The 72089-nt window shown below is 40.1% G+C and overlaps 2 long non-coding RNA genes across 2 annotated transcripts; one reads left to right on the top strand and one right to left on the bottom strand.

Annotated features, from left to right (window-relative positions):
- Positions 1–18944: 18944 nt before the first annotated feature.
- Positions 18945–51754, top strand: LOC135096835 (uncharacterized). Its single transcript, XR_010265091.1, has 3 exons — positions 18945–19433; positions 32975–33056; positions 51102–51754. It is a non-coding gene; the product is annotated as an uncharacterized LOC135096835 (long non-coding RNA).
- A 3816-nt stretch (positions 51755–55570) lies between these two features.
- On the bottom strand, positions 55571–57148 carry LOC135096882 (uncharacterized). Its single transcript, XR_010265130.1, has 3 exons — positions 57012–57148; positions 56144–56262; positions 55571–55725 (listed from the first exon to the last, which is right to left on the bottom strand). It is a non-coding gene; the product is annotated as an uncharacterized LOC135096882 (long non-coding RNA).
- Between the last annotated feature and the right edge of the window lie 14941 nt (positions 57149–72089).

The following is a 72089-nucleotide window of genomic DNA, read 5'->3' as shown; positions in this document are numbered from 1 at the left end:
CTTATGTTCTTAAGTCATAAAAAGAGCTGCCTGTGAGTCGCACATGACGACACCGCTGAGGCTTCTCTGACAGAGGAGACTCACAGCATCCAAGACATCGCGCAGCTTGCACAATGTGGAGCTGGAGTGAGGCGGCAGCCGATGGCCAATCCAGCACGCTTCTGGTGGTTCCGTGTCAGGAGAAAAGATTGCACATCCTGCCATCCCGTCTGCCTGCACAGACCCATCCGTGTACTGTACATGTGGTGCAGTGAATCGATGGTAGTGGAGACAGTCGCTATGGCTTCCAGTGCTAGGTGTTTCTGCAGGACGGGAGGGTGAGCCTTGCATGTGGGAGTGTAGCGGACTGCCGAGTTAAGGGGAGTGGACGCCTCTTACTCTTAGAGCTGACGTTCATATTTGTCTGATCTTCATGATTTTGGTGTGTGTGTGTGTGTGTGTGTGTGTGTGTGTGTGTGTGTGTGTGTGTGTGTACCTTAGTACCTACAAAAGCAAATTCCCAATTTTCGCTGAAATTCGCCGATTAGTTTTTGTAGTTTTTTTTTTTTTTTAATCCCCCCCAAAAAAAGTGACCGATAAAATTTCTTCTCACTTGTTTTTCAACCAATTCCTATAAAATTTAGTGTCGATAATATACATACATGTATCTTCACTTCCCCAAAGATAGATTTTTATTAGACATTTCGTTCTGAAATAAAAACTAAGATTTTTTTCTTCAAACTTTTTCTTTTTTTTTTTTTTGACAAAAAAAAAAAAAAAAAAACCTAGCACAGTATGACGAGCCTTCTTTGAAAATCTCTTTGGGGAAAAATATCCCGTTGTTTCCTCTTTCCAGCAATACCTTTACATTTCCATTATCTTGTAGGACAACGAGGGAGAAACACTTCATGTATGAAAAACTTAAGTTTTGAGATACGAGCCGTTTTCTTCTGAGAAGTGTGTGTAATTCCATATGTTGGGTTTTTCTGGTAAAAATTTACATGCATTAGGATAATAATTATATAACGGGAGCCGCCGTGGTACAGTGGTCCCGCGTGCGCTTTGGGGGCCAAGTGGTCATCAGGCGCACGGGTTCGAATCCTGGCTACGGTCCGAGGGTAGGAAGGGCATCCACTCGGGGTAACGGTTCCCAAATGCCAAATCCAAAAGTCCTTCATCAGGAGGCACCGTCTCAGCCCTAACAGACTAGGGAAAACTAGACGTAAAAAAAGAAAAAAAAAAAAAAAGGATAATAATTATATAACCAAAAGGAAACTTGGATTCAAGTACCCGAAGTTGTGATGTAATACGGTCACAGCGGCAACAGATTTGACACTTTTGGTCCCAACATACTTAGTTTTGCTGCATTTAGCCCATAGATGAGAATGTTATGGTGGTGGTGGTGGTGAAACAAAGGCAGCGTGTGGTGGCGACCTGCTGCCACAACGCAACTCCTCTTGATTATTATTCTTTTCCGTCATCTTGTTTGGCGCATCTATCCGTGCACGCTTTGCTTTATTATAACGAGGCATGCTTCCAAATAGAAATGAAAATGAAGTAGCCTTGGATAGCAGAGCATAAACACATTCTGACCTCTGGCAGGACTGACCGCAGTTGCCAGCCTTCCTTTGAGTCCCTCGTGGCTCATCAGTGGTGTTGCTAACAGAACCTCCACATATATTAAAAAAAAAAAAAAAAAAAAAAAAATTAAATTTACGAATTTGTAAGCCAGGTGACCGAGCACGTGGCAAGCACGTGGCGCGCGGGACATTTAAAGACCTTTAATAATGGTAAATAAAGGTGATTTTTTTAAATATAAGGAGTAATGGTATCAACTTGTGGTTTTCACAGAAAATGCCAGACATGTTAAGGGTGACTATGATGTTAATAACTCAATTTTTAACCTCCGGGTCGAAAAACGTAATTTTTTAAGGCGTCTCCTCCCCTTAAGACCTCAGGGAACACACTGCATTAGATTAGTAGCTTCCTTTTGGGTTGACTCTTGCAAGTTTCCATCAGTTTGGTTGGCGGGCAGACTGGGGCATGGAGTGTACCTTCTGATTTAGTGTGGGAATCAGTTTTTTGCTGAATGTCATACACTTTGGTTTGAGGAACAGAAGGTTTCAATGCTTTTCTTTTTCAATTTTTTTTCAATTATCTCCAAGTCCGATTTAATTTGATTTAATTGTAGTCATTTGCAGCCATTAGGAATCTAGAAGCCTTATGTTTGTACCACAGTAATTTTTGGAATGAATAAGGTATGTTTTCTTTTTTTTTTTACACACTGCGATTCCACTTGTCACACGTCGATCATAATCGTTACAGATTCACAGGCGGACTGATGTTGGGTTCAGCTGTGCCTGTGCTTCCCCACTACATCGCCTGGCCTTGCTCTGTTCTCACTAATCGTGCATAGAAGGATCAATTTATCTTCAACAGTTGCTTCCTGGGGGTTGAGATTTGCCATTAATAAATATGCCCATCTTTGTTGTGTCAGACAACACCTTGCTGCGGAGCTCTTCACTCCCTTAATGGTGTCCCCATTAGTCTCTGCTTTCATGAAGATCTTGACAGCAGACAAATTTCACTACGTCACAAGTGCAGTTGCAAACATTACAGGTATTGCTACAGACTTACTGAATCCTATTGTCTGAGAGAGAGAGAGAGAGAGAGAGAGAGAGAGAGAGAGAGAGAGAGAGAGAGAGAGAGAGAGAGAGAGAGAGAGAGAGAGAGAGAGAGAGCCCAGGTAGCATGCTTGAGTGATGTGCATCCAGAGTGGGAGGTGTGTAATAAAAAGAATGAAAGAGCTGAGCAGTGTTAGGGAAGAAAGCATAAATATGATCAGGATGACACTAGATGAAACTGAAAGAGAGCTGTAATGCTATACTGAAAACAAATACTGGAGAAGAGAAGGCAGGCTGGCAGACGGAAGACACAGAGAGGCAAGGTTGTGAGGGTGGGAGGTGGATGAGGTGCTGAGTGAATTGAGGGTGTGAGGCAAGCCAGAGACAACCTGCAGTACCTCCATGAGAGGAGAGTCACTGTATCTGACTTTTGTGATCCTGGAGTCTCACGCTGTCATAAATTCTTACCTTCCTGACTTTCACGCATTATTTCTTTGAGTTGCGTATGGGTCACGCATTCCTACCATTGGCATCACAAGTAGTAAAAACAAATACATACGTGTTATGTATAGTATACAGTGGGTGTCTGAGTTACAAGCATTCAGAGATACAAGCAGCTTACTTGCAGAATGAAATTGTGCTCAGTGTTGTTCCCTTTGCCAACCGTAAGTTTAAGATTGGCACTATGGACCAAATTAGTTGTTTTATGGCAGCCAAGGTGGCCAGAACACAACAACATCGTCCCCGAGGAAGGAATAATCTATCCAAAAATAAATGTTCTGAGTGTTTCAAGTGATGCAGAACATCATCATCAAAACAACTTTTGAGTACATACAAATGCTCCTTATACTGTTAAAAAAGAAAAGAGGGACCGTGTATGCGTCCAGTAAAGCTTGTGGGAGCAGGTGTGGAGAGAGAGGGCTGAGGGAGTGCAAAGTTCCAGCCTTCACCACAGGTCATGTAGGAAGAGTAGTCTTGTCAGTTTTGTAAAAGATTCAGTGATTTTTTTCTCTTATTTTTCATTATTCAATATAAACTTTGAGATATTTTTCTGATGCACTTCATTGTGTTGTGCACCTGCTGTGCCTCAGTGCTAATGAGATATGGGGGGGATAGTATTACTAATTAGTATAGTCTTACATTCTGGGAAAGAAAAAAAATCCTATTTTGCAGGTTTTCATTGCATTTTATTTCTCACCATTGTAAAACAACTCAGATGATTGTTTACAATGAGGCGCTTTAATGGAATTGCACTTAACATTTCAATGAATGAATCACTGTTTTATCCACTGTACCTTTTCTCCAAACACACATAAGCACAGGAATTATTTGTAAAACATCGTATTTGATGGCTCATAAGACGCATGGGCTCATAAGACGCACCCAGTTTTGCCAGACATTGAAATAAAAAAAAAGTAAATAAATAAATAAATAAATATTAATAAATAAATAAATAAAAATAAATAAATAAATGAGCGGACTTAAGCTCTGAATATGAAGTGCAGTATTTCACCTGACATTTGAAGACTCTCACATGCATTTAGATCATTATTAGATCCCAATATTTTGCATCTAAAAACTTCAATATTTGCTAGTAGCCTACTTACTAATCCTCTTGTGAGGTGTAAACATGTACCTGGCATATGGCGTCGGCAGCGACTGTGAGAGACTACGGGGTTAATAAAGTTTGTTCATAAGAATGTCAAAAGATAGGTGTAATTTTAATTGTATGAAAGTGCGTCTTACCTCAAGGAGTAACGGCATCACAGTATTAAGAACGCAGTGAAGCTTGCCCGTGTCACCGGGTTAGGCGCGTAACCGACCACGTGTTTGTTTTGGTACATGCAATGCGTGTGCATGGTCACTTGGGCAAATCCTTCCTGACTGGCGTCATTCTGTGTGAATTACCGGTAAGTATGATCTAATATATATTGTTACCTTGAAAGGAAGACTTGTTTTGTGGTGTAGTATAAATCATCACTTTGTTTACATATGCGAAGATTTCTGGGGTTTGATTTCAGAGCCTCTGTTGCCATAGTCTTACAACCAACCACTGCCTCAATGCTGAACCTTGGCCTCATAGGACGCAGGCTCATTTCATGACACTTTTTTTTTTTAGGGGGGGAGAAAAGGTGCGTCTTATGAGCCATCAAATACGGTATAAAATGTTGCAAATAACACCTTATATTTTGTCATGTAGTATTTTAAAATAAGTAAGCGCTACATCTGGCAAGACACTTATGACAGACTTCTGATAAATGTATTATGAAAAGTGTTCAAAGTTGTGATACACATCTGTCTTAACTGTGACACATTGCATATCTCAGTGAAGAATATGGGCCCACTCCCTTCTACCTCCGCCAGCAGTACGACAAGATCTGGTGTGGCGTTACATTGTGGAATATGCAATTTTTTTAATGTTACCAAAAAATTATGATGAGTTTTGAGCAAAACGAGTTGCAAGGAACCTTCCAGAACGCACATCCCTTGCAACTCCAACATTTGCTGTACTCATCTCCATGTCCAGTTCTTATACCTCAACATACAAATCTTCATGTGGATAAACTACTTGTTAATCACAACACTAGTAATGCCTCAGGAACCAAGGCAATGGAAAAGAGCTAATGTAGTGCCAATACACAAAGGGAGAAATAAAATGGAAACATTAAATTATGGATCAGTGTTACTAACAAGTATTGTAAGCAAGCTTTGTGAAATAGTAATTAAAAACAGATTGGTGCAGTATTGAGAAGATGAAAAGATTATTACAGAAAAACAATTTGGATTCAGGAAAGGAAGATCCAGTGTCACAAATCTACTGAGCTTCTACATGAAAGTAATAGATGGAGTGCAAGAGAGGGACGGATGGGTTGATGTGGTATACCTGAATCTCAAAAAAGCATCCGATAAAGCTCCCCACAAAAGTCGTATGTGGAAGCCAGAGAATGGAGGAGGGCTAAAGGGAGCAACATTGAAATGGATGGAGGACTATTTACAAGGGAGGGAAGTGAGAGATGGGTCGATCGGGTACACCAGGATCTCTAAAAAGCATCTGATAAAGTTCCCCTTAAGAGTCTTATGTGGAAGCTAGAGAATGGAGAAGGACTAAAGGGAGCAACATTGAGATGGATGGAGGATTATTTACAAGGGAGGGAAGTGACAACAGTAATTAGAGATGCTAATTCAAGTTAGCAGAAAGTGACAAGTGGGGTACCACAAGGGTCTTTGTTGGCCCTATTATGTTTCAGATATATGTAGATGATATGACAGGGCATCTATATAGTTATATAAATCTTTTTGCTGATGATGCAAAAATAATGAAAATAAAGAATGAAACTGACAGCAAGGAATTACAAAAGGATATTGGCAAGATACATGCATGGAGCCAAAGATGGAAACTAGAATTTAATGCCAGAAAATGTCACATGATGGAAATAGAAAAAGTAAAAAGAGACCATGGAATTACAAAATGGGAGGAGAAATAATAACAAAAAGTAATGAGGAAAAAGATTTTTGAGTAATGATTCAGGACACACTATCACCTGAAAGGCACATAATCAGAATATTTAGCTCTATATACAGCTTGTTGATAGACATTACGGTGGTGTTTAACTATTTAGATAAAGAAATTATGAAGCAAGTTATAATAAGCATGATACATCCTAAATTGAACATGCAGCAGTAGTTTGAGCTCCACGTAGAAAAAAAGACATACGGAGACTGGAAAGAATACAGAGGATAGCGACAAAGATGGTACCAGAATTAAAAGACTTAAGCTATGAAGAAAGACTTGAAGAGATGGGATTACCAACACTACAAGGGAGAAGAGAAAGAGGAGACCTGATAACAATGTACAAATTAGTAATAGTAAACAATACAGAAAGAACAGACAGAAATGACTTGGTACCACAGATGGAGCAGGGAGAGAGACAGACAAGGAGGCATGGGAAGAAAATAAAGGAGTGTATGTTCAAGCAACGTCAAGAAATACAGCTTCCCATATAGAACTATTGAAATCTGGAATGATTTGAAGGAAAAAGTAGTTGTGGTTAACAGTGTTTAAAGACAAACCAAATAAATATGGTTATGGAGACAGGACAAAATGAGCTTTGGCTCGTGCCCTGTACAATACGGCTAGGTTAATACACACACACTGATGTACACTGTGAACTACATGCAAGAATTAAATGTAAGATACAAAGTACACTTCCTGTTGTAAACAGGGTACAATCGTGCCACTCTATAAAAACAAGGGAGACATCCAGGACGTTAGTAATTACAGGGGCATCACCTTACTTAGCTGCATGGGGAAGCTCTTCACCTCCATACTTAATGAAAGACTTATGATTATTCAAACACCTTATCTATCATTAATGAAACACGAGCAGGCTTTAGACATGGATATTCCACTCTGGATCATATATTTTTGTTGAAATGTGTAATTGATTATTTAACTGGAAAAAGAGAAAGCTATTTTGTTTATTTGTTGATCACAAGAAATCCTTTGATATGGTATGGCGTGAAGGTTTATGGTGTAAGCTTGTGAAGGAAAAGGTGCAAGGGAAAATTCTAAATGTAATAAAAAATATGTATGATAATATCAGATCATGTGTCATGCTTAACCAGGAGATTTCAGACACCTTTGTTTGCAATGTAGGGTTAAGACAGGGGGAAAATTTATCACCAGTGCTTTTTGCTTTTTATTTGAATGATATTGAAAGTAAATTAATTGAATATAATTGCAGTTATGTAAATTTTGGTGATGATTTCTTAAACATGTACCTTAAACTATTTGTTATTATGTATGCAGATGATACAGTTATTTTGTGTGACAGTGAGGATGGAATGAAGCAGGCACTGGTTGCTCTGAATTTATATTGTAATGAATGGAAATTGAAGCTAAATTGTAACAAAACAAAAGTATGGAAGAGAAAATTTGTCTATGAATTTGAATTTGGTGGTAAAAACAATGAAGTAGTGACAGAGTATAAGTATATTGGAGTGTTATTAAATTATAATTGGAGGTTTAACAAAGGTGAGCTGGAGCTAAAAGAGACAACCACAGGAGCAATGTACTCATTAATAAATAAGTAAGTGTAGGAAGTTTGACTTGCCAGTGGATATACAACTCAAATTATTTACCGCCACGGTGTTACCTATATTGACTTATGCATCTGAAATTTGGGGTTACCATATTGCTAGGGAGTTAGAGTATATGTACATGAAATTTCTAAAACAGGTTTTGGGTGTTCATAAGAATACTTGTAATGACATGGTGTATGGTGAACTGGGTGTATTTCCACTTGATATTTATATAAAGAAAAAAATGATAGGTTATTGGTCTAGGCTAATTTCAGGTAAAAATACTAAATTGTGTTATGTAATGTACCAATGTCTATTGCAGCTGGATAGGTTAGGGCTTTATACTTCTCCATGGTTAGCTTGTATAAAGAATATTTGTAATGACTGTGGAATGTTTGGTATGTGGTTGTTGCAAGATGTTCCTAATTCAAGATGGGTGAAGAAAGCTGTGGAACAGAGATTGAAAGATCAGTGGCTTGTAACTTGGCATCATAATTTTGAAACAAAATCATTAAGTAGTAATTATAGGGTGTTTAAGACAGATTTTGGCAGAGAACAATATTTAGAAAAGTTAACAAAGGTGACAGATTATTAGTGACTAAATTTAAAACTTGTAATAATGGACTTCCTGTAAATGTTGGTAGGTATCAAGGTATCAGTAGAGAAGATAGGGTATATAACAAGTGTAATGCTGAGGTAGTAGGAGAAGAATTTCATGTTCTTTTAGAATGTACGGATGTGGAAATTGTTAGGTTACATAATATGTATATAGCAAATTATTACATAAATAGATCAACACAATTCAAATATGTTTTGTTCATGCAAAGTACAAGTTCAGGTGTGATGAAGAAATTATCTTTGTTTTTGAGGATGGTGCTACACATGTTTAGGTAAATAGTGTGCAAAACAGCCCAATAGTTTTTCTAATTTCTTAAGGAGCAATCTGCACTTGTAACATGGTGTACAGTATGTTAATAGCATCATTGCAATCGTAGTATAAGTATTGATGTATCCTTTAAGTGCTATAATGTTAGGTATTGGGATTTAGGTATTGGGGTTTTCAATAACTTTTTTAATGAGAATAGTTATTATTATTATTATTATTATTATTATTATTATTATTACTTCATAAGTTAACATAACATACTCAGATAAATTCATTTGGAAGATCTTGTTCTTTCATATGAAGTTTTTTTTACTTCCTAAAGATTTTACATACCCATTTTTCTATATTCCCATCACATGTCTTTCAGTAATTTAAGGTTTTGACAAAGGAACATTTGTTAAGGAGAGTTATAAGGTCAAATATAAAGATGATCATGTCTTCACTTGAGTTTTATTGCATTTCATTCCCTCAAAGGGTTTTAAATTTGTCAATCATCAATGTCAATCCTTTACAGGGATGTCTGGTGTTGCATTGTTAGAATCTGGAAGTGTGGATCCTCACTCCTTGATCAAGTAGCAATAGTGGCAGCAGTCATTGCTGCCCAGAGGAGGAAGCATCAGGATGCATCTAAGAGTGCTCATTGGCTGCCGGAGGCGATATGTCACTGATTCAACGTAACACACAAGGCAGCCAATCACAGGAAGGTTTTGTGTTATCACCAAGAATGCCATAAGACATTGTTTACAAACTGTTATGTGCCCACAGCCACCAATCATAGTATTCCAGTCATGGCCAGCAAACCTCCTAAGAAAATAAGACCTTGGTTCACTGACACCGAGACCTTAGCCTTGGTGGAGGAGGTGTAAAATCAGGCTGCAGTGATTCTGGAAAGGCTGGACAATAGAATCACCACAGAAAAGAACAAGACTTGGGAGGAGGTGGCTGCACGTGTGAACGCAGTCAGCCGAGTGGGTAGCTCTGAGGAAGTTTAAGGACCTACGGAGCCACGTGAAGAGCAAGGCTGCTGCAGAACATCATCATGCTACAGGCACTAGTGAGTTCATCAGCTTTGCCTATCACACTATTGTTAGCATAGTTGCGAACCTAGCATGGTGTGGTTGACACATCAGGGGCCTAGAGAGCTATAGGGATGGAATTGCTGTGATATAACCAAACAGGTGTGAGTGCTCCTGCCAGTGAGTGAAGTTATGGCTTATGGTTCCAGGCCACACAGTAGGGAATTCTTTCACTCTTTCACCAGTCTCAACATGGCTTTTCTTACTTTTCTCATCAGATAGAGATTGTCATTGAGTAATTTAAACCCATATTTACCCACTGCAAATTATTTATAATGCTGATGGCAATTTTTAAACATCTATTTTTGGGAGGCAAGTTAGTTTAGGTTTGTTTGGTTAGGTTATGTTATTTCGTTCTGTTAGATTACATAGGTTAGTTTGGTTAACTTGGTTGGATTAGGTGATGGCGTATGACAGCTGGCTGGTGGCCACAGTGAGTGGCTGCTTATTTGTGAGGGCCAATCTACCTTTTTCTTGTACATATCAGTCTGTTTTGTATTAACTGCTTTTGTTTACTGCAAATAATTAGTTTCTGAGGGGATGGTGGGTCAGGGAGTAAAAAGTAATGGCTCATGATTTCCATAAAAACAAGAACCATATTGATTCAAAACAGAAAAAATACGAGAAATAAATAGTTTCATCCACATTAGAAAACTGGAGAGAGTAAAAATTTGCCCACTAGCAGCATATTTGCTTATTATTTTATCTTGACCAAACTGTAAACTGCATATGGAATTTAGTTAACTAATGTTTTGGACACTGCTTTAAGTAATATGACCAAATTCCCTAAATGACTTTGTTGCATAATGGGAGATAAAAATTGTTTCTTTCTGCTCACCCTTTGGGACCCAAACTTTTAGAAAAAAATATTATTTTAAATATGTTCTACACTGTTGAGGTTAAATAAATGTTCTACATTGTTGAGGAAGAATTAGGTTAGGGTAGGTTGTTAGGTTGGTCAGGTAGGTTGGACTGATGGTAGCAATGCTTAAAACCCCTCCAAAGTTTGCTGTTGTGTACATGTTGTAATTTAAGGTTGATGCTGTGTAAAATTTACCCAGATAGTTGATAACCATAACCAAGAACCTGCTAAGCACTGGATTATAGATAGCAGTGTGTACAGTAAGTACCTGTGGCAGTCAGGTCTGAGATGGTGACCACTGCAGTGATTAAAATCTTCAAGATGAGTACTTACGCATTCAAGTATTGCAACAGGTGGACTTAGCTCCATGCAGGTGAAGGACCTCCAGAGGACACCACCTACACTGTTGTCCTAACTGCACTGCTGTCACTAACAGCATTTGCAGAACTGCCAGTCCCTGACAGGGAGGGAGACACATTATGTAAGAAAAGAACAAAAAAAAAATTACATTTTGGAAATTATTACCATTTTTAACTTAAAGTACAGTAGTGTAAATATCACAACAACCAAATATGGTAAAGCATCAGCTTTCATGGGGCCAGCAGGGCAACAGAACAACCACTCAGATTCCTGAGTTTAGATATCTGCACACACAAATATTAACCCAGCATAACTATGTAACAGACATAAACATGAAGAAATTGACTGCTTATATATATATATATATATATATATATATATATATATATATATATATATATATATATATATATATATATATATATATATATATATATATATATATATATATATATATATATATATATATATATATATATATATATATATATTATATTATTTTTATTTATTTATTTATTTTTTTTTTCTTCATTAACTTCTGTAACATTTGTGGTCCTAGATCTAATTTTCAATCAGTAGAATACCACCTCTCCTCTACTAAACCTCATCATCTTTTCCTCACTGAGGCAACTGACAGTAACCCAATTTCTGTTCCTACTTTCCATCTCCATATTCAGTCCAAAGCTGAATGTTGTGTCTATGTGCGCAACGACTTATCCTGCTCTCATGCCCATGCTCTTGAATCTTCTGAGTTTTCCACCATCTGGCTACAGAGTCACTCTCTAAATTTATCTGTACTGTATACCTCTCACCTAATTCCTCTGACTATAAGAAATTTTTTGACTACTTAGCTTCCAAAGTGGAGCACATTCTGTCTCTCTTCCCTTTTCCAGAGATCTCCATTCTTGGAGACTTCAATGTTCACCACCAGCTTTGACTTTCCTCTCCCTTCACTGACCATCCTGGTGAACTAGCCTTCAACTTTGCTATCCTCCACAACCTAGAGCAATTCGTACAACACCCTACTTGTGTTCCTTACCATCTTGGAGATATGCCTAACATTCTTGACCTTTTCCTAACCTCTAATCTTTCTGCTTATGCTGTCACCCTCTCTTCTCCGTTGGAGTCCTCCAATCACAATCTCATATCTGTATCTTGTTCTATTGCTCCAGTCTCTCCTCAGGATACCCATAAGTGTAGGTGCCTCTGGCATTTTGTCTCAGCTAGTTGGGGGGACCTAAGGAGGTATTTTGTTGATTTTCCTTGGAATGACCACTGCTTCCTTGTCAGAGACCTGTGTCTGTGTGCTGATTGCATAACAGAGGTGATAGTGTCTGGTATGGAGGCGTACGTTCCTCACTGTTTTTCTTGACCTAAACCTTCCAAACCTTGGTTTAACACAGCTTGTTCTTGTGCAATACATGATAGAGAGGTGGCCCACAAAATACATGATAGAGAGGTGGCCCACAAAAATTACTCGAGCCTTCCATCACCAAAATTTTGTGTGCTTTATATTTCTGCTAAAAACCATGCCAAGTGTATTCTCTGACTAGCCAAAAACTTCTTCATTGATAGAAAGTGTCAGTCTTTCAAGATCTAACTCCCCTCGTGACTTCTCGCATCTAGTCAAAGATATCTCTAATAACTTTTCTTCTTTTTTACCTCCTTTATTTCAGCCAGATGGCACTACTATCACATCCATCTCTAAAGCTGAACTCTTCACCTTTGTTAAAAGCACTACTGTAGGCCTTGTTCCTTCCTCTCTTCCACCCTCTGACTACTTCATGCCTTCACTGGCATAACCCTCAGAAGGCTTATGGACCTTATACGAGTCCCTCCTATTGTTCTCTGAAACTGCACCTCTGTGCTTGCTCTTGTTTAGTCAAACTCTTTCAACTCTGTCTGTCAACATCTACCTTCCTTCTTGTTGGAAGTTTGCCTACATTCCTAAAAAGTTCCTAAAAAGGGTGACCATTCTAATCCCTCAAACTACCGTCCTATTGCTTTAATTTCCTGCCTATCTAAAGTTTTTGAATCTATCCTCAACAGGAAGATTCTTAAACATTTATCACTTCACAACCTTCTATCTGATCACCAGTATGGGTTCTGTCAAGGCTGCTATACTGGTGATACTTTGGCTTTCCTTACTGAGTCTTGGTCATCCTCTTTTAGAGATTTTGGTGAAACTTTTGTTGTTGCCTTGGACATATCGAAAGCTTTTGATAGAGTTTGGCACAAAGCTTTGATTTCCAAACTACCCTCCTATGGCTTCTATTCTTCTCTCTGTAACTTCATCTCAAGTTTCCTTTCTGACCATTCTATTGCTGCTGTGGTAGATGGTCACTGTTCTTCTAAATCTATTAGTAATGGTGTTCCTCATGGTTCTGTCCTGTCACCCACTCTCTTCCTATTATTCATCTATAATCTTCTAAACCAAACTTCTTGTCCTATCCACTCCTAAGCTGATGATACCACCCTGCACTTTTCCATGTCTCTAGACATACAACCCTTCAGTTCACACAGGGAAGCCACAGAGCGCCTGACTTCTAATATCTCCAAAATTTCTGATTGGGGCAGAACAAACTTGGTATTGTTCAGTACCTCAAAAACTTAATTCCTCCATCTATCAATTTAAAACAACCTTCCAGACAACTATCCCCTCTTCTTCAGTGACACTCAACTGTCCCTCTCTTCTACACTGAACATCCTGTCTTTTAGTTACAATCTAAATTCTAAACTGAAAACTTCACATCTCATCTCTAGCTAAAACAGCTATGAAGTTAGGTGTTCTGAGACATCACTAGTTTTCTCACCCTTCCAGCTGCTAACTCTGTACTGGGGCCTTATCCATCCATGTATGGAGTATGCTTCACATGACTAGGGTGGTTCCACTCATACTGCTCTTCTAGACAGGGTGGAATCAAAAGCTTTTCATCTCATCAACTCCTCTCCTCTAACTGACTGTCTTCAGCCTCTTTTCTCATTGCCACAGTGTTACATCTCTAGCTGTCTTCTACCACTATTTTCATGCTAACTGCTTTTCTGATCTTGCCAACTGCATGCCTTCCCCTCCTCCCACGGCCTCACTGCACAAAACTTTCTTCTTTCTCTCTCTCCTATTCTGTCCATCTCTCTAATGCAGGAGTTAACCAGTATTCTCAATCATTCATCACTTTCTTTGGTAAAATCTGGAACTCCCTGCCTGCTTCTGTATTTCCACCTTCCTGTGACTTGAATTCCTTCAAGAGGGAGGTTTTAACATGCTTGTGCTTCAATTTTTTTACTACTACTTCGGACCTTGTTCAGGGATTGGCATCTCAGTTTGTTTGTTTTTGTTTTTTTGGCATCTCAGTTTGTTTTTTTTTTTTTTTTTTTATCATTATTTTTTTTCCGTGGTGTCCCTCCTACATAAAAAAAAAAAAAGCCCTCCCTGTATTTCTTTTTTTCCCTCTTTCCAGGAGAGTCTGGCCCTCTGTGAGGACCATAGCCATCCACCCACCAGCAGTGGTGTTACAGTCATCCAGCCCTCATCTGCTGGTGTTGCTGGGGCCTCTGGATTCATTGGTGCTGTGGGTGCATCATGTGAAGTTTTAGCAGTGGGCATTAGTTTCTGAACTCATGCATCTTACAGATGACATCACCCATTGGTGAATAACTGTTGCCACTCATTCATGTTAACATGTATTCAGTTTTGTTCTCCTGTACATACCTATGAACATTGTATGTACATTTAGCATATGTGCCATACTTTTCAATGGTCTGTATTACAGTTGATTAATATGGTAATTAAATGCCTTATTTGTGCAGTACATTATTAGTGGACAATTTGTTTAACCCTCATTTGTATGCTGTTACTTCAGCTGCCCAGCAAAACTGCAGCAGAAGGCTACTTTGGCTTATTTTTTGAGGAATACATCTCTCAGGTATTTAAAATACTGATTCCAAAAGTGTGTCTTGACACCACCTTGGGTATAGTGGAAAGGTCCAAGGAGCAAATGAGGAAAAAGGACACAGCAGGATAGCAAGACATGTAACTTGACACACCGTCAATCATCACCGTCTGCTATGTGTAGTGCTACTTCATTTCAAATACTAAAAGATGAAGCAAAACCTGCCATTTAGTGCTGCTAATTAACAGCTTCTATAAATATTTCCTGTGTTTTTATGTATTGGAGGAAGAGACACTGAATAGTGGGTAAAATAGTAATTCAGTCTTTGAAACGTGTGAAATGTGGTAAACATGATCCCGTAGGAGTGCCTCAATGTAATTCAGTCTTTGAGACGTGTGAAATGTGGCAAACATGATCCCGTAGCAGTGCCTCAATGTAAACACAGTTTTCAAGTGGTTTGGTGGCAAGGCTGGCTCTCTCAACAATCCCCAAGGCCATCACTGCTGCACAACTGTATCTTCCCAGCAGAAAGATATCTAAGTGTTATGGTCACCTTCATTTCAGAGGTAAGTGGGTTGCTCCTTTCTGTGTCACTCTACAAGGCTTCTCTTACTAGATCGGTGACAGAGAGAATACCTGCATGATCTACATGGTATCTTTTGATGAGTTCTGTGTCATAAATTCATACAATATATCCTATCTGGGTAAATAATTCCTAAGCTGGGGTGGTTGTGGGTGGCCATCTTGGTAGCAGGAGCATCTGTCATAAGCTGCTAAGACAGGGTGGACTCAGTCTTACCATCCCATGTGGATTTAAGACAAGAATGCTCCATTCTGTCCTAGCTATGACATATTTCATAACTAAGACTTGCTAGGACTGCTTCATAACTCCTAGAATAGAATACAAGAAGAGGTGTAAGGCAAGGACTGTACACATGACTTTTTTTTTTAAGGCTCACTGGCCAAGGGAAACAAGAGGAAAAAAGATCCCACTGAGGGGTCAGTCCTGAAAGAGATGTCAAGAGAATCATTGAAATTTGAAGGATAGGTGTCTTAAAACCTCCTGCTTGAAAGAGTTGAAGTCACAGAAAGGAGGAAATACAGAAGCAAGCAGGAAGTTCTAGAGTTTACCAGAAAAGCGAATGAATGATTGAGAATACTGGTTAACTCTTGCATTAGAGAGATGGACAGAATAGGGATGAAAGAAAGAAGAAAGTCTTGTGCTGCAAGGTTGCAGGAGGAGGGGCAAGAGGAGGGGAGCCATGCAGTTCGCAAGATTAGAAGAGCAGTTAGCATGAAAACAGCAGTAAAAGATAGCAAGAGATGCAACATTGTGGTGATGAAAAAGAGGCTGAAGACAGTCAGTAAGAGAAAAATTGATAACACAAAAAACTTTTGATTCCACCCTGTCTAAAATAGTGGTATGAGTGGAACCCCCCCCCCCAAGTAATGTGAAGCATACTGCATACATAGACGGATAAAGGCCCAGTACAGAGTTAGCAGCTGGGGGGTGAGAAAAACTGGCAGAGATGTCTCAGAATGGCTAGATTCATAGAAGCTGTCCTAGCTAGAGATGAGATGTGAAGTTTCCAGTTTAGATTATAAGTAAAGGACAGACCGAGGATGTTCAGTGTAGAAGGGGGGGACAGTTGAGTGTCACTGAAGAAGAGGAGATAGTTGTCTGGAAGGCTGTGTTGAGTTGACAGTTGGAGGAATTAAGTTTCTGAGGCATTGAACAATACCAAGTTTGCTCTGCCCCAATCAGAAAAATTTTTGAAAAATCAGAAGTCAGATAGTCTCTAGCTTCCCAGTGTGAAGTGTTTACTTCCTGAAGGGTTGGATGTCTATGAAAAGATGTCCAAAAGTGCAGGGTGGTATCATCAGCTTAGGAGTGGAGAGGACAAGAAGTTTGATTTAGATCATTGATGGATAATAGGAAAAGAGTGGGTGACAGGACAGAACCCTGAGGAACACCTCTGTTAATAGATTTAGAACAACAGTGACCCTTTACCACAGGAGCAATAGAACAGTCAGAAAAGAAACTTGGGATGAAGTTACAGAGGATAGAAGCTGTAGGAAGGTAGTTTGGAAATCAAAGCTTTGTGCCAGACTTGATCAAAAGCTTTTGATATGTCTGAGGCAACAGCAAAAGTTTCACCAAAATTCTTTAAAGAGTATGACCAAGATTCAGTAAGGAAAGGGAGAAGATCACCAGCAGAGCAGCCTTGATGGAACCCATACTGGTGATCAGATAGAAGGTTGTGAAGTGATAGATGTTTAAGAATCTTCCTGTTGAGGATAGATTAAAAAACTTTAGATAGGCAGGAAATTAGAGCAATAGAATGGTAGTTTGCAGGATTAGAATGGTCACTCTTTTTAGGGAACAGGCTGAATGTAGGTAAACTTCCAGCAAGAAGAAAAGGTAGATGTTGACAGACAGAGCTGAAAGACTTTGACTAGGCAAGGTGCAAACATGGAGGTACAGTTTTGAAGAACAAAAGTAAGGACCCCATCAGGTCCATAAGCCTACCGAGGGTTTAGGCCAGTGAGGGCATGGAAAATATCACTGCGAAGGATTTTAATAAGTAGCATGAAGTAATCAGAAGGTTGAAGAGAGGGAGGAACAAGGCCTGAATCATCCAAGGTAGAGTTTTTAGCAAAGATTTGAGCAAATGGTCAGCTTTAGAAATAGATGAGATGGCAGTGATGCCATCAGGTTGAAATGAAGGAGGGAAAGATGAAGAAACAAAGTTATTAGAGAAGTTTTTTGGCTAGATGCAAGAAGTCATGATGGGAGTTAGATCTTTAAAGATTTTTATTTTTGAAGAACAGAGTTGGTATGGTTCAGGGCAGAAATATAAAGTGCATGAGATTCTGGTGATGGAAGGCTCAAGTACCTTTTGTGAGCCACCTCTCTATCATGTATAGCACAAGAACAAGCTGTGTTAAACCAAGGTTTGGAAGGTTTAGGTCAAGAAAAAGAGTGAGGAATGTTCGCCTCCATGCCAGACACTATCACCTCTGTTATGTGCTCAGCACACAGGGATGGTAATAGCTCCTCAGCTCCCTCTAATTAGCAGAGGCAAAATGCCAGAGCCACTTTCACTTAGGGAGATCCTGAGGAGGGAGTGGAGTGACAGGACAAGATACAGATATGAGATTGTGATCAGAGGAGCCCAATGGAGAAAATAAGGTGACAGCATAAGGATTAGAGGTCAAGAATGTTGGGTGTATCTCCAAGATGGTCAGGAATACAAGTAGGGTGTTGCACCGACTGCTCTTGGTCATGGAGGATATCAAAGTTAATTAAAGGCCAGTTTGCCAGGATGGTCAGTGAAGGGAGAGGAAAGCCAAAGCTGGTGGTGAACACTGAAGACTCCGAGAATGCAGGTCTCTGCAAAAGGGAAGAGAGTCAGAAAGTGCTCTACTTTGGAAGTTAACCAACCAACAACACAATGGGACAAAACTCCAGCCTCAGCAGCATCTTGCACCACCACAACACAACACTCACTGAGAATCACTTATTACTTGTATGAGGCAAGTGTGGACACAACAACAGCAACTTGTGTAAGCAAGCTTGACAAGAACACCATAGTGCACCTCCCTGCATGAAGATGAGGGGTGTATGCACGGCTGGAAGCCTCAACCTTCATCACCCAGTAGCTGCCACCTCCCTGTGAAGCACCAACAGCCTGAAGCAGAACTCAGGACACCAGTTCACACACTCAGCCACAGATCAAAGCAATAAGCCAACTGTGGCTCTGTATTCTCAAACACTTTGGTGTTGTATCTTAATAACACTTAAATGGATGAAGTAGAAGTTATTGGATTTTCATGATTCTAATGATACTTTAAAAAACGATTTTCCACTAGTAAGAAAAATATCCAGGGGGAACCTGACTAATCGTTTCTGTAAACCTTGGAGATTGTTGCAGTGAAAGCCCACAGTGTTTAAGAGTAGTGTTACCAAGCAGGGAAGCCTCAAGTCCAAGCAACAATCAGGTCCTGAAGAATACAGCTTCAGTGTTGTGGTCAGCAGTGGCAGAGGAGTGAGGGTGGAGAGGGGAGGCTTCTACCACTACTGGAAGTGTCAAAGAGCTGTCTTGCTGGCATCCTGAACCATCTTCTCCAGCTCCAGGTCAGCCATCAGCTGCTCCAGAGGCTCCACTCCTGCTGTATGGGGGAAGCAATAATGTAGGTTACCTGGCAGGGGACTATCATGTGACACTGCTTCACTAAGTCTGTAATAATAGTTTTGCCAGCTGAGGAAACAAGAACATGGTAACATGGCCACTGACCGACGCTGTCACTGGTCTGTGCATTGCCTGTCTTGTTTTGAAAAGTGTAGCTAAACTTACATATTTCTGCTGAAGCCCTTACTTGACTATAATGTTTCTGAATATACAACTTACAATAATCATGTATTCTACATTATCTAATAGTTTTTGGTAGAAGTAAAGCAACTTTTGCTGGGGATTCTAACCTGAACAGCACTGAATGCTTAAATCTAATGCACCTCCTGCCAAGTCAATGGAGTGTAAAATATTTATGTATTTTAATCCTTTTTTTGCATATGGTGGTGGGAGAGCTCCACTGCTCCTGTGGGGGAATGCATGCCATCACACTGCAGCAGCATTTCAGCCAGCCTGTCCTGGCCACACAATGACTACACAGGTCAGTAAACAGGCCAGACGGTGGTGGCTTCAATAAGTGTTTGGGAATAATACAGTTGTCATTTTGTCAAGTTTTAACCTTGCCACAGTCAGTGTGCTTGGGTGGTGCAGAGCAACAGTTTCTTAGTGGCTGCAGCATAAGTGACACGTTCCATAGCGATATTGTATGGGAGTGTCATATTGCACATTTAGTAAACATAGGAGATAAGCTGTAATCACCAAGTGTTTCCACATCCCTGCCACTACTTAGTGAACTACCCACAGCAAACCCATGACCACAGAGAGAGGGGTGACACAGTAGCAGCACTGAGTGGTGACAAGACCCATACTTGCCAGTCTGATATCACACACTGTGCCAAGGGCAGTACATAACAGGCTGAGTGACACACTACGTGGCACTGCCTGTACTGCCAGGTGACAGCTGGTCTGGGTGACGGTGCAACACAGGGACCAGCGCCAGTCCATTTCCCACTGCATTATGAGTATTATTGTTATTTTTCATGTTTTAGAATTCATATATGATCTTTATGCAAATGGAGAGAAGAAGAGAGAAAAAACTACTTAACACAGGCAAAAATCACAAGGGTAGGAGTTGCAATCAAAACAATACAGGAATACAAATGGCAAGTGCCAAAATAATGTTTGGTGCTTCATGACAGAATTGTAAAAGTTTGCTCAGTGGCAGCCTGGTGACTGTTGAGAGCAGTGTCATGCATCCAGCAACTCACTCAAAGTTGAGGCCATCCACCAGAACCACTGACCAACACTCATCTCTCAATTAAAGATAAAGCATTTTGAAAAGCATCATCTCATTTCTTTCCAATAATTTAAACAGATGTGCACTGGTATGGATTACATTATCTATGCAATGGATGGCAGAAAAGAATTAACTGAAGGGCACACTGGAGTACTGTGACTTTACACAAGACAGACTGCAGTGGAGGGAACAGCAAGGATTACAGGTGTTAGGAGATGTGTGCAGAAGTGGCTGACAAAGTGTTGGGGAGGGGACACTGACACAAGAAGAGGCCAGAGTGAGGGCACAAGGCATCAAGATGCATACTAAATGTTATGAAACATTGAGAGGATGCCCATCCTCAAATAACAGCAGGAGGACTGTGAGAACAAAACACCCACACACACGTGTCTACCAGAGTGGCCCACCGCTGCCTACACAACATCCCTCCCTCACTTTCACAGATGCCATTCTCCCAAAAAAATCCCTCACTACCTGTACACATCAAAAGCTTTGGTACACCTGCCAAGAAATAACTACAATGGGTATGACAAGCTGGCAACAAGTGTCTTGGACCACTGTGTCTGTGTCCTGTAGTCATGGCAAACATGTGTGCCATGGACAAGGAATGATTCCTTTAGTTAATTATGGTGTAGGAAATTCAGTGTTTTCAACTAGAAATGAAAAAAAAAAATCAAAACAATCATTTAGAGTTTTTGCATGACTTGTTCCTTGGGCCATTTGAAATGTGCATTGTCACACACACCAAAAAATCACAACTGCCTGCTGGACTCATAAGAGCACTGGCCACCCCATTCCCCTGATCTTTAACCGATCACTGAGAGGCACAGGCAGAGGAGGGCAGCCTGGACACCACAAAACTGCAGACAGGTATCAGGGAGGAATGAAATAATTCAAAGCCACAGACACTCATGGAACTTGCTGATCTGTCTCCTTCATGTCTTGGGAAAGGTGTAAGAAGGAAGAAGCCAGTCCATTCCTAGTTTCTCTATAAGTAATATAATGGTTTTGTTCTCTTCATCTGAATTGTTTTCATTCACCTGTGGTCTTGCAGTTAACAATATCTTGCAATTACTGTCCACCAATCAGGGAGTGAGAGCATCAGTCACCACTAGTGTTACCATGCTTGTGGCTATCATGCTGTGAATTTGAAGCATGCATGAACATACAGTAAGAAGAGAAGACCAGGACCTGATTGAAAGAGCTTGAAAAAAGACAGTCAAGGGAAGAAGATGGAGGGAAAGACAGTGAAATGGAGGTATGGAAACGTGGCAGAGCTACAAAGGATGGGAGGCACTGAGGAAGATGCAAGGGACAGAAACTTGTACATGGTGCCAACCCCTAACTGTAAGGAAATGGCCAAAAAAGAAGGTCTTGCAGCTGACAATATTTTGTACATACTGTAGACCAACCAGTGTGTGAGAGCATCTATCAATTTCTTAATACTATTTGTGAATTTGAACCACACATGAACATACAGTATATCCCACCTGTACATGCATCCCAATATCCATCCATCCATCCACACTGTACAGGCTGTCCCATACACTAACCTTGCTTGATGGAGGGGTGGTCGCACTCCTCCTCAGAAAACTCCAGTGTATGGTGTCGCCTGGCTGCTCTCTCCATATTCAGCACTGGGGAAGGCATCACACGGCTCACTACAAACACCTCGCCTTCACACCAGCATCAGTAGGGCACATCACATAATTTCTGCTAAGCTTAATTAATTCGGTGATGTTTCATGTAGAGATTGGAAAGAATACAAAGAACAGCCACTAAGATAGTGCCAGAACTGGATGACTTGACACATGATGATAAAGATGAAAAGAAACTTGGACAGAAGAGAGCTTCCTAAATAACACACATCTTTCCACAAAGGAGTAGAGACATATGGAATGGAGAAATGTGTGAAAACCCCTGCAGCTTTAGGGTTAGTCAACCAACCTGAGGAACCAGACAGAAATGCCCTTTTGTTATGGACAAGAGATGAACCTCAATATTAGAGAGAGAGAGAGAGAGAGAGAGAGAGAGAGAGAGAATGTCCAAATAATGCAAACATATCTTTCCATGTAAATATATAAAGATATAGAATGGATTACAGGAGGAAGCAGTGAAAGGCAAAAGTGTACATCAATGAATAAAAAGGCTGGAAAAATACAAACACAGAAGCAGATTACAAACTTGGTGGCCACGTAACTTTTACTAATGAACAATTTGGCGAGTCTGTCTGTCAGTGACCTCACTATCACTAACTCATACACCTGTTGCTGTCAGTGGAGGACAGTGGAGGGGTGGGGGAAGGTACTGCTTCTTCACAGGGTGAGCATAGCTATAATCCGGGTCGCCGTGGGAGGGACGGTGACCCTGCCTGGCCTGCAGTTCCTGTCCCCGTGACCTGCGGTGGGATGACGCACTTCTGGCCTCGTCCAAACTTTCCTCGTGACTAGTAGTTGACTCTGTAATGGAGTGACTGCCACCCACCATGTCAGCCACAGTCTGGTAGTCCCCGTCTGGTGGGCAGGGTGGTGGTTAGTCAGCTTGGGGTGCAAACATATGGGTAAATAAGGGAACATATGTATGGATGGATGGATTTCTTTTAACCCTTTCACTGTGATAACCTTACCTAACCTAACCTATAATTGAATAATGCTAATTCATATGGTTTATCTTTGTTTATTAACCCCAACCTTAAATGTAAAAGCTGAAACAACAAAAATGCAGAAAAAAAAGAGGAAACAAATTTCCTTAATATTTATGTAAGCACAGCGACGGGTCGTGCCGAGGTGAAAAGATCACGTAAATTCAATGAACCCTTTCCCTGCTGTCTGTCAAATCTTTCCTCAGTCACTCAGCACTCTGGCATGTCTGTTGCTGATCTACCCCAAACACTACACTACACGACACCAAAAATTGCAAAATCTATTCTTTTTCATAAAGATTTTTATAAAGATTTCATACATACTTCTTAGTGCTGCAAATTGTTGCTTAATGCAGTGAAAGGGCTTAATTTATTATATTTTAAGTCACATTAAACTAATTAATGTAAAACAACTTATGCAAACCAAGAGCCACCAGTGCCAATGCCAGTTTATTGGTCCTGATGACTAACCTTGTCTTTTTCTTCCATCATTACTCATTAAGACTTTATTCCCTTATAAGAACATAAGAGCACAAAAACAACAAAAGCTGCAAGAAGCCATCAGCCCTACATAGGGCAGTCAGTCCCTGAACATGCCTACCTATTTTGATCAATCACCCTGGTTCATAAATTTGTGTAATCTTTTGAAACTCACTATTTACTTGGCATTAACAACCTCATTATCATTCAATTACCACTCAATTTGAAAACAATCTTAATCCTCACGGTTTTTAAATCTAGCCATATTCCTGCTGCTTTGTCTCTCCTGTCCATCCATATACATGCCAGCCTAACACCTGCCTCAAACAATGGTACACTCAGACCAGGCTAAGAAGTGAACTGTCTCTTCCCCTTGTACTTTTCTCAATCTCCAAGTGTTAACTCCACACTAACTGGCACAAAACAGTAAGTGCTTTAGTCTATCTACTTTTCAATCTTAGGCACCTAATATAACAGTGTTTTATCTCCTTAGTTTAGGAGGAGTTCACAAGTGCACTATTGGTTTTGTAAGCTTGTCAGGAGCAAATATTTTCACTTTATTTTCCAAGTATATGACCTGATGTGCTATGCCTAAGTTCCTGGGGTGTAGCAGAGTGGTCTACGAGATGACTGCTAACCACCAGGAGGTGACAGAACTAAGAGTATGAATGATGCATGTATGAGAGTATAGTGCTTTGCCTGGGCCACCCTATGAGGGATTGCCTGTCTGGTATATAGAGGGAGACAGGTACATTTTGCAGGTCTCCATTTGTGTTGGAGATAATCCCTGCACTGTTCTGAAATATTTGAGCTTCCCCTGACCATGACTGACCTGGCTTGAAGAGGGTAGGGACTTGCAGGGCTCGGTTGTTGCCCAGGGTAGCACAGAAAGACACCAGGTCAGGCTCAGCAGGTGTGTCAGATTCAGTGGTGACCTCACTACTTGTCACCACACCTGCAGGGAGAAAGGAGCAGATGTGTGGTGGTGATGGCTGTCTGTCCTCTATATAGTGAAAGGTGGCACAGTAAAAAAAGATGGGTTGCAATTTATGAACGAGTGAATTGACTAATTGCTTTCAAGGCACCACAGCAAGGGTCATACGTCATCAAACATTAAAATATTAAGAAAATATTTGAAGATAATTGTTGAATGTTCAGAAATATTTATTCATCAAAACTTCTGCACTGCAATGAACTGTAATCTGTAATTTTTTTCCTTTTCGATGCATTTCTCAAGATTCATGATTTTCCTTTTTTATAATTCTTAGGTGTAAATTTTGCAGTCATAAATCACAAGAAATCACAGGAAATGACAAATAATTTTACATTATCTCTCTCTCTCTCTCTCTCTCTCTCTCTCTCTCTCTCTCTCTCTCTCTCTCTCTCTCTCTCTTACTGTTCCCTAAGGGGTCCTCCTCCCACATTCCCAGCATCACCTTTAGTCAATGAATAAACATGAGTGCACTTTTGCTTAACACTCCATCACAGCACTCCATTACCATGCCATCACTCCCTGCCACAGCATCACCCCTCCCCCCCCACCCTGGCAACACCACCCAGCCACACCACCTACCACCTCAACACTATTTTGCACCAGCCACATCTTAGCTAATCTCTTACATCACCTATAAGCCTTAAGCCTCCACACTCGTCACACCACCACTCTCAGCTGCACCTCCCAGCCACACCACCTACTACATTTGTTCCTGCGGCTAGACTTGGGTGTCGTTGGCCCTCCGTTGGTGTGGCTGTGGGTATGGTAGGCGCACACTGACAGATGAGCCGCTTGCCTCCTTGCTGGCTGCACCTGAGGATAGTACAGGTGTGGTAAGGCTTTGACTTAGACCAGGTGTGTTAATTAGGTACCCTCTATTGCAGTGGTTTCCAACCTTTTTGAATTCTCGCCCCCCCTTCGTTAAATGACAAGTTCCCTGCGCCCCCTCCACTCTGGTTTAAATACTGCTATTTACTGTCATAGTCGGCACAAATCAGCGATAAAAAAAAATTATACAATACATAATTATGTATGACTGAATGTATAGGCTTACCTTTACTAGTGTGATGGTTGCGCTTGCTTCTCTGAGCAGAGTTTCTCAAATCTCGGAGAATGTGATGAAACTGAGACCCATAATTCCTTTTCTATTACTGAGCGAGAACGGTATTTTGTTTTGAGGACAGCAACTGAACTAAATCCTGATTCACACAAGTATGATGTCACAAAACGTAATAAAATGCCAATGGCCTTAGTTGACAAGGAAGGGTACCAAAATTTTTCCAAAGGTCCTGCATCAAACACAAGTTTCAGCGAACCGTCACATGACAAATCAATAAGTTGCTCCTGGTCAGCTGTAGACAGTGTGCTTGTAGAGTTATCACCAAATGGGTTTCTTATCCATTCGTAATCACTTGTGTCTACATCTTTAAAGTAAAATGAGCACTTCCCCAGGAGAGTGCTCAGCAAACAATTCATTTCCACCTAGTACGCTAGTATGTTTGAGAAACTCTTGCAAGTTTGGTAACATGTCAAAACTGTTATTTTCTACATTCCTTTTCCATAACTCAATTTTCTTCATAAATGCACGTATTTTGTCACTCTGTGCGAAAATATTCATGTGGAGCCCCTGCATAGACTGATTCAGTTGGTTAAGTTTCTCAAAGATATCAACCATGTAAGCAAGTTTTTTAATGAAATAATCATCTGTGAAAAAGTCTCCATCTTTGTTTTTATTTTCACAAATGAATGTAGCAATTTCATTTCTAAGTTCATACACTCTATGGAGTACTTTTCCACGGGATAGCCAGCGTGATTCACAGTAATACAGTAGAGCAGTGTGTTCAGCACCAAAATCTTTACATAACTGTGCAGTCTTCCTTTCAATGGACTGTTCTTTATGTAATTTACAACCCTGACAACATCTTTGAGCAAATTACCTAACTCTTCATTCATACTGCCTGATGCAAGTGCCTGTCTATGAAGCATGCAGTGCGTCCATGAAGTGTGTGGAGCCTTTTCCCTCACCAAAGCTTGCAGTCCAGCATGTCGTCCTGCCATTGACTGGGCTCCATCAGTGCACAGTCCAACACAATTTTCCCAGCTTATTCCATGTTCATTGAAAAAATTGTCAATCATGTTGAACACTTTTACAGCTGTGGCTCTACCAACAATAGGTTTACAAAACAACAGATCTTCCTTAATTTCATTGGCAGATATATAGCACACATAAGTTATTAAATGAGCATCTTTCACTACATCAGTAGCCTCATCTATTTGCAACCCAAAATGCGAATATTTAAGTACATCTGTCAACTGATCACATAAATCATCACTAATGTCTGAAATTCTTCTGCCAACTGTATTATCTGCAAGAGGAATGCTGCATAACTTGTTGGCACTTTGTTCATCGAGCATTATTTCCACCATGTCAATAGCAGCGGGTAATACCCAGGTTTCTGCTATGTTGTGAGCTTTTTTGCATCTTGCAATTATGTAGGAAACTTTATAAGAAGCAAGCAAAGCACTTGCAGCTGTGGTAGATGTCTTCGTGAAAGCCCGCCTCTGTTTATTAAATTCATCAAGTCTCCTTTTAAAAAATTCCAGAGATTTGCCAACATGTTCAGGATGCTGTGTTTCAAGGTGGCGCTTCAATTTGCTTGGTTTCATGCTGTCCATGGCCAAAATATTTAAACACAACACACATTGAGGTCTCTCCGTTCCACTAACAACCGTAGATGTAAATCCAAGCGAGATAGCTGTTGTCATACTTTCTGGTTTTTGTATGCTTGCTACTTTCATCACATTTACTGGAGTGAGGTTCACTTTCAGTTTCTTTCCTTTTGCCTTTAATCAAATACTTTTCCATATTTCAAAATTTTAGTGAAATAAACAAACGCACACGCTCAAAACTATTCCTTAGCTTTGTAATTTTGCAATTAACAGTTATATTTATGAGGCACTTGTTACGTCCAGAACGGTCACAGAGCTACCGTCTTACCACCGCACCCTCATACTACTGTGGCGGTGTGGCAACACAGCCAACTCCCAAAGCTGGAGTACTGACGTGTCCGAGACGTGAACCGAATGGGAACCATACAAACGATGCGTTGTTTCTGGTAATCATTACAATATTTATATTTACAGCACGTTTCTCTCTCTATCTTTTATAGTTGTTTAATTCCTTAGTTACTTAGTAGCATTTGAAATAAATTATAATTGTATTTAGACAATAACATTTCATAATTCATATCTGAAATGTTTTCTCAATACTTAACCAATTATGTATTCCATCAAAATCAATAATGTTGATATATAATCATCTACTAAGTAATTTTTCCACTTTATGAAGTGCTTACGCCCCCCCTGGCAGCCCTTCGTGCCCCCTTAGGGGGGTGCGCCCCACAGGTTGGAAACCACTACTCTATTGGATCAGGTGTGTTAATTAGGTACCCTCTATTGGACCTGGTGTGTCAATTAGGTACCCTCTATTGGACCCAGTGTGTTAATTAGGTACCCTCTATTGGGGCCAGTGTGTTAATTAGGTACCCTCTATTGGACCCGGTGTGTTAATTAGGTATCCTTTATTTAATTAGGTATCTTGTACTGATAGTGTTGTTGTTTAGTTTGGGCTGAAGGTAGATATGCACTACAGTGTCACTTATATTTATTATGTATTATGTATTGTTTATGTATTGTCTTTTCTTTCTCACCTTTCTCACCAGACGCAAGGTAGGCAATGCCTGTCAGTGTCCGGCCTCTACGAATCTTCTCCAAAGGTCTCTATCCATGAAATCCTCATCTCTGGTTATTTCTTGTAGATTTCTTCCTCTTCGTTCAGTAGCTTCTTCAACTCCCTGCATCCATCGCTTCCTAGGTCGTCCCACCGGCCTCCTGCCTAGAGGAACCCATTCCAGAAACTTCCTTGCGTATCTTGTATCTTCCATTCTTTGGACATGTCCATACCATCTCAATTTGTTCTTTTCAATTATCTTCAGTACAGATGTTATCCCTAATCTCTCTCTGGTTTCTTCATTTCTAATTCTATCAAGTCTGGTCACACCTCGGATCATTCTCAGAACTCTCATTTCTGCTGCTTGTATTTGTGAAGATGTTCTTGTTGTCAGTGTTCAAGTTTCTGACCCATATAGAAGTACTGGTCTTAGTATTGTTGTAAATATTATGGTTTTAGCTTTTGTTGGAATATTCTTATCTTTAAGTATGGGATACAATGCACTGACATTTGCATTGTACTTCAGTATTCTATTTAAAATTTCTATATTCTGTCTGTTTTCCTCGTCGAAAAGTACTCCCAGATAACAAAATTTGTCGGTCTGCTTCAGTTTAACATTTTCTATGTAAATATTACATTCCTCCTTTATTCTGCCAACTTTCATTATTTCTGTTTTTTGTTTGTTCATTCTCATTCCTTCCCTATTTAAGACATCATTCCATCTTGTCATGGCCTCTTGAAGATCTTGTTGGCTTCCTGTCACGACAGCGACATCGTCTGCATAGGCCAGCGTGATCTCTTTATCCTCCCTTACACACACTTCCTTCAGGCATCTGTCCATGTATATAATGAATAGCAAAGGAGAGAGCACTCCCCCTTGTCTCACTCCTGTCTTAATGCTAAACCATTCACTCTCCAGCTCTCTGTTCTTGACTCTGCTCTCCGTGTTCTTATATATACTCTTAATTACTCGTATCAGTTTAGAGTTTATGCCGTAGTCTTGATGTTGTAAGACTCTCCACAAGCAATCTCTTCTAATTCTATCAAAGGCTTTTTCCAGATCTAGAAAAGCCACATATTTATCAATGCTCCACTCCCAACTCTTCTCCATTATCATCTTTAAAGTGAACACTAGATCTGTCGTGCTCCTATTGGGCCTGAAACCATACTGCCATATTCCTAGTTTCTCCTCGACACAGGTTCTTAATCTTTTCTCAACTATTCTTTCATACAATTTTCCAACATGAGATAACAGGGATATACCTCTATAATTTGCACAATCTGTTTTACTGCCTTTCTTATATATTGGACATACTATTGCTTTGTGCCAGTCATGGGGCACTTTCTCCTCTTTCCACGCATTACTGAAAATGTACCTCATCCACTCTACACATTCTTCCCCAGCAGCTTTAAATAGCTCTATAGGGAGCTCGTCGTCCCCTGGGGCTTTGCCGCTTCTCATCTTCTTTAGTGCCTCCTTCACTTCCTCTATACTGATCTCATTTGGGTTCTCTCCTTGTTCCTCCTGTATATCTAGATTCCATCCACTTCCACATCCTCCACATTTAGAAGTTCTTGGAAGTATTCTCTCCATCTTTCTTCAATCTCCTGTGGTTTTGTTAGTAGTTCTCCTGTTTTGTTCATTATTGCATATGTTGATTCGTTATTTCCTTTCCTATAGTTCTTAGCCATGCTATACAATAATTTTCTTGTTCCTTCTACGTCTCTCTCTAGATCTTGACCAATCTTGATCCACATGTCCTCCTTGGCTGCTCTTTTGGTTGCTTCTGCACTGTTTCGTTTATCTACGTAATCTTCTCTATCTTCAATGTTTCTTGTTTTCATCCATTTTCTGAAAGATCTTGTTTTTTCTTTGACTGCTTCCTTAACATCATAAGTCCACCATGCAGTACTTTTCTTTTTGGTTCCATATTTGATTTTAATACCAACTGTCTCCTCAGCTGCCCCATACACAGTGTTCTTGAATTTATTCCATTGTTCTTCTATGTTCACTTCATCCAATTCCAGTTCGGTTGGTTTTCGTAATGTTACCAGTTGCCGCAGTGCTTGCTTCTTCTCTTCGTCCTTGAGGTTTTCCAGTTTGAATCTCTTTTGCTTTTTCTTGACTTTTTCCTTTGGTTCTACAATTTTCAATTTAGCCACCACCAACCTGTGGTCAGAGTCTAAGGACACAGATGGTATGGTCCTAACATCTTTAAATATGTTTTTTCTTGTTGGTGAGAAACAGGTCAATCATTGACCTCTCAGTATATCCTTGTTGTGCTGCATTCCACCGATACCATGTCCATTTATGGCTCTCCTGATGTTTATAATAAGTATTCATAATGGACATGTTATTCATCACACAATAATCTATTATTCTTTCTCCCTCCTGGTTCCTTTCGCCAATGCTAGACTCTCCGATGACGTGCTCTACTCCATCTCTATTCTGTCCGACATGTCCATTCATGTCTCCCATGACAATGACATTCTCGTGATGTCTTATTGTTTCTGTCATTTCCTGTAGATTAAGACCATATGAGGTAGCCTGTTTTAAACAGCTTAGGTTTGTAAGTTGCTGTGGATGGAAGAATATGTGCATGAATGAAAATTAGAATGAATGATGCAAGAAAGGTGTGGGGAAGACTGAAAACTGTATATATATATGGATGTATTTTACCTCCAATGAATGCAAAGAAAACTTGTAGGATGGGGTATTAGTGGTGACTATATTTAATGAAACTGAAACATGACATTTGGAAACCAAGGAGAGGGAAAATGAGTGTCACTGAGATGAGATATCTGAAGGGTATGTCTGGAGTAACACATAAGGATTGAATAATGAGTCAGTTGTGAACAATGAAATGTGAAGGATAACTGTGTGGAAAGAGAATAGGCTGACTGAGTAGAGCAGAAAGTGTAATGACAATAACATGCCTTCCCTTTGGAGCATCAGAAAAACAATTGAAAAATATATCTGAAGGTGGGACAAATATTTCTACCATGAAGTATAAAGTGCAGTGCCTTGGACATCAGGACCATAAGCAATTCCAGTCCCAAACAATATGAGGGGCTTTATACCTCCTATCACTAATGGTTTGGGCATGCTGAGAGGAAGAACAGGGCTAAGTGGTGAGGATGTGTGAGGTGTAAGGCTGAGAAGAGAACCAGAAATGAAATGGACAGATGGTGTGAAGAGCATCATATGTAAGAGGGATATCTGTGAAACAAAGAAGAGGTCATGTTTATTAGTGATGAGGTCATGTTTATTAGTGATGAATGCACAAACAGAGATGCTGCATTAAGGATCAGATCAAGAGAAGGAACTTTTCACCACATACCACTCCAGAATGTTACACTCAGACTATGGATTCCATCTCAGATGATTCTGGTACATCACCTCATGACAGTGGGTACTTTGAAAGTGGCAAAAAGATAGAGGAGGATTCTTACATTACCCCAGTTGGCAGTGCTCCAGTCAAGATCAAATGCAGATTGTCCCAGTCCAAGACATGGATGTCTCTTTCCCCAATGAAGCAAGTATCTGTGGTGTCTTCTACCACCACCACCACAGCCACATTAATTCCTGCTCATTTAGCCCAAGGGCAAAGGCCTTTCAGAAGGTTTCCATCACTCACCTTTGATGAAGATGATGCAGACGTGGTGACAGAACTCATGAATGAGGTGAGACTCCAAGATGAGGGACTCCAGGGATTCTCAGATTTGTTAGCTGCCCCCATGCATGTAGCTAAGTTCTGTTCACCAACCAAAGCCCCCTCTGGTTCCCTTGTCAGGCATCATCTTTCCATGATGGATACTGTTCCTACCTTCTCTTGGGTTTATAAACCTTTGGCAGGCTAAGAGAGCATTTATCCCATAGAACGATCACATTCAGAAATGGGTGCCAGTACTGTGGAGACCAAACTCAGGAAGCTGGATCCACTCAGGTCATCCTCTGACCCAGAGATGAATTGTTGCCACTCGGAAACTCATGTCGCTACAATGAAGGCTTTAAACAAAAGTTATAAACGTGAAAAGAATCTCACTGGTGACTTCTCCAAGGCTCTGTTGCTTCCTATCCTTGAGATTGGGAAACACCCAGGCCTTCAGTCTATAAGTGTTCATACTCTAGCTGATGTTATTAATTAAGGGCAAGTACAATGATAAACTTACCTCCTGCAGAATTATTGACTATGAATATGACAGAGGACACATAAAGGGGGCAGAATTGTGGCACTTGCCAGAGTTAGTGACTCAGAACCTGAGAGCTAAGAAAGGTGTTCCACTTATGCCACTATAAGGCCTTCCTTGAGCTTATTTCATTATTTTCCCTGTATCATTCTCTCCATCTTATGTTCTACAGTCCCTCCTTTCTAATGCATGAGACTTGCATTGCTCAAACTAAACTTTTTATTGGGCTTATTAGAAATTAGGTCATTTATTGTTTAATTGTGTTATTTTACTGAGGATGTTTAATATTTTCATGTCCTTCATTCCTAAAACAAAATTTTTTATTGGCTTTATTAGAGATTAGGTAATTTATTTTATTTTATTGTGTTATTTGACTGAGGTTGTTTAATATTTTCATGTCCTTCATTCCTTCCTGTCAAATTCATTAACCTTGCAATGTTCAGACAACACTTGTATAGTGTGAATACTTTGGTATTTTTTGTTTTGTTTTACTGAGATTGTTTAATATTTTTATATCATCCACAAATTCACAAAACTTGCAATACTTAAACAAAACCTCTAATCTGTGGATTGGAGATCAGGCATTCTGTTCTGTCTTACTGTGTTCTGTCTTACTTATTTTCATATGTCCTGTCAAATTTGTGAGACTCACATTACTCAAACAAAATTTGCAATGTGTGGATTGCAGATTAGGTATTTTGTTATGTTTTATTGTGTTCTGTTTCACTAAGATTATTTAATATTTTCAGCCCAAGAGTGACACCACCATTGATGAGAAACCCGAGGACAACCTCTGGCTACAACTGGGCTTTACTGTGGACTCTGAGACAGGTAAGCTTTGGGGATCATTAGCTTTAGTCATCAATACTTAATTAGCATTGGTGAAAACTAGTGTGCATTCTTTCATTTATTTTAAGAGGTGGCCATTTCTGTGATAGTGGTGCCTTAAGCTGACTAATGTTCTTTTATGTAGAGAGACAAGAATATGATGTACTATCTAACAATTTAATATTGTCTTAGCTAAGTAAACGCTCACAATTGGCCAGTTATAAAGACCTGGCCATTTCTGCAACAGTAGCATCTCATGTTGACCGAAGTTTTACCATCTTAGAGAAAAAAAAGGATGCATTCATTGTGTAGCTATTCATATATTAGCTGACACTGTGCCCCCATGATAAAGTGGGTCGTGTGCTTGACTATGAATCTGTGGGCCCTGATTTGAATCAGGGCTAGGGCAGTTGATGTATAGTTCACCCATTTGTCATCCTTCCTTTGGATTGGTTGGTAAAGACTACCTGGGGAAGCATGGGGAAGGTAAACTATGGAAATTTGAATATCCCTTACCATCCATCTCAGCTTCAGTGGTGTACACGGAGATGAGATCATGTGCAGCTATAACTTGTGCTCTCAATTTTACCTTGACCTCAAATGTCAAGAGAGGGCTTGTCTCAAATGTTTGAGAGAGGGCGCTGTTTAGCTGACGCCAGGGCACTGTGTGCGCTCCAAACCTTTTTTTAAAATTTTTGAACTTTATGAGCTTTTTAACAAGAGACACACTGAAACGACATCTTCATGAAGTATTGGAGAATCTGGTTATACCTTCTTTGCATTGGACAGTGGAATATATCGTGGAATAAAGTGCAAAATATAAGTGGTGGCCTTGGTGGTAGTGACAGTGGCTCAAATATCAACATGGCGGCAAATCATCACAATAATACGAACCGTGTAAGTACTACCTCAGAGATCACTCTTTCAGTGCCAATAACATATTCAAGAAGTGACTTATTAAGAAAACAGTTTCGTTGCTCCAAGTTACACACGAGAATAATTGCATTGCTAAAGGAAAAAGGTATATATAGAAATAGAGGTAGAAGGGGAGGTAAGCATATTAGACGAAACATTTTGACAAGAGTTACGAACCGTAGTGAAAAAAATGAAACGGAAGTGAAACCCAATGAATCACGAGTGTTGATAACGCCACCTATTGTGAAAATAGACAAACACAAAGCACGAGCACCACCCGCACTACTTATCACCAACCCACAAAGCCTCACAAATGTATACGAGGAATTTTATGCGCAAGTTCGAAAGCTTCAACCGGACATTGTTGGCGTCAGCGAGACCTGGTTCTCGGAAAACAAGCCAGCTCATCAGTATTCTTTACCAGGTTATGAACTTTTTCATAAGGATCGTGTCTCAAGAGGTGGGGGAGTAGCACTTTACGTGAAGGATACTTTCGTGACCAAAAACATTGAAATTGCAGTGCCGGAAAACGTCGAGTGTGTATGGGTTGTTATTGAACAAAAATTTGCCCAACAAATAAAACGGTTGTGTGTGTGCTGTGTATACCATCCCCCTGCGGCAGCCTCACACGACGATCTTGTGGAGCATCTTATTACAACCACGGACACTTTACGCTCCAACTATACTGACATGCGTACAGTTATTATGGGGGACTGTAACAATCTGAACGTCGCTAACATTATGACCAACTTAGAACTCAGATGCATAGTTAATCAGCCAACACACGGTAATTCAATGATTGACCTTATTCTGACGGATGCAGAATTTTACACAACCAGTAGTGTTCATCCACCCATAGGACTTAGTAGACATCTGTGTGTGCTGTGTCAACCCGAGGCGCCACCCGCCCCACCACCCTATACTGTGAGGGTGTACCGGCCATTCCTCGACTCATCCGTCCGAAGCTTCGGTCAGTGGATCACGGCAGAGGACTGGAGTGCCGTACTAAGTGTGCAGGACGTGGACGAGGCGGCGGACTTGTTGGAGGGCATGGTGAGGCAGCAGTACGAGGTACACTTCCCGGAGCAGCAGCAGCGAATGCGGCGGGAAAACAAACCGTGGATAACCGCCAGGATACTCCGGCTTATGGACCAGAGACGTCGTGCTTACAGCAGGGGCAGGATGGGCAAGTGGAGGTTGTTATACCTTAGAGTAAAAGCCGAAATAAAAGCAGCAAAAAAGGCAACAGCACTCAGTATTGAGGAAAATAACATAAATTCTGTACATTTCTCCAAGAATTTAAGATGCATACTAGGAACTCAGAAAAAGAAACTTAATATCCCTTTTTTAGATCATTTAGATACTCAGATTATTGGAGAAAAAATCAAGCAACATTTTACCAATATATGCACAACCCTCCCATCACTTGACCATTCACAACTACCTAGTTTTTTACCAATCAGTGACACCACTTCAATAGATCGTATCAGTGTGTACAAATCATTAAAACAACTTAAGATTACAAAAGCTTCTCCACCTGGATCATTACCAAAGAGGCTCATTAAGGAATTTGCCTATGAAATTAGCCTACCCCTCACTTATGTATACAACCTTTGTCTGAGCAATGGCATCTTTCCCAGTAGATGGAAAGAAGCGACAATAGTAGCTTTACCCAAGAAAAAGGTAATTTCCCAGCTAGGAGATTTACGACCATTGTCACTCACACCGGACTTGGGCAAAATATTGGAAGGGTATGTAGCTGTGTTGGTATTAGAAGACATTCGTCCCAATTTAGACCCATTTCAGTATGGAAACCTTAAAGGTAAATCTACCAGTCACTGTCTAGTCATGCTTTTAAACTCAGTTTTAAAGGGCCTTGATGTACCTAAGAAAATAGCACATATTGTTTTGATTGATTTTAAAAAAGCATTTGATTATATTGACCATACTGTAGCTTTAACAGAACTATTTTTATTAGGATGTAGACCTTCATTGCTCATGTTTGTGGCAAACTTTTTATCAAACAGAAAACATAGGGTTAGATATGATGATATTATTTCTGATTATGATATGATAACATGTGGAGTACCTCAGGGGACACGTCTTGGTCCCATTATTTTCTTGGCTGTTATTAACAGACTATGCAGAAATTCCCCAATTCATGTCAAATATGTTGATGATTTAACTATAATGGAAATAGTAGATGTAGAAAATACAGTAACTTTCACAATGCAAAATACCTTGGATAAATTAGCTCGGGATTGTGAAGTTATTAAGATGTGCCCAAACCCCCTTAAATGTGAAGTAATGATTGTGTGCCCACCCAAAAGACCTATCGTTTTCCCACTACTTAAATTAAATGGATACGAACTCCCGATAGTACACTCTTGCAAGCTACTTGGGGTTCACATTAATTCAGATCTTACTTGGAACGATCATATCACTCACATTGTCAGTAGAGCTAGCAGTCTCCTTTTTATCCTATATCGAGCAAGACAATTTTCTTTTAGTCCAAATGTAATGTTCATACTATACACATGGTACATAAGAACTGTCCTAGAATATGCTGCACCTGTATGGCACCCAGGTCTCACGCGTGCACAGCATAATTCACTTGAAAAACTTCAAAAGCGTTGCTTTAGAATCATATTGGGTGAGGCCTATCTGAACTACAACCATGCATTGCAATTACTTGGTACAGAATCATTACACAAGCAACGAGAAGCAGCAACAATAAATTTTGGACGGGGACTGCTCAACTCACCCGAGCTCAGAAATATGTTGCCACAGACCTTGCATGATGTCCATGGTAGGGAAACAAGGAGAGGTAGTCAACTCTTGCAGTCAGTAAGGTGTAGGACCTCAAGATACCAGAACTCTCCAATACCATATATTGTCTCTAAACTCAATGCCTTGTAAATACCTATGTACATGTTTTATATTTATTTTAGCAGCTTCTTGAGCTTATTTTACCTTTCATGTAGCTACCTAAATAGATACGCACTTGTTGTAAATCAAGACATGACGTTTTATAAATGACTTTGTAAAGCTTTCTTGATCAATAAACCATCAATTATTATTATTATTATTATTATTATGCTCATGAATGCCTGTTTATGTCTGTGATGCACAGTTGCAGGGTCTTTTAATCAGAATGAGTATGGTATGGTCTTGTGGAATGTCAGTTCACCTATTAATGCTTAGATTTCTTCATAAATACCTCTTCCAGTGTCTCAGGCACATTGACAATCTGCTGAAGATATTGGTAATGCTCCATACTCTTGGATATCTTGGTGTTGAAGGTTTGGATCAAGGCATAAGCTGGCTAACACACTCTCTCTCTCTCTCTCTCTCTCTCTCTCTCTCTCTCTCTCTCTCTCTCTCTCTCTCTCTCTCTCTCTCTCTCTCTCTCTCTCTCTCTCTCTTGCTTTCATTAATGATTCATGATTCAGAGTCCTGCAGAAAGAGTGAAGTCTGTGCTGCTTGGCAGATGCAGATGACAAGGTTGATCTTAACTTAGTATTTTGGAAAGGGAGGATTGGCTTGGTTTGATGGTGAAATTGGCTGCTCCTGGCTTGTTCCTTACTCCTGATAGAATGAGCCAATTTCAAGTCTGGTACTCCTTCCATCTCTACATTAAAATCTACTTCCTCATTCTCTTCTTTGCTTTCTCATGGTGAACTGCTGGAGACATTTGATTCTCCTTTGTTGTAAGGAGAGCTGTAGCCTCTGTATGGGAGACATTAAAGAAAGTATCCACTTTCAGTGGCTTCATATCCATAGTCTGAGTGTAACATTCTGGAGTGGTATGTGGTGAAAAGATCCTTCTCTTGATCTGATCCTTAATGCAGCATCTCTGTTTGTGCATTCATCACTAATAAACATGACCTCTTCTTTGTTTCACAGATATCCCTCTTACATATGATGCTCTTCACACCATCTGTCCATTTCATTTCTGGTTCTCTTCTCAGCCTTACACCTCACACATCCTCACCACTTAGCCCTGTTCTTCCTCTCAGCATGCCCAAACCATTAGTGATAGGAGGTATAAAGCCCCTCATATTGTTTGGGACTGGAATTGCTTATGGTCCTGATGTCCAAGGCACTGCACTTTATACTTCATGGTAGAAATATTTGTCCCACCTTCAGATATATTTTTCAATTGTTTTTCTGATGCTCCAAAGGGAAGGCATGTTATTGTCATTACACTTTCTGCTCTACTCAGTCAGCCTATTCTCTTTCCACACAGTTATCCTTCACATTTCATTGTTCACAACTGATTCATTATTCAATCCTTATGTGCTACTCCAGACATACCCTCAGATATCTCATCTCAGTGACACTCATTTTCCCTCTCCTTGGTTTCCAAATGTCATGTTTCAGTTTCATTAAATATAGTCACCACTAATACCCCATCCTACAAGTTTTCTTTGCATTCATTGGAGGTAAAATACATCCATATATATATACAGTTTTCAGTCTTCCCCACACCTTTCTTGCATCATTCATTCTAATTTTCATTCATGCACATATTCTTCCATCCACAGCAACTTACAAACCTAAGCTGTTTAAAACAGGCTACCTCATATGGTCTTAATCACCTATATCTTCCCACCTAGTTGGCATCCTCCTTGAAGAGGGTAGCCAGGTCAAGACACATACAAGATGCCTTGTCTTATTGTAGAAACAAAAATACTGAAGAGAAATTCCCTCTCCTTTCACTGCACCCCTCTCAGTTACCTTTTCTAAAACAAGCAGTATTTTTTTCAAGGTAGCTGTAAAGTGCACAATGAGGCTATATCTTCCTGCCACAGAAGGGAATCTTGACTATAACCAATGGAAATGAGCAGATGACATGATCGGGTTTAGCACAGCAGTGCACAGTGAGGTTGCTGTTTTATGTGTCTTCCTACCACAGAAGGGAATCTTGACTATAACTAATAGAAATGAGCAGATGACATGATTGGGTTTAGCACAGCAGTGCACAATGAGGTTGCTGCTTCATTATGATGGCACACTTTGCCTTATGATTACTAGTTATCTCCATATATATTATATGAATGTGAAATAGCCAGAACTTCAGCCAGCTTGAAGTACAGTTCCCTCTACTTCCATGTTCATCACTTAGCATTGCCAGTGTGTGAATTGTCTGCTGTGAACCACTGCACCTGATTCGACTTACAGCCAAGACACGTTCCACTCGTTATGAGTAAGAGGGAGGGTGATGGAGGGATTGATGAGATTTGTCTGAGGTATGAGTGAAAGCAGGTGGTTCACAACATTGGCAGTGCTAAGTGATGAACATGGAAGTGGAGGGGACTGTACTGATTTGAAAATTATATGAAATTTCATGCACAGTGTTATCTCATAAGGAAACAGTATTGTACTTCACTCTAGCAGCATTGCATTTGCCTCATATGCCCCACCACTAAGTCATCCTTGGTAACCTTGGTAACCTGTAAGATATCAATCACCCGTCACTGTGGATTAGCCAGCACGTCATGCCGGTAGAGAATGTGTAAACTGATCAGTGAGTGGAAGCATCAGTCAGTGGCAGTGTTACCATGTTCAATTACCTGCTCTTGGCAGAATCACTGTGACAGCATTGGTGAAACAGAGTATAATAAGGTTAGGAAAGACTAAGATTTACTGGCTAAAACATGAAGAAATTAATGCTTGTGGATGTAAAAATAAGTATGGCTACCTTAAGGGAGACATCAGCCTGATATAGAGATAGATAGGAAGGAAAAATATATTTGTTATCTAAGACTAAGATGCAGAGTTAAGATATGGGAGAATGCTTGTGAGTGTAATTGTAAATATGTTTATAAACATGGTGTTGCTTTTTTTTGGTTATGTTAAGGAGGATCTAAACTTGATATATAGGTAGATAGAAAGGACAGAGCCAATTTTGATTTTTCAGTTCAGTATGTTCATGAGTGCAGTTTATTTAATAAAAAAAAAATTCTTATCTGCCTTATCTCAGGGTGATAGAAATGACAGAGCCATTCTAACTTGTCTGCATAGTACATACATAAGTACATATGATCAAATAGAATGTGATTTATCTCCTTATTGCAGGAGTCTTTGTTAACTCATATACAGAACGGTTCATATGTTTTGTCCTTTCCTCCTCGTTTATCTCAGCTTTATTTCTCACCACCTCCCAGTCCCTGGCTTCACTCTGCTACCTGTCCCTCACTGTGACTATGCTGTGTCCAGGTGGTGTGGGATAAGCAGTTTCATTATACAATGACTCATTACTGTCTTGTCACTGGCTGGTATAAGGAAGGAAATGCACATAAAAATTTTGAATATGGAAAGAAAGGAAGAAAAAAAACTATGGCCATATAATAAGTACTCTACCAGTAAATGATAATGTAGCTGGAATAGGTTATTAAGGTTGAGATTATTTGAACCTTGGATCATCTATCATTATTTCATGAGCTTGAGGACAAAGGTGAGACTATCACCTTTGTGCAGCTGACCACGATTATTAGTGTACACTGAAGACTTGTATCACCTGTTGTGGTAACTGAGAGAGAGAGAGAGAGAGAGAGAGAGAGAGAGAGAGAGAGAGAGAGAGAGAGAGAGAGAGAGAGAGAGAGAGAGAGAGAGAGAGATTACAATCACAGAAAATACTTCAGTGTATCAGGAAAGATTTCAATGTTCAAAAACACAGCACTAGCATATGATATGTAATGCCACATACATATAATACAAAATATATAGTACTATATATTAAAGGTGCAGGGCTGTGAATCCTGAGGGGTGGAGAGGGTGTGGTGTGTTGTAGTGTTAATAAACAGGCATTGTGGAGGGTGCTGTGGGTGACAATAGGAGCTGCCACTCCTCAGGTGGAGACAGCAGCTGCCTAGCCCATCCAGGGATTGGCCCTTTGTGTTACCTTTGTCCACCACCACCACACCACAAATTCCATAGCAAGTTTTTAAAATGTTCATGTTTTTTATAATAAGTTCACAGATGCCATGCATTGTTAAAACAGAATAATGGTGATGCTATTTAACAAAAAACTAGTACATCTAAATATTTTAATAATGCAGACTCAGTATAGCTAGGATAGATGGACAAAATGGGTCTTGGGATAGTTATATGTAAGGTTCATAACTGTATGGATATATAAATTCATTTTCTTTTCAATTGTTCTTTAATATTTAAATGAAAATAATAAATACAGAGTAGTTGTAGTTTGTCAAGAAATTAATAAGGCAGGTATGTTGCTAAGGAATTAGAGTTAGCAAACGTATGCAACATTAAGTGTAGCATAAGTGGTTTTCTGGAGGGAGTGACAGGTGATAAATGAAGGACTCTTAGGTAATGAATTTCAATAAGGACTTCCATTTGGCCGCTGTAAAAGGGGTCACAGAAAAAAAATCTGGGAGGTTCAATACTTGATTAAAGTGAGTTTGATAACCTGACTTCACTGAGATTAATGGTTAGCAGGTTATTAACTTGTAGCCAGGATGGACTCTTGGACTCCCCAACATCACAGCAGGTCTCCAAGGCTATTTTATCTCACTTGGCTTGACCTTCAGCATTTCACCATGTGCAGTATTACAGTATATTGATGAAATACTCAGAATGGGAGAGGAGTCCTTTTCTTGTACAGTGAAGCTAAATATTGCATTGCATTTACACACAGCTAGATGAAGGGAGGACAGCAACAGCATATTTATTGGCCCTTATCAGGCTGTTTGTGATAAGCTACAGATGTTATCTAATAAAAATGAGATATTTAATTGTAAAAACTTCATACTATATCAAGTTCTTTCTTCTATTTTCTTTTTAACATTTTTTATTACCATCACAAGTAATATTGCTTAGCTGTACATGGAGTCATTAGTAAAGAGATGCTTAACCATTGTACCTCCAGTAGAGATATACAAGGTGCTTGAGTGTGAGGGAAAGGGATAAAGAGGATTATGGCCATGAAAGGAAGGAATGCAGGGATGAGAATACATTAAGACTCTTCTCCCATTGCTATTTCCAAAGGATGTTTCTAAGGAATAGGCATCAGGTCTGGACAGATAGATAGATAGATAGATAGATATTTAAATAGATGTAGCTGTAAACCTAAGTTACAGATTTAATCCAGCAAAGAATATGAGGATTATTAAAAGGATGCCATTTATTGAAGCATATTTCCATTATCAACATCTTTTCTCTCTATAATGGGAATGCACCATTGTTTCCAGTGTGGCTGGATTACCATGTACCTCTTTCAATACATTACCCATATTGAGGCAGCTGCTGTCCTGAGAGAGAGAGAGAGAGAGAGAGTCTGGCATAGGGAGAGGGAGGGGAGAGTGGTGGGTTGGGTTAGGGCATTTGGTAAGCGATGGGCAGGCACCATTAATCATGAGTGTTCATGACAGACGCTGGAGGGAGTCGCTGCTTATCTTTTCTGGCACTTGGGCTGTTTGGTAAATTTTAGTTCCATTTCAATTTGTTTAATTCTATATTGGAAATTCAGTATTGAGGTTCAGATTGTGGTTCTTTATTGTGCTTTGGTCTTATGGTTGCTTGTGAAGAGTAGACTTGTTTTTATTAATAATATTAAATATTTTATGGAAGTACTTGGCTCTATATTAATTTTTATATGTAGTTACTATGCTTTTTGAGTTATGCAATATGATTACTTATGAATATCAAGATAATTTTTATGTCTTGAATTTTTCTGCATCAAAGAGAAAAGGCAAAAGCAAAAATTAAAAGAAAAATTATTATTAAATTTTTTTGTTGGATTTTCCAATGAAGAGATTTGTTTGCCTCTTTCCTATAAAGTTACCATTATATCATACAGTTAATGCTATTTATATGGCATTAAGATATCTCTTGTGCAGAGCATCCTCTTAGCAGGGATGTGCAAGGAGAATATGACTTAGTATTATGATGATTCCATTTGTGACAGATGCAGGGTACATTGGTTAAGTTGTCAGTGCAGTTTAAATGGGGAAGGGAAAGATAACGGATGGTTGAGGAAAGGATGGTGGTAAGACTGTGGAAAGAGAGTGTGTCTGGCCACTATTATCTTTCCATTTCTGACAGACACAGGGTACATTGGTTAAGCTCTCAATGTAGCTTACTCTGGGATGGGAAAGGCAATGGATGTGTTGAGGAAAGGATGATGATAAGGCTGTGAGTGGAAGGTTGGGCTGAGGGGGCAATGTTGGTGTGTGGCAGCGCGTCATTAGGACCCTGCCTTGCTCCTCCCACCTGTCACTTTGTCCTTACATCAGCCATTATTTGGGGCCATTTCAGTCATGTTGGGAAGAGGTGGGACAATGGCAGAAGCAAAAGGTGGTGCTAATATTTTTCTCTACTATCTGCTTTGTCTTCACTTGGGCTTGACCAGAAAGGAATTTCTTCTTCTTAAAGTTTTCAATTATGTGCATTTCCTATGTATTCTTGTCTTGTGTTCTTAAATTTATGCCTTGTATTTCTGTACTTATTTGTATTTTTCATCATGGACTTTAACTTGTGTGTAATAAATAAGTAAAATCTTCACTAAAAAAGGCTGAAGGACAGAGAGCTTCATCATAGATTATAAAAATGTTGAATTATTAGTTTTCCCCCAAAAGGTAGCATGCTGAAGGATGGAAAGCTTCATCATACTCGTATATTATAAGAATGTTGTGCACAGTATTTGATCATGAGAGAAAGTTGTAGGGGAAGGAAGGTAGTCACCAGGTGGTCAGAATTTTGTGGCCTATGATTAATGGATTTTGGATTTTATACCCATAGCCACAGAGGATCACAGGTAGTAGGGAGCCACCTTAAGGAATGTGACCATCTTTTCTTTGCTTGGGGAGGGAATGGTAAAGTTCACTCAGCAATTCCCACACAAGTCATGATGGGAGCTTATTGCTACTACACCATATTGATTACTTAACTCTACAAATATAAGATAATGAGTAATATTGTTGTTAATTAAAAGAGATAGTTAAATAAATTAGTGGATGAATGGTGGGTATTTTTTCATCTTGAAGTGGCATCTTGAAAGGCAAGGAAAATACATTTGGTTGAAACTTTATACTGCAGTAAGTAGGGATGTACAGGAATGTGTGATGTCTTCTTGGTATGATATATGTTCCCTGATAATTGCCAAGAATTCTTTTTTTTATTTTTTTTATTTAGTTGCAGTAATATGCAAAGTTTGAGTCACATTTGTGTCTGTATTTATAATTAATCTTTTTTTCATGTCCCCATTATTATCTCCTCTTTTTCTACTCTACTCCTCCAGATATATTAACATTTCTTTGTGGGAAGCTGTATTTGTTATATCATTCAAGCATCTCACCATCCTCGACTTTTCTTGGATTCTCTCAAATATGAAGCCTTCATTCTTGCAATAATGTGTATTTACCTAGTTGTATAGTACAGGGTCCGAGCCAAGGCTCAATTAGTCCTGTCTCCATACCCGAATTTATCTAATCTCTCTTTAAACATGTGCACACTCTTTGCCGCAACCACTTCTTCTTTTAAGTTATTCCATATTTCAACCGTTTGATGCAGAAAGCTGTATTTTTTAATATCTCCCAAACAATGACTCTTCTTTAATTTCTCCATATGTTCTTCTTGTACGTCTATCTTCTTCCTCCACTTTTACAACTAGGTCATCTCTGTCTATCTTCTCCATGTTGTTTATTAATTTGAACATTGTTATCAGGTCTCCTCTTTCCCTTCTTTCTTGCAGTGTTGGTAATCCAATTTCTTCCAGTCTTTCCTCATAACTTAGGTCTTCCAATTCAGGTATCATTTTCGTAGCTATTCTTTGTATCATTTCCAATTTCCTTATATCTTTCTTCTTGTGTGGAGACCATACCACTGCTGCGTTTTCCAGTTTGGGGCGTATCATGTGTGTTATAATTTTCTTCATCATTTCTTTGTCTAGGTAATTAAATGCCACCCTGATATTTGCTAGCAAATTATATGTAGAGCCGAATATTCCATTGATGTGTTTTTCTGGTGATAGCGTGTCTTGAATTATTACTCCTAAGTCTTTTTCTTCTTTGCTCTTTGGTATTGTGATTCCTCCCATCTTATACTCCCATGAAGGTCTCCTTTTACTTCTTCCCATCTCCATTACATGGCACTTCTTTATATTGAATTCTAATTTCCATCGTTTACTCCATTCATAAATTCTATCAATATCCCTCTGTAGTTCCTTACAATCCTCTTGGTTCTTTATTACTTTCATCAATTTTGCATCATCTGCAAACATGTTAATATAGCTATTTAAACCCACCGTCATATCATTTATATAGACCTGAAACATTTTAGGTGCCAACACAGATCCTTGTGGTACTCCGCTTGTTACTTCGCACCAACTTGATTTATTATCTCTGATTACTGTACTCATTTCCCTACCTTGGAGATAATCCTTCATCCTCTCAAGTATTTTTCCTTTTAGCCCTCCTCAATGTTCCAGTTTCCATATGAGACTTTTATGTGGAACTGTATCAAAAGCTTTTTTCAGATCTAAATAGACTGCATCAACCCAACCATCTCTCTCTTGTAGTTTATCTATTACTCTTGTATAAAAGCTCAGTAAGTTTGTTACGCAAGATGTCTCTTTCCTGAAACCGAATTGTTTTTCTGTTATTATATTTTCTTGTTCAAGATATTACACCCATCTGTTTTTAATGACTATTTCACAGAGTTTACTTACAATACTCGTGAGTGAGACTGGTCTGTAATTCAGTGGTTCCATTTTATTACCTCCTTTGTATAACGGTACTATATTTGCTCTCTTCCATTCCTTTGGTACTTTTCCCTCCTTCAAAGAACTGTTAATTATCTCCTATATTGGTTCTTCCAATTCCTCCCTACATTCTTTCAATATCCATCCATTTACTTCGTCTGGTCCCATCGCCTTCCTAGTATCTAGCTCTTCCAGTAGTCTTTTAATTTCTTTTCTTTCCACTTGTATGTTTTCTATTCCTTTCTGTTGTTCCTCATCTCCCAGTGATGCAAAGGCAGTTTCTCTTGTAAATACAGACTTGAAGCTTTTATTCAGTATCTCGGCCATCTCTTGTGTGGTTTCATAAATTTCTCCATTTTTCTTCAGCTTTGTAATGGTATCTCTATGCTCTATTTTTCCATTTACATATCTATAGAAAAGTTTGGGTTCTTCTTTACACTTTCCAACTACATCTCTTTCAAAATTTCTTTCTTCTTCTCTTCTTATTTTAACATAATCATTTCTAGCTGTCCTGTATTCTTCTCTATTTATCTCATTCCATTGTTTCCTCATTTTTTTTCCATGCCCTCTCCTTCTTCTTTTTTGCCTCTGCACACTTTGCATTAAACCACACTTTCTTATTTTCTTTTACCTTATATCTTGGCACATATCTCTCAACACCTTCTCTAAACTTGCTTAAAAACACTTCATATTAATTTATTATTATCTTTTATTACTTTTTAAGTAAGATGCATATATTTTGGGAACTTATTTATTTATTTTTTTTCCCTTAGTTTTTAAATTGTTTTGTCTTTTAGAGATTTTTTTTCCTTTTTGAGTTTAATGTAATGTTGATATTTTGAAAAGTTTACTGCTATATTTGAAAATCTTTGGGCTTGTAATGATAATTTGTAACTCATATTTTGTTTAATGAGAGAGAGAGAGAGAGAGAGAGAGAGAGAGAGAGAGAGAGAGAGATGAATGAGCAGATTGATAACAGGTACAGGTAAGCGCCCTTGTAATACATCTTGTTTAACTTATGGAAAGAACTGGTACCTGGAATAATGATAATAATAATGATAATGGTAATAATAATAATAATAAGAGGGGTGGTGGTGGTGGTGGTGGTACTATTGTTGTTGGAATAATAATAATAATAATAATAATAATAATAATAATAATAATAATAATAATAATAATAAAAATAGTAATAATAATAGAGTGGTGGTGGTGGTTGTACTATTGTTGTTGTTTTCGTTCTTTTTTTTTTTTCTTCTTCTTCTTCTTCTTCTTTGTGTGTGTGTGTGTGTGTGTGTGTGTGTGTGTTTACAGATTAAAAAAAAATAAATACCTTTCTTCTTCTTCTTCTCTTCTTCCATAACAGGTCATAGAAGGTTATATTTATTATGTGAACTTGATCAGAGAGAGAGAGAGAGAGAGAGAGAGAGAGAGAGAGAGAGAGAGAGAGAGAGAGAATCTCTCTCTCTCTCTCTCTCTCCTCTACGAGTCAGTAAGGATTAGCTGTGTATAATTTCACGCTGAAATAGAGGGTGAATGGAGACGTGCCTGCAAAATAGTAGTAGTAGTAGTAGTAGTAGTAGTAAAAATATTTAATTATATATATATATATATATATATATATATATATATATATATATATATATATATATATATATATATATATATATATATATATATATATATATATATATATATATATATATATATATATATATATTTAAAATAATTACTCTCTCTCTCTCTCTCCTTCGACAATATTGAAACAAAGGCAGAGAGAGAGAGAGAGAGAGAGAGAGAGAGAGAGAGAGAGAGAGAGAGAATAATTCTTTTACGATATATATAATTAATTTTTTTTTACTACTACTACTACTTTTTTTTTAATGTAGGAAGGACACTGGCCATGGGCAACAAAAATCCAATAAAAAAAAAATGCCCACTGAAATGCCAGTCCCATAAAAGGGTCAAAGAGAGGTGAAGTTTCCAGTTCAGATTATAAGTAAAGGACAGACCGAGGATGTTCAGTGTAGAAGAGGGAGACAGTTGAGTGTCATTGAAGAAGAGGGAATAGTTGTCTGGAAGGTTGTGTCGAGTTGATAGATGGAGGAATTGAGTTTTTGAGGCATTGAACAATAACAAGTTTGATCTGGAATTGAGTTTTTGAGGCATTGAACAATACCAAGTTTGATCTGCCCCAATTAGAAATTTTAAAAAGATCAGAAGTCAAGCGTTCTGTGGCTTCCCTGCGTGAAATGTTTACCTCCTGAAGGGTTGGACGTCTATGAAAAGACGTGGAAAAGTGCAGGGTGGTATCATCAGCGTAGGAGTGGATAGGACAAGAAGTTTGGTTTAGAAGATCATTAATGAATAATAAGAAGAGAGTAGGTAACTACTACTACTACTACTACTACTATTTTGCAGGCACGTCTCCATTCACCCCCTAGTTTAGCGTGAAATCATACACAGCTGATCCTTGCTGACTCATAGAGGAGATAACCAGGAGAGAGAGAGAGAGAGAGAGAGAGAGAGAGAGAGAGAGAGAGAGAGAGAGAGAGAGAGAGGTTTGTTTTTTTTTTCAATATATTAATTTTTGATTAATTGAGAGAGAGAGAGAGAGAGAGAGAGAGAGAGAGAGAGAGAGAGAGAGAGAGAGAGAGAGAGAGAGAGAGAGAGAGAATTTTCCTGTGTAGTTTTATTGGCACACCAGCGAATCGGTGATGTCTGTTCTGTAAAGCCATCTGAGCACCACCAATACTACCTTCCCCACAGCAGTGTCCTCCCCCTCCAGCAACAGTTTGACATTAGTATTACTTTTTAATTTTAAGGTTAGATCAACTGTATTAGATCAAGTGTTATGATGTAACACAAAGACAAGCCAGGCATCATTGTTGTTTACTTTATTCATATTGTATGTACTTAGTATTATCAAACATTAGATGCTTTGAAATCACGATAACTGCTTGATCACAAACCAGAATCTTCTGTATTTAATGTAGTAAATATGGTTCCCTTCCTTTGGCATATGCTGATACTGCAAGAATGCACTTCCATATCCCTTGCATGTAGCATTATGTAATAGTTAATGAGTGCTGTATATCACAACTGCCAATATTCCTCCTGTGATAGCAGCCTTGGCATATTCTAAATATCCTTACATACACTGTTTCATTGAGTACAATGACAACTAATCTAAATAATTAATAAATAAGTGTGTAATATGTGCTCTGGAAATACATGCACAGGAGTTAACGTTCTTTTTCTGTACCTAACAGGTAATAGTCAAATTACATGTTGTTATGCACCATTTCAGATCACATAGTCAGACTTATTGATGACTTAAAAGTAATAAGAAGTTAATTACACATTTTATCATTTCTATTAACCATGGTTAAAGTACCCTCGCCTTGTAAACTGGACAGTGGTTGTAAACCTACATCCCCCTACCCTCCCCACACACCTCTTACCTTCCACAATGCCCCATTCCTTACTGCTCACCCACAATGCCCCTTCCTTACCCCTCCCTTCCAGTAATGGATGCTTCAAGCAAAGCTTAACACTAGTGTTTTGTAGTTACTTTCTCACCAGTTGTGACAACGCAGGGTGGACTTTGCTGGAGTGCAGTCAGCTGTATACATTAGCTTCCCATATCCAGAAACTCGTACTTTTTACATTTATGCCTGGAATTGTGCCTGATCTGTTTTCCAACCAGAATTTTTTTCACTAGTAATAAATGTTAAAATCTTACCAGTTCATCTGATGACTTTGAGCATCTTGGCAAAAAGATCTCTAATCCTTGTTGGTCTCCCTCCTCTATATTGTTTATATGGCTCTACTGCCATCTCTAAATACTTAACTCTTCTTGCATGCCCTTGCTGACACCTCCACACTGGAAGATTCAAGGGTTGTCCTTCTTCACTTCCCCCTTAAATTATGCCTCTTACAGAAATTATTTGTCATAATGTTTTCAAAGCAGCAGTGCCTGCTGGTTTGATGGTGGCCATGGAGTGAAATTGCTGCCAGACTCATGGAGTTCCAATGCTGTCAAATTCATAAAGTTGACCTGTGGCCATGGCAAGTGTCAGGTTCCTATCATATATTTTTTCAGAATAACATGCCTATCCTTGCTAATAAAAACAAGTGTGTTGAAAAGAAGTAATCCTCCAATTAATATAGTTATATCAACAGCACCTTTGTGGGCTGTTCAGAGTGGAGATTATAATGACTTGGACAAGAGTGACAGCACTGCAAGAAGTTACAGAAAAAATGGGAAAAGTGGGGTATATTAGTATATTTTGAAACTTCCACAATATTATCACATGATGTTGGAACTATGGGTTCTCACCAGAAAAGTATGCATTATCTGGGGATTTGAACATGGGACCTTTTGTTTGTTGGATGGTTGTGCTACCCATTGCACCACAGTGCCCTCCTGTGACAACTTGCACATCTCCCCTATGAGGTCATCTCCCACATGCTCTTGACCTATGATAGTGCATCCTGTGGATATTACTCATTGTGCCATGTTGAAGCTATGTAGATGTTACCCAATGCACTATGATGATGCTAGTGGCAGATCTGCCCTTGAACCTAAGTAACAAGAATTCTTTCATAAAATAGAAAATATCAACAGCTCTCAAACTCTCCCCCTGCACAACTATACAAATATACAAACTATACAAATGCATTATATGTACATATTTATACGATTTATATCATGTATTTATATCATGTATTATACTTTTTCTTAATCTCTCTACTGTCACCATATGCCAGCTAGGCAAAGTTGGGTACTTCCACAAACTGCAAATTCTACAAATGTGAAGTATGGTTTTCTTTTTGCAGTTTTATGATTGTGACAATCATCAGTATTGCAAAAGTAACCCAAATGCAAATCTGTCTACAAACTTTTTGCATGGGTAAATTGACCACCTGGCAATGTCAAGGATGGTGTATTATTCTTTCCACCATCTGCCATCAAGCCATCCTGTTAGGAGTCAGTTACAGAGATAGTACAATTAATACAGTTCAGAGCTGCAACCTATCAGTGTTCTATTTCATGTTGATTCTCTATATATTATTCATCCTACAATAGTGCCTTATTTTGCCTTAAAAAAAATTTTGACACAATAGTTGAAACTATCCATAGTTAAAACATATGTGTACCACATATGTTGGGCAATTTTGTAGATTTTGCAGTTGTGGAAATAAATTTGCATTTGTGTTGATCAGCACTACTGTCAGGGAAGTCCTGCAAATAATTGCCACACTTTACCATACTTAGAACTTATGTTTTTCACCTCAAGTGCAGCAAATGACAAAGAAAATAAAACAAATTTGCAATAATGTGATTTCTTTTATTCCTGTTTCCTTATTTAGCAAATAGGCACTACAAATTTGTTATATATTTTCAGATGCCTACTCACTACTGCAGACCACCACAGACAAGTTAGAAGTCCCAGGATACTGAGATACAGTACTTAGAGTGGAATGGGATCAACTTGTATAAGATATATACATGCATTGGCAGAAGAGCTCCAAAGTTTGCTTAATGTTGTAGATGAGTATGGAAATGACTGTGATGTGAGATTTTAGTAGTGAGAAAGCAAGCTGATGATGGTGAAAATATTCCAGAGGAAAAGAGAAATTCATGATGGAAATTGGGAGGGAATGAGTTGCAACAGACTGATAAATGGAAGTACCTGGGGATGTGGATGAGTCCAAATGGGTGTGTAGAGGTGAAGAATGAGAAAATAGATGTAGTGAACCAGTGTCTGGGTGAACTAGTAAGTGCAGCAAGGATGAGAACAAGTAAATGTGATGTACTGTGAAAAATTTGGAAGAGCTTGGTTGCTCCAAGCATGTGTGATTCCATGGAATTTGATTGAATTAGAGAAATGAAAAATAGGGCAGCATAGAATGACAAGGATGGCACTGAATGCACCAAGGTATGTAGCAATGGAGGCTTTGAGAAAGACCTGTGAAAAGCATGTGTGTTAGATTAGAATGAATTGGTGATGCAAGATTAATGAGAAATATGTTTCTGTGGGATATTAGGAGAAACAGGTAGGGGAAAAAAGTGTGTTAAGATGGTAGCAAAGAGAGTCATGGAAGCTAATTGGGCTTTCCAGCATTTTCATGGGAAACATATTAAGTGTGACTGGAATATGATTGCTTTTCCTACAGGAGTTGCCACTACATACAGGTTTGGCCACCTGTAACATTAAAATCAAGACAGGAGAAAAGCTTGTTTTGGAGCTGTGTGTGGACATTCTTCTGAACTAATCAGACTCGTTTTTTAAGATTTTCCCTGCCTGCCCCCAACCTTGTGTGGAAAGCTCTGTCTGTAAGATGTCTGTGAGCAACTGTGGTGTGTGACTCCCTGGCTGTCAGAGTGAATGCAGTAGCATGTGAGGGATATAAGATCTGGTTCCTCAGGGCCTGTGTGGGTTTCAAGGCCAACACTAAGGCACTGAGCCATGACAACTTAATGTATTTCTGTGATCCCTGCAAAGAGATGACTAGAGACATGGAAGAGACACCGCTGCTAAAAGGAAGAGAAAAGTGTACAGACAGAAGAGAAAGACAGACAGAGGAAAGAGTGCTAGTAATGGGCAATATGAATGCATGTGTAGGAATACTAGAACAGGTGAACAAGAATGGTAAAAATGCTTGTGGAGTTTGTTGGAAAATCTGAATGTTACCTTGGCTGAGGAACATGTGACTTGGAGTGGTAGGGAACAAGAATCAGCTATTGACTACACATTGGTGAATGGAAGAATGTGTGAAATTGTCACACATGTGGATAGATGAGGATAGTATGGTTGATATCGTGTCTGATCACAATGTGCTGGTTGTTGAGTACCTGGTGCATGGTGGGAATGAGGTGAAAGTGGCAAGTAAGAAAAGGAAATAGAGATTGGGAGATGTAGGGTGAGGGAACTTTCAGGTTAATCTGAGTGAAAGAAGCTGGCATGATGTAAGTGTGCATGATGTGGAGCACCTGAATGAGAAACTGGTTGAGGACATGCAGAGTGCTGCTGAGAACCTGATAGGGTTTGTGAGAGTAGGCAGAAAAAGAGAGTAAGTGAACCATGCTGGAATGAAAAATCAGAGAGGCTAGGAAGGAGCAAAAGAGAATGAGTAGAGTGTAGATGGCTGAGGAAAAAGAGGCAAGAAAGTGATGAGGCAGAAGATGAGTATCAGAATGCATGGGGAGCATATGTGAAACAGCAGCAACTAACAAGGTGAATGATAATAAAGGCAAAAGTGAAGTGTGAAAGGGATATGATTGTGTCTTTAAGGGAGAATGGCATGAAAGGTGGCTGTGAATGGTACAAGTTCATGAGAAGTGAGAATATGTCAGGCAGTGTTGGTGAGGAAAGCCTGAAAGTAAATGGTGAAGCTATAACAAAGAAGGAAGGAATCAGGGAGGCAATCAGACTGTTCTGGAAAGAAGTGGGTGGTGTAGGTGAGGTGTTTGCTGTGAGAGAAATATGTGTGACACTGGAGAGGAAGAATGCAGATGAACTGGATGAAAGAATCAGCAGGGAGGTGGAGAAATGTTTGAAAAGGTAGAAAAATGGGAAGGTAGCAGGAGCAGATGAGATACCCTATATAGGATGTATAAAAATGGAGTGGAAGTTATGATTGACAGGATGACTGAGGTATTTAACTAGGTGTGGGAGGAGGAGAGAGTACCAAGAATGTGGAATGAATGAATGAGTTGAAGAACTACCAACCGGTTGCATTAGTGAATACAGTAGGGGAAGAAAGTGTTCAGTGCAGTGTTGAGTGAGATTGTGTAAATGGACTGAGAATGCTGAAAGTTTCAGGTGAGGAACAAAATGGTTACTGTGGGGAAGGAAAGCTGAGGATGATATGTTTGTGGTGAATTAAATTAGAGAGAAAAAGAGGGATGAAGATAAATTGTACTTAGGTTTTCTGGATACAGAGAATACTTATGATAAGGTGAATAGAGAGTGAATGTAGAGTCTTAGAAAAGATTGGATTGAGTGCAAAGATAGTCAACATAGTGCACAACATGAATGTTGACACAAGAGCTAAATCAGACTAGGAGATATAGAAACAGACTGGGTGAAGTAGTGAGAGAGGAGTTAGGCAAGGATGTACATTGTCACCAACCCTTTTCAGCTTGTATACAGAGGAGTTAGCAGCCAGAATGAGAAGAATGAATGCAGGAGTAAGTGTGGGGAATGATAAGATGTGTGCTTTTTTATGCAGATGATGGTGTGGTTATGAGTAAATCGGCAAATAAGCTCCAAAGTTTGTTGGATGTTGTAGATGGATATGGAAAAGACTTTGGAGTTAGGTTTAGCAGTGAGAAAAGTAAGGTAATGATTGTGAATAGGTCGGAGGATGAAAGTAATGTGGTATGGAGAACCGGAGAGAATGAGTTAAAACAGGTGCAAGAATACAAGTACTTAGGGATGTGGATGAGTCCAAATGGATGTGAAAAGGCACAGAATGAAAAGATAAGCTTGGTGAACCAGTGGGTAGGTTGAATGGGAAGTGCAGCAAGGATGAGAACGAGTAAGTAGGATGTGGTGAGATAAGTGTAGAGTGTGGCTGTGCCAAGTATAATGTATGGTATGGATGTGATTGCATGGAATGGAAGTGAAATTGTAAGTTAAAAGTGGGCCAGCATAGCAGAATAGAGTAGCAAGGATGGCACTGAATGCACCGAGGTACACAACAGTAGAAGCTTTGAGAGATGATAAGGGATGGAGCACCTTACTTACTTACAAAGTGACACTTGGGTACAAGATTAGGCTTGAAAAAATGGATGATGCAAGAATAGCAAGAAAGGTGTATCTGTGGAATGAAAGTGAAAGCAAATGGAGGAAGAGGTGCATGAGAATGACAGACAGAAATGGTTTATAAGTGGTGCGGGGAATGAGGATGGCTGGGAGAAATCAAAATGAGTGTGAATGGGTCGTGTCAAAAACACCCCAAAACACCCTTAAACATTCAAAAAATACCAAAACACCCCAATCCCATCAAAACAGCCAACACACACTTTTTAAAACACCCAAAAACACCCCAAACACCTACCAAAGCACTCCAAACACATCACACACCCCAACACACACCCAAAACACTCCAAACACACACCCAAAACACCCCAAACACACACCCCAACACCCAAAATACCCCAAACCCATCAAAACATCCCTGATTCACTGACACACACCAAAAACACACACAAAAAAAACACTAAAACACATTTTCACCCACCAAAACACTCCCAAATGCTCCAAAACTTAGCAAACCTACCCTTAAAACACCCCCAAACACCCCAAAAAACAAAATTACACACACCAAAGACCATAAGACACCTCAAGTGTCCCAAAGCACCCCAAAGTATCCAAAAACACCCCAAAACACTCCAAAACACTAAAAAATAAGTTAAAAACACCCAGATAACACACAAACTACCCTTAAACACACCAAAAACACCCAAATAAACTAACAAACTACCCTTAAACACCCCAAAAACATCCCAAAACACCCAAACCAACACAAATTACCTTTAAACACCCCAAAATCACCCCACAACAACTCCCTTGACACCCCAACACACCCAATCTCACCTCATAGGACGTCATAACAGGACTGGCAGGACTCGGACAGGGCACCCTTCCACTTCCACAGCCCTTCTGATCAGCTCCCTCTTCTCCACTCTCTCACTCTCCATCCCGTGGTACAGCAGCGTGGGAATCTGTAGGGGCAAGGGAGAGAGAGAGAGAGAGAGAGAGAGAGAGAGAGAGAGAGAGAGAGAGAGAGAGAGAGAGAGAGAGAGAGAGAGAGAGAGAGACTTGACTGACCTTTGCTCCTGTGAATTTTCCTTCTCTCTCTCTCTCTCTCTCTCTCTCTCTCTCTCTCTCTCTCTCTCTCTCTCTCTCTCTCTCTCTCTCTCCATTAGACTGGAGCAAAGTTTTTCCTCCTCCTCCCAGTTGGTTTCCTCCAGTTTGCTCTTCTCCTCTATCTTCAAGGTGAGAAAATTCTTCTCTCCATCTGCGGAGGGGTCAAGGAAAGGTGGTGGAGGAAGAAATGAGAATGGAGGAGAAAAATGGAGTAAATAGATAGATAGTTAGATAAATAAATAAATAAATAAATAAATAAATAAATTTATTTATAAACACAAAATAAATAAATAAATAAATAAATAAATGAGAGAGAGAGAGAGAGAGAGAGAGAGAGAGAGAGAGAGAGAGAGAGAGAGAGAGAGAGAGTCTAGGATTTAAAACTTACAATTCTCTCTCTCTCCTCTCTCTCTCTCTCTCTGAGAGATAGACAGAGAGATAGTCTCTCTCTCTCTCTGAGAGAGAGAGACAGAGAGATAGAGGTCATTATTTGGGTGTGTTAGGTTAGGTTAGGTTTGAGTGGGTTTGTATGCGAGGTCATGTGAGGTCAGGTCAACCCTTATACTTACCATCTGACAATTTGGTGAGCTGTACCTCTGCCTCCTCCCTCACTGGTAGTGGTGGTGGTGGTGGCGGCACAGGGGAGGGCAGCCTGCTGTGGGATGAGCTGCTGTGTGACCTCTGCCGTCTGCAATGAAGGACAGGTCATTAGTTAACTGTGGTGTGATCCAAGCTGACATGACCAGACCTGACCTAACACAGGACAGATTACACTTATTACCTCTCCCTCCTTCCCTCCACAGCCTGCAGGTCTTGATATATATAGGTATACTGCAGCACCACCCAGGCCTATGGTAAGTGGAGAGCAAAGACAAACACAAAAAACTCAGACTGGTGCATCTGAATGCCGTGTGCTGTGCTGTTAAACAATAAATAAATAATCATGTTAGAATAATATACAGATTAACTCAACATACTCGTAGGCCTAAAAAATTACCCCACAAAAATACCGTTTCTCAAATAAACATGGCGCTTAAAAGTATCCCTTATGATCTTGCAGGGAAGGTCAGGTTAGTGTCCCTTAACGAGGGGGCAGGGGGAGAGGTCCACAGGGGCGCGTCCAAGGCTAGGTCAGAAAATTTTCGTGGGTGATTTTGGTGTAAACGAGAAAAAAAAAAAACTTCTCTTAAAGTAGATTCATCTCGTAACTATGCACACACACACACACACACACACACACACACACACACACACACTACAGGCAACACAAGAGAGGCGTCACTGGCTGCACAGGGAAGCAATTTACGTGAGGTCTAAAATATCTGGCTATAGAAGGCTGGCGTTCCGTGTGGCGCGCGCACGACCAACACACAGCAACACCATTTCTCAAGAGTAAGTATGTATTGTATCTTATTCAGCACCATCTCAGCCACTCACCTTCTCGTATTTGGTGATGCCTGCGTGTGCCTGGGTGTCTGTATGTGTGGTGGCAGTCGTCACAGCCAGCACCTTGCCCTACACGAGCATGCTAGGTGATTACAAGCACACCGCATGTTCACATTTTTAGCGCAAATATCTGGCCTGTCTCACTTCCCAGGGACGGTTTTTTTTTTTTTTTTACTAATTACACTACTTTTTATATATATTTATCGGTATTTTCTAGGTTATAATAATTAAGAAATGTTATATTATTCATTATCCATCGGGTTTATCTTACATTAGTGTATTAAGGTACTAAATCCTATAAAATTCTATATACATCTTTATTTCTTTGCTTTTTTCCAATGTAAACCTTTTATTTCTAATATTTTCCGATGTAAAATAAGATGATATATTTAAAAGACTTCGTACTAGTCATTATTTATCAAAGGTACCCTCAAATAGTGCAGTTATAAAGAGACCGTCCCTTTCTCAACACTGTACCAAGATCGCCATTACGCACAACACTGTACCAAGGTCGCCATTACGCAATGTTGACAGCTTAGGAGTTATATATAACAAAATGACGCAAGAAATTTAAAATCCACTTCCTCTTCCTTCTCCTCCTCCTCGTCTTCCTTACCCTCATCCTCCTTTCTTTCCCCTCCTCCTCTGGCAAAAAAAGGGTAAGAGGAGGAAGAGGTAGTAAACGAATATAATGAGAAAGAGGAATAAGCAAATTAGAAGAATAAAGCAAGAAATAGAGGATAATAATGATTTAAAACTTAGTATCTATCATTTTCTTATCTCTCTCTCTCTCTCTCTCTCTCTCTCTCTCTCTTCTCTCTCTCTCTCTCTCTCTCTCTCTCTCTCTCTCTAGGAGCAAGCAAGAGGGAGCCTGGTACCTCTGAGGGGTGCGTGCGCGCGTGTCGGGGAGGACTTAACCCCAGGAATATGATAAAATAAATGCAGTCACCCCGCACAGGCAGGCACGGGGCGACGGGCATCCCACCATCCGTCACACACACACACACACACACACACACACACACACACTGAAAAGGCTTTACCGAAAGTGACGTGGATTTTCAAAGGTGTTTTTACGGTTCTGGTGAAAGATTAACAAGATTTCTACACTGTGAACAGGGAAAACACTCTTGAGAACACGGCTAGTCATCTATGTGACCTTGGAAAGTAGAGAGAGAGAGAGAGAGAGAGAGAGAGAGAGAGAGAGAGAGAGAGAGAGAGAGAGAGAGAGAGAGAGAGAGAGATGGACGGATAAGGCCCCTGTACAGAGTTAGCAGCTGGGTGTGGGCGTGACAAAAGCTGGAGATGACTCAGAATAAGGTGATCTAACACACACACACACACACACACACACACACACACCGAACACTGACGGATAGAGACTGGAATGTCGAACGCCAACTGAGCAGAGAGTATGTTTGTGCGACGGTGTTCATGTTCAAACCGAAAAACATGTGTTGTTAGAGTGCACAATGACTGCTGATCTACGTAATAGTTATCAAATGCTCAGATTTGGCGATATAAATGACATAATGGAAGAGAATATCTATATACAGGAAGTGTGTAGCTATATTTTTGAAGTACTGAGTATATACGTATAATATGTAAGAATCACCTCTACATCAAATGCATGTTTGTGACTTTTCATGGACAAAAGTACTTGTACAATTATTTGTTCTTTGTTTATTTTGTAAAAGGATTCTTTTGTCAATAAACAACTAACTAACTAGGGGCGTCCCGGGTCCAGGTGATGACGTCACACTCAAAAATACGAAGTGGATTTTAAATTTCTTGCGTCATTTTGTTATATATAACTCCTAAGCTGTTAACATTGCGTAATGGCGATCTTGGTACAGTGTTGAGGAAGGGACGGTCGCGTCCCTTCCTCAACACTGTACCTGCAACAATTGCGAAATTAACTGCGAAATTAAACCCCTCGCAAAAATGGAGCTATGCCGGAATGCTTAATATATTCTGATTTGTCAAGTAGTTTAACTCTTATTGGGAATATAAAACCATTCCCAGCCTTACTAATAATAAAGATATTTTAAAAGAACAGAATAAAAAAAATTGAACATAAACTCGATAAAGAGACATTGTAAAGTCAACAAATCTGATTTATTAGGAATATAAAACACTTTAAAAAATGAAAACTATTTTTACAAATAATCAAAAGTTCGTTACAAGTTGAAATAAAGAAATGAAAAATTAATAAATGTCAACTTTTCACTTTTCACACGCCTATAAATCACTGTAAAACTCCACATATCCTACTCATCAGGATCATAACACACTTTAATAACCATAAACGATTGTTTGAGCCAATAAAATTTTGCCTAGAGGCTGAAATAATTGTTTTTCTAGGGTGACCTTAAAAAAATAAATAAATAACAGAAAAAAGCAACACTTAGCTACGCTGAAACCACCTCATGATCAACACATTTCTCTCAACACACTTATGGAAAACACTCAAAACATCACTAAATATTTTCACAAACCACCTGATGATCAACACATTCCTCTCAACACACTTATGGAAAACACTCAAAACATCACTAAATATTTTCACAAACCACCTGATGATCAACACATTCCTCTCAACACACTTAGGGAAAACACTCAAAACATCACTAAATATTTTCACAAACTATAACAACTCACTTAAAAAGCCGCAATATACAAGTTTTCGAGATAAAAAAAATATATAAATATTAGAATCGAGCCAAACCATCATGACGGCTGTGGACGGGGCCCTCAGCTGAAAAACAAAGATGGCTGCTTCCTCAGTCATTATTTAAAGTAATTTTGAAGGCTATATATCTACTTTCTGGCTTGATTGATAGTGTATGTATGTGTGTGTGTGTGTGTGTGTGTGTGTGCGTGTGTGTACTACTCAAACATAGATTACCTTATCCCACTGGTCTTCCCTCTTCCGTCCCTTACATGATCCTCCCAGCCTCCTCCCCAACTCTTCTTCCTCTTTCCTGCTTGTGCATTAATAATAATAATAATAATAATAATAATAATAATAATAATAATAATAATAATAATAATAATAATAATAATAATAATAATAATAAACGGTTTATTATTAAGGCAGTTAACAAACTGAAAATGTACATAGGGGGTGGGGAAATACTTAACAATCCTAAAGGTAAGTCTAATCTAGAAGGGATTGCATTGTGTGTATGTATGTGTAATTAGGTAAGGTTTTTGCCACGAATGGCTACGTGTGGGGGTGCTATGGTGGGTCATGGCAGCGTTGTTGTTCTTGTTCTTGTTCTTGTTGCTGTTGTTGGTGGTGTGTGTGTGTGTGTGTGTGTTTAAGGACAGTAACATAAGGCAAAGCAGCACGATCCCTAAGGACATTACCGGACACAAGGTACGTCAGGTAATACACACACACTGTACTTACAAGGCTTGCCACACTGCAGACACTGTGCAGACTGCGGTAATAAGCCGTGTCAACACAAACTGTGCCGCTCAATTGTCTTGCAAATGTAATATTAATACAAATCCAGTAATGGTGATGGGAGAGGAGAGTAATAGTTATCATGAAAACGGTCTCTCTCTCTCTCTCTCTCTCTCTCTCTCTCTCTTTCTCTCTCTCTCTCTCTCTCTCTCTCTCTCTCTGTCACCATATTCAAGCCCCATTACTCCCGTGCCACATTAAATACGTACCCATCCACACCCATTTCCTTGTGACACTTATCTTTCAGCCTATTACACCCTTCGTCCATTTCCACGTGCATCTGAGTGTATGTCCAAACCTCGCCTTTCTCAAATAGGTTTCATACGAACGTAAGAAAATCGAGTGTTTGTGCAGGAAGCCATTAAGCCTACACGTGGCGCGCAATCCCTGTAGGTAAACGTGGCTGTCCATTTCATCCTATCATTTTTTATTCATAAATTCGTCTTGTCTTCTTTTAACACTCCTATTGACTCGGCGCTAACAAGATGGTTATAATTTTACCAAGAATTCAACTTCTTCTACCTGTCATGTGTTACCTAGGAAAAAATCTCTCTCTCTCTCTCTCTCTCTCTCTCTCTCTCTCTCTCTCTCTCTCTCTCTCTCTCTCTCTCTCTCTCTCTCTCTCTCTCTCTCTCTAATTAGCGCCACCTGGTCGTGTAACATCTGCCGCCACACCTTTCCTTCACGTGTCACTAATAACTTCTCTTAGGAACATTTACGTGCAAAATACATAAGAGACCCCCTCGACACACGAAGCTCAACAGAACATGAGTGCGGAGCCATAGCATTACTACAGCAGGGGGGTGGGAATATAATGGGGGGGTAGGATTTTTATGTGATTGGTGGGGAAGGAGGGGTAGAAGGGGGGATCTGAAACTTGATGCAGTCACCCTCTCTCTCTCTCTCTCTCTCTCTCTCTCTCTCTCTCTCTCTCTCTCTCTCTCTCTCTCTCTCTCTCTCAAACTGTAAATGTGATCTATTATTATTCTGTTTAAAAATTACTAGTTATCTGTAGAAAAATGTAAACAAGTAAAAATAAAGAAAACGGGAGATAAGAGAAAAAGAGAAAATTGAAAAGTTTTAAGAGCAACTTGTTCAGAGAGAGAGAGAGAGAGAGAGAGAGAGAGAGAGAGAGAGAGAGAGAGAGAGAGAGCAGTAAATTCAAACGCCCTTAAATTTTTAATCCAGTCCATCCCTGAGACACCATTTGCTTTGGTTATCATCATTTAGCGCAGCGCCGTTCGACTCTGCGCCGCCATATGTCCTGCCCAGGGTGATGGAGAATAGATTGTGGGTGAAAAGGGGGATGGCCTTAATAGATACTGTACAGGGGAGAGGCGGGAAAGCCAGGACAAGCCAAGGGGTGATAGATAACGGAAGAGGTGGTCCATGGAAGTTATACTGGGAGTGACTGTGTGTTGATGGGGTGGAGCGGTGTGTGTGTGTGTTTTATGGGGATATAGAGGTCTCTCTCTCTCTTTTCTCTCTCTCTCTCTCTCTCTCTCCTCTCTCTCTCTCTCTCTCTCTCTCTCTCTCTCTCTCTCTCATTTCCTTCCGTCCTGTTTCCTCCATCCCCTTCGATCTCCCTTTTCATACCCTCCCTCCCTCCCCTTCCTCAATATTTCCCTTTACAAACACTTCGCTTTTTTTTCCCTTCTTCCTCCCTTCGTTTCCCTCCATTTCCTCTTCCCATCGGTATTTCCACCTAAACCTAAACTCCCTTTCTTTTTTTTCCCTCTTCTTATTCCCTTTTTTCCTTTTTTATTTTTTTTTCTGTTTTATTTCCCTTCCTTCCGCTTTTGTCTTTCTATTTCCCTTCCCGATTTGCATTCCATTCTATATCTTATCCTGTTTTTTTCCTTTCCTTCTCTCTTTCGTCTGTCAATTTAAAATTTCTACGTTTCATTCTATTTTTTTTTCTTTTTCTCTCTTTCGTTAAGGAAAGAGTACAAAGGGAACAGTAAAAATGAGTAGACAGGGTTAAGAAAAGATTAGAACAAAGTAGGAAGGGTTAAGAAGTAGAAAGGGAGCAGAAGAGCAGAGGACAGTAAAAAAAAATAGAAAGTGAAAAAGAGTAGAAAAGAACAGAAGAAAGTAAAAAGAGTAGAAAAGAATAGAAGAAAGTAAATAAGAGCAGAAAGAAAGTCTGGAACAGGAAAAAAAAAATGGTTACGATATAGACGATACATAAAAGAAAACAAAAAAAAAAATTCAGTACCTGCAGGAACAAAACAAACAAGGAAACAATAGAAAGAAAACTTGAGAAAAGAAGAAAAAGAATGTTACGAAATACGAATGATGGAAAAAAAAAGGACGAAAGTTGAAATATAGGAATTAAAAAATTTAATCCATGTTTGTTTCCCATTCTCGTTAAAGAAAAAAAAATAAATAAAATAAAATAAAGAATCGTATCCGGATTACAACACGTACTGAACGGGATCGTAAATTAGGGTTGTGTAATGGGACTGGAGGAGGAGGTGGAGGAGGAGATGAAGGAGGAGGAAAGAAAAAACCGAACACGTATGAAGAGCGAATATGGAGGAGAGAGAGAGAGAGAGAGAGAGAGAGGAGAGAGAGATGAGAGAGAGAGAGAGAGAGAGAGAGAGAGAGAGAGAGGAGAGAGAGAGAGAGAGACCAAAACAATTTCAAACACCTAATAATTTTTCCCTGCTTTATTTCCACCTAACATTTTCCCTCCCCTGCTAAAAAAAAAAAAAAAAATTACCCTACATTTCATCCCCCCCAAAAAACAACCCTAATATTTCCCTCCCAAGTTTCCCTCTCCCCATTCCCCTGACCATTACCTCCTTTCCCCCGGCAATTGACTTATTTCCTTCCCTGCCAAGGAGAATTAAATACGGTTTCCAGCGATACAAGATAAATGGTAGGGAAAAAAAAGAAAAAAAAAGGAAAAATAAAGGAAAATGACCCTTAAGCCGAACTAATGTCGAGATTCAAGTCTGTCCTTCAGAAAACCATACTGAAGGAGGAGGAGGAGGAGGAGGAGGGAGAAGGATGATGATGATAAATGAGAAAATAAAAATAAGGGCTTTGCGTAATTAAGCAGAGAGAGAGAGAGAGAGAGAGAGAGAGAGAGAGAGAGAGAGAGAGAGGAGAGAGAGAGAGAGAGAGAGAGAGAAAGCTTTAAATTTACGTACACTATAGTATTTCAAACTCACGATGACCCACCAGGTGTTGGTCGCTTCAAGGAGCGGCGGTGCCAAATCTAACCCACCCCCTCAGAAAACGGAGACAACCGTTCTCTTTATTTGCATGTATGACTTTGTATAAGAATCAAGACACCCACACGTGCTTATAAGAGAGAATGAAACTCTGATATTTATTTTTCCTGATATGTTTAAGTGATATATATGATGGAATACAAAAGTATAACAAATATTTTGTATGATATGTGTGTTTTCGCAGCTGGACTGCAACGCATTATTTAAAAATGATTGATTGAGAAGAGACTTTCTTTCCACACCACCACTGAGGTAAAAGTCCATAGGCGCGTCTTTTTTAACGAGGTGTCCCCAGGAGGCCCTAATCCTCTAAAGAAGCTTTTTGACTGTCAGGATGACATTACTTATTCATGAGTCACTCTCGTCTGATGTGTCATCTTCGGGGGTGATGATGATTGAGTCGATAACGCGATCGACTGTCTGATCCATTTCTGCATCTTTTGCTTGAAGCTCGTCAGTATGTTTCACTGCATTCATCCAGTTGCATGGGGTGACTTGCTCCAAGGACTGTTTGACAAGAAGCTTCAGATCTGCCAGCTTGTAGTTATTTTTCTCTCAATATACTTCTTTACTTGGGCCCAGATTAGCTCAATAGGGTTTATACTGGCAGTGGTAAGGTGGGAGTCGTACAACCCTGTGTCCTGCTTCCCTGGCGATGGTGTTCTATGAAGTACTTCTTGCCTGTGTTGTACTTCTTAGTAAGAATAAGAAGCTGGCTTTTCAGTAATATTCTATTATCTTTTGAACAAATTCTTTTCACCGTTGCTTCAGATACTCCGGTAGCATGTGCTGTTCGCTTCCCTCGCTTTGTGTGAGAGGTAAAAGTGGTTCTCGGTTGGCCTTCTCTTGTATGAAGTACCCTATTCACCCTAATGACCAATTCCCTGGCCTGGCTGTGCAGCACAGCGCGGGACGGGGAGTTAGCGCTGTGACCTTCCATCCTGGCTACCAAGAGGTGAATGACTCAGTCGCACACCTGTGTCGAGGCGACCCTTCCCCCACCCACTCCCGTTAGATTCTGGGTCGGGAGCAGGTGGCAACGTCAACTGACCTGATATGCCACATTTTTTCATGAAGTATCTTCTTTTCTTTATATATATAACAATTAGTCATATCACTTACTATCTAATGCAAAAATCAAAAGGTATTTAGAACATTTTCATGCTAATATACCCTGGTTAGTGGACAGTTACCAGGTTTATTAGTGAATGTTTGGTTCAATATGTGGCAATAAAGCGGACAACACCTGGTGGGTCATCGTGAGTTTGAAATACTATAGTCTCTCTCTCTCTCTCTCTCTCTCTCTCTCTCTCTCTCTCTCCTCCTCTCTCTCCTCTCTGTAATAATGAAGGAAAGACAGTTGGAGCAATTGGCTGTAGTAGTAGTAGTAGTAGTAGTAGTAGTAGTAGTAGTAGTGGTGGTGGTGGTAGCAGTAGTGGCAGCAGCAGCAGCAGCAGCAGTAGTAGTAGTAGTAGTAGTGGTAGCAGTAGTAGTAGTAGTAGTAATAGTAGTAGTAGTAGTAGTAATGGTGGTGATGGTGGTAGTAGTAGTATTTATTGTTTTGTTCCAGTCTAGAAGCAGTAATAGCAATAGCTACGGTGATGGTGGTAACAGTAGTAGTAGTAGTAGTAGTAGTAATGGTATGGATAATGGTGGTGGTGGTGGTTGGCGGCAGAGTTTACCTAGCAAACGGTGGTCGGGTGGCTGGCTGTTGGTGGTGGTGGTGGTGGCGGCAGAGTTTACCTAACAAACGGTGGTCGGGGTGGCTGGCTGTGGTGGTGGTGGTGGTGGCGGCAGAGTTTACCTAACAAACGGTGGTCGGGTGGCTGGCTGTTGGTGGTGGTGGTGGTGGCGGCAGAGTTTACCTAACAAACGGTGGTCGGGTGGCTGGCTGTTGGTGGTGGTGGTGGTGGTGGTGGCGGCAGAGTTTACCTAGCAAACGGTGGTCGGGTGGCTGGCTGTTGGTGGTGGCGGCAGAGTTTACCTACAAACGGTGGTCGGGTGGCTGGCTGTTGGTGGTGGTGGTGGTGGTGGTGGCGGCAGAGTTTACCTAACAAACGGTGGTCGGGTGGCTGTTGGTGGTGGCGGCAGAGTTTACCTAACAAACGGTGGTCGGGTGGCTGGCTGTTGGTGGTGGTGGTGGTGGCAGCGGAAGGCAAATTTTAATTACCCAGTGATTAAGGGAGGCACAAGCTTCCAGAAGGCGGCAGGCTGACTACACTCCGACTGACACACACACACACACACACACACACACACACACACACACACACACTGAGCTGAAAGGAGGACAGAATTTACAAATAAGAGATAGGATGACACACACACACAAGGTTCACAAGAGATGGAAGGACTAAACAAACAAGAAGGGATACGAATGTGCGAAAAAACAGTGTGTGTGTGTGTGTGTGTGTGTGTGTGTGTGTGTGTGCCCAAGCAGTATAGTATTGAAGGGAAAAAAGAAGGGAAAAAGAAACAGTATTGTGATATATATATATATATATATATATATATATATATATATATATATATATATATATATATATATATATATATATACATATATACATATATATATATATATATATATATATATATATATATATATATATATATATATATATATATTATATATATTATATATATATTGTATATATAATATATATACGAGTATATATATATATATTTTTTTTTTTTTTCCGCTGCGTCTGTCTCTCCCGTCCCTATTTTTTCCTTCTACTCATGGGTTTTATTTGTTTTCCTTTCTCTCTCTCTCTCTCTCTCTCTCTCCTCTCTCTCTCTCTCCTCTCTCTCTCTCTCTCTCTCTTCCCCCCAACACAAATTGCGTCGTGCAGTGAGGTCAACCATCATCCCTTTGTCTGCAGAGCCCAGCCCCTGCCGTGACCTCGGCCAGCATCACCACCAACCACACCAATACCAGTACACAAGAAACGAAAATAAAAAGAAAGGAAGAAAGGAAGAAAGGGAGGGAGGAGGGAAGGGAAAAAATATGTCCAGAGTAGAGAGATACTTAACGAACAGTACTCACTCTGCCACACTCCACACGCTGCCAACACTACAGTAATAAAAAAAATCCATAGGAACACAATCTGCGCCGCTGTATTGTCCTGTACACGTAAAAACTGAAGTAAAATAAACCCAGCTATAGTATTTACACTCACAGTCCACCGCGATGGTCAAGTATGAACTGAGGAGTGAGCCGTGATGAGGTCTCCCTTCCAGCCTGCCTGCTATCCCACCACCACCACCACCACCACCGTGACGTGCCGTGATACCATTGGCCAATAGGACAAGGAGGAGGAGCAGGAGGAGGAGGAGGAGGAGGAGAAATATATGTTGATTCATGGGACAAAATCTCTCTCTCTTCTCCTCTCCTCTCTCTCTCTCTCTCTCTCTCTCTCATAAAAAGATAGTATTGATAATAGTAATGGCGGTGGTTGGAGTAGTAGTAATAGTAATAGTAGTAGTAGTAGTAGAAGTAGTAGTAGGAGGAGGAGGAGGAGGCAGGCCACGTGATCGCCTCAGTGATTAACCTTCTCAGCCAAGTCAGGTCAGGTCAAGTGAGGTCACAAGTAGTAGTAGTAGTAGAAGTAGTAGTATAGTAGTAGTAGTAGTAGTAGTAGTAGTAGTAGTAGTAGTAGTAACATCAATAATAACAATGATAATAACAGTAGTAGTAATAGTAGCAGTGATATTGAGAGAGAGAGAGAGAGAGAGAGAGAGAGAGAGAGAGAGAGAGAGAGAGAGAGAGAGAGAGAGAGAGAGAGAGAGAGAGAGAGAGAGAGAGAGAGAGAGAGAGAGAGAGAGAGAGAGAGAGAGAGAGAGAGAGAGAGAGAGACAAGCAAGGACGAAACAAAAAATTCAAACAAGTAAATGACAAACACTCAGAGATAAAAGGAGGAAGGGATGGGAAAGAGAGAGAGAGAGAGAGAGAGAGAGAGAGAGAGAGAGAGAGAGAGAGAGAGAGAGAGAGAGAGAGAGAGAGAGGAGAGAGAGGAGGGAGAGAAGGGGATATCAGGGGGGAAAAGTTAGAGGAAGGAGAAGAGGGGAGGAGGGGGGAGGAGAGGGAGACGTGAAGGACTGGGTGGAGGAATTAAGGTGGAAGAAGTGTAAAAAAAATGAGAGAGAGAGAGAGAGAGAGAGAGAGAGAGAGAGAGAGAGAGAGAGAGAGAGAGAGAGAGAGAGAGAGAAAGGGGGGAGGGGCATTGCTTGCTACTCTTGTCACACTCTATTCCCTTATCTTCTCGAAGCTTCTAACACACACACACACACACACACACACACACACACACACACACACACACACACACAGAACCAGCTGAATACTCTTGGATTGGTTCCCGTGAGTGGTTTTGCACACATGGAACGCTGGGAATAATGTGCTAACAATTATTCTTGAATGTAAAGAGATTTGCTAGGCTCGTATTCACTGAAACTCGTGGATCCATAGAGACTGTGTGAGTTGTGTGTATTGTTATTGTGGGGTGTCAGTTTTACATCCACTGCAAAAGAGGATGGCGGCGTTTTGATATCAGAAGCTACTTTAATTTACCCCTTTATCCCCTAATGACACTTACATGTCACCACAGGCAATTTACCTAGCCAGAAATTAAACATGAATGCACTGAACAATAAATAACTAAACATTAATGAACAAAGTATAATCTGAATTTGTGCCAGAAAAGAATAAATAAGTGAATAACACAAAACATTTAATCATCATTGCAGTAAGTGTGTGTCTGGAAGGTACGTCTGATCTGAACCTGCACAAGACCATTCTATTCAGCTTGGAAGAAGCCATAGCAGTGAAAGGGTTAAGTGTGGATTACATGTTATATTTGATGTGACGTTCAAGGTAGAGGTGCGAGGCGTGGGGCAGGGTGAGGGAAGGGAGGGAGGAGCGTGGGGTGAGGCAGGGTGAGAGGGAAGGAAGGGGGAAGTGCGAGGCGTGGGGCAGGATGAGGAGGGAGGTGGAGCAAGGCGTGGGGCAGGGTGAGGTGGGAGGGGAAGGTGCGAGGCGTGGAGCAGGTTGGGGGTCCGTTAATGATTCCCCTTGATGAGTAGTCCGCCTCATCAGGCCGTCGTGTGTGGCGAGGCGGTGCGTGAGAGCCGAGCACAGACATTTAACGAGCTGTTGCTTGTGCGTGGCTTATATTCAGTAGCAGCGTCAGTTGTGTGGATAAGACGAGGGACGTTGAGGGAGTGTTGCTCGCTGCTTTGCTGCGTTCCATCTCACAGAAGAAAATGCCGTTCGTGATCCTTTCCAAAATTATTACGGACATTCCTTTTAGTAATCCTGAATAGGTAACTGACATGTAATACTGAATAGGTAACTGATATACGAGTATATTAATGTTAAAAATGATATATATGTAGCATTTACTATTTCTTAACAGATAACATTTTTTTTGTAGTGGTAGTTTTAAAGGGAGTTACCGAATAACACCACTCCCTGACATTTGCCCTGTAGAACGTGTTGCCTCTCTCGTGATGTAATAAATCGCACTGCATCATATCAACACCATAACAATACAAGAGCGTTAAGAAAGTTACAGTCAGAAGTCGTCAGTTCCACACGAGGCAGTCCCTGAATAAAACATGTATGCCTGAAATGTGGTGTGCCAGAATAATACCCACCAGTTCAGGCTTCATGTCCCACACCACTCAACATTCCACACTCACACTGACGATGGCCACTGTCTAATAAATAAAAGTAAATAGATAAGAATTAACTGTCTTTAGGAAGCAGTTTACTAAATACTTCAAGATTTATCTCCATCCAGCCACCGTTCTTATTTGTAAATATATCGAATATTCTTTTAAGACTCGTGTTGACTCGGCACTAACAGCTAGTCGTCTGCCACTCTGAGAACCACTTTGTCCGTTACTTCTTTGGTCGAGACAATCGCCAGTAATGTTATTGTGATATGCTGACGGTTAAATCATTAAGAAGGGAGGAAGGGGCAATGTTCACAAGAGAAGAATGTCCAAAGAGGGTATAAATCAAGGAGAATGTCCGGAGGGAAAATGCCCAGAGTGGGAAATATGCAAAGAGGGGAAGTGGGAGATAAATTAAGGAGAAAATATCTTAAGGGGAAAAATGTGTAAAAAGTTGATAAATTAAGAGGCAAATATGAAGAGTGAGAATATCCAAAAGGGACAATTGACTAGGGAGGAAATGTCTGGAGGGGGGAGGGGATATACAATAGGGAAGATAACATGAGAAGAAATATACGTATGGAGGGGGAAGATATCTGGAAGGCAGTATACATTGAGGAGGATATATAACTGTAAAGGGAAGCAAGCTGTCTCAAGACCCAGCATAAATTAAGGAGGAACAGCCTGACGGAGAGAGAGAGAGAGAGAGAGAGAGAGAGAGAGAGAGAGAGAGAGAGAGAGAGAGAGAGAGAGAGAGAGAGAGAGAGAGAGAGAGAGAGTACAAAAGCCCAGAGGTAAGACTATCGAACACTCGCCTCTCGCTCATTGCAAACGGGTGAGTTCATTGTAAATCTGGTAGTGTGTTGTGTGGAGCGGCATTTAGCTGGCGTATTCTTCCTTTCGTAACTTTACTGCTTGGTCTGTCTGTCTTTGTGTGAATAAAAGAAGAGAAAACAACAAATCCTGGCACGTACTCTGTAAATCGTTCACCCTTCCTTCCACCACTCCACCTATTCCACCAGCATCACTCGTCCACCAGGCATTTTTGTTGTATGCTCAGCGAAAACAGAATTATACTCATTATGGCATTTTATTACTTGAGTTCAGAATGAAAGGTTGCATGTACCCAATGAATCGTGAAGGAACGTAATGGCGTGCGGTTTGTGGGGGAGTGTTGGGAGGAGAGAAAGATGGCGAGTGAGTGAGTGGGTGAGTGAGTGAGTGAGTGAGTGAGTAGGTGGTTCTTATCAGTGTCGTATTGAATCATTGCTGGGTGTATTAAGATGAAGTTAGGTTAGATAAGGTTAGGTCAACTTTCCATTTCTGTAGTAGTATAGCTTTTGGTTCGGTTTGCTTAGGCTGTGTTAGGTTAGATCAGGTTAGCTCAGGTCAGGTCAGGTCATGCCTCCATTTCTTCAATAGCATACTTTGTAATTAGGTTAGGTTAGATAGGTTTGGTCATGTCATATCTCCATATCTTCAGTATTAGAGCTTATGAAGGTGTAGTTCTGTCTTTGATACTACTACTACTACTACTACTACTACTACTACTACTACTACTACTACTACTACTACTACTACAGTACCGATATAATCTTTTGACTCATTAATGGGTAGATCAAAACGCTAGAGGAAGAGTGACGGTTCAGTGAGCAGTGTTTACTCATCTTATGTTATGAGTGCCTGGTGGGCGACCTCTCCAGTCCATAGTATTCTTTCCGATGTGATGAGAAACTCCCTTTGTAATTATGGACAAAGGAATTTTTGGCGATTGATTTAGGACAAGAGCTTCTAGTTGAGGAGTGTAAGGTATCACTGCTGCTGCTGCTGCTGCTACTGCGGCTGGGGCTGCGGCTGCGGCTGCTGCTGCTGCTGCTGCCGCCGCCGCTGCTGCTGCTACTGCTGCTGCTGCTGCCGCTGCTGCTGCTGCTGCTGCTGCTGCTGTATTTCCATTACAATAATACAAAAGAAAAAAAAACATGAAGTGAACTTCTCTACCAGTGAAAAGCAGGCGAGGGTTGCTTCTCGGAAGGTGATTGGCTGTTGAGTCCTTGGAGTGGTAGCTTGGAGTTGGTTGACGTGGCGCTGGAGGTTGGGCCAAGTGTATGCTAAGGCCAGGGTCCACCAACCATCTCTCTGTAAGATTAGTCACCATGGTGAACCTTCAGGAGCACATGGTCTATAATAAGCGCATCAAGAAAACTCAGAGTGAATTTGCCGCAATGAGCCACTTCGAGTCCTTGTCGCAGCAAAGCAGCGTGATGGAAGTTGGCAGCGACTCAGACGAGCAGCCTGAAAAGGCGTGTTGCTTCTCGTGGGTCCGTTGTTGCTTCCAAAAGCTTTGCCGACGACTGAGGAAGCGGAAACGAAGCCAGCACCTCGCCGTCTCCCTGCCTCACGGGGAGACAGGTGCTGAGGAACAACACGCCGCCTCACCTCCTCCACTCACTGACTGCTGTAAGATGGAAGAGGAACAAAAATGTAGTGAAACTGTAGACAACGTACACGTTCACTCACCAATAACAGACTCAGTCGAGCCAAATTTGAAAGCCCTTGGTCAAGATCAAAACACAAGCACGAGCACGCCACCATTCACCGGCTTCACCTCTCCAGTTATCGTAGGCGTGGTGTGGAAAAAGAACTTTGCGTGCACTGGTGAACACAATGAGTCTATAA

This window comes from Scylla paramamosain, unplaced genomic scaffold (genome assembly GCF_035594125.1).
Source record: "Scylla paramamosain isolate STU-SP2022 unplaced genomic scaffold, ASM3559412v1 Contig8, whole genome shotgun sequence".
NCBI lineage: Eukaryota > Metazoa > Arthropoda > Malacostraca > Decapoda > Portunidae > Scylla > Scylla paramamosain.
This window is presented reverse-complemented; position numbering and strand designations above follow the sequence as displayed.